Source organism: Elephas maximus, chromosome 8 (assembly GCF_024166365.1).
Source record: "Elephas maximus indicus isolate mEleMax1 chromosome 8, mEleMax1 primary haplotype, whole genome shotgun sequence".
NCBI lineage: Eukaryota > Metazoa > Chordata > Mammalia > Proboscidea > Elephantidae > Elephas > Elephas maximus.
In genome coordinates, this window is record NC_064826.1 from 25,634,235 (window position 1) to 25,706,323 (window position 72,089).

At 39.6% G+C, this 72,089-nt stretch overlaps 2 long non-coding RNA genes across 2 annotated transcripts; both read left to right on the forward strand.

Annotated features, from left to right (window-relative positions):
* The first annotated feature begins 20,990 nt into the window (after positions 1-20,990).
* Positions 20,991-34,239, forward strand: LOC126081827 (uncharacterized). Its single transcript, XR_007518445.1, has 3 exons — positions 20,991-21,934; positions 22,643-22,684; positions 28,638-34,239. It is a non-coding gene; the product is annotated as an uncharacterized LOC126081827 (long non-coding RNA).
* Positions 34,240-36,631: 2,392 nt separating this feature from the next.
* LOC126081820 (uncharacterized) lies at positions 36,632-46,815 on the forward strand. The gene is made up of 4 exons (XR_007518444.1): positions 36,632-36,790; positions 43,976-44,067; positions 45,656-45,714; positions 46,650-46,815. It is a non-coding gene; the product is annotated as an uncharacterized LOC126081820 (long non-coding RNA).
* Positions 46,816-72,089: the final 25,274 nt, after the last annotated feature.

Below are 72,089 nucleotides of genomic sequence, written 5' to 3' on the forward strand. Positions count from 1 at the left end.
ACGATGACATTTCTCAGGTGGCTGGGCTAAGGAGCAGCACAGAAAGGATTTTAATAAATCCTTTTCTTTTGTTCAGACACTTCTCCACTTATATTTTGGCTAAAGCCTGAGACATATCACTAGAGGAAGTAAAAGCTGCCAGATTTTTCTCCACTGGAGCACCTAGAGCTCAGCAGTGATTTAATAAGCCACCAATTCCAGAGAACTAAAGGATGCAGTTTGATAGAAGGAAGTAACCTTCAGGGCTTGGGAAAAGTTTTCAAGTTGAAAAAGTGCTTTTCACCAGAGACATATATTAAGTTAGAAAAGATCTGTGACACCTGCCATTCATCCATGTTTGGAGAAAAAAAAAGCCAGTCAATAAAGGTGTGTGAGGGCCTGTGCTGAATGTATGTAATGAAGTGTGCACCAGAAGGAAAGATGAAGGAGGCCCCTCAGCACTGCCAGGAGGGCAGGGGCAGCCAAACAAATGCCTAAGAAAAAGAAGCACCCCAGGAAGTTCCACTCAGAAAGCACGGAAAATATCCTACGGATGTGCACACACACACACACACAGAAAATAACCCTAAGAGCAGTTCTTTACATGTGTACTGTAAACACATCACCTCATTTAAGCTTCAAAAAAATCACTGGGTGAAAAGAGGTTATGCTCCCCTCTATACTGATGAAGAAACATTAGCTCAAAGAAGTTAAGTAATTTGTCCAAACTCACAAAATTTAAAAAAGTTACACCCCTAAGTATTGAATTCAAGCCTTCAAAAGCCTGTAGCTCTTTATACTAAAAAAAAAAAAAAAAAAAAGCTATGTATAAATATCAAATACTAGCCTTCTTGAGGATTTTCCTCAATTAATGAAATTAAATTGCTGCAATTATCCTGTTAAGAGGAATGCACTTTCCCTGTTTCTGGGGTCCACGCGGAGAGATTTTTCCCAAGCATCTCCAAGCCTCTGACAGCGCTTCGTTCACTATTCAGGAGGTGATGGATATCTCTCACTAGAAGGAATAGCCTACTCGTAGAAAGCTGTAGCTATCTCCTGTTTGGCCATGTAATCAGGACAATCAAGTGAAGATGCTGCCCTGTATGGCATGGCCAGTGACTGGATAGGTATATTTGGCTTATTCCAGGTCTCATTTATAAGACAAGTTAGCTGTCACGCTAATGAATTTCTGCAACTTTGACTCTATCATTAATAAGATACCATTCCTTCCTTTACAACCTTTCTGTGCCATTTTATTTTGAATATGCCAATTATAAGTGGCTTGTAGTTATTTCTAGAGTTTCTTTTAGTAGATCAATTTAAGCAGTTTATATTTATTGTGATTAATGATATAGCGGGTTTGCTTCAACAATTTTATTATGTATTTCATTTAATTTTTGCCCCCTTTTTATTCCTGCCTACCATGGGATTTTACCATGGGATTAAGAAAGTTTTTGCTTTTGTTTTCATTATTGGGGTTTCTCTTAAATATTTGTCAACATACTTCCTTAACCTAATGTATTTTAATAAAGTCTAAAACTTATTACATCTCTCTAACCTTCTCTTCAGTAAGACTTGGTAAATTTGAGCTATTCATTTTATATGTTGTCTGCTAATTCCTCTTATTTTTAAATATGTGCACAAAATATTATTCTATTTTCATTCATTTTTTTTTGTTTACTGATATACTTTAATGGACATCTTTGCTAAACATTTTTTCTTATACTTTTTCTTTTTTCTTCTTGCTAAAATATACCTTTTAGAGCACTTTCAATTAAATTCTTTGGTAAAAATAATATATTTTAGTCTCCAAGTGCCCCAAATTATGTTTCCTTCATCCTCGTTTTTGTATAAGAGTTTAGTTGGGTATAGATTTTAGCAATGTTAGTAATGTAAGATCTAACCTGAGTGAACTTCTGTTTGTTATACATGGCACTTCAGATACTCTCACTGTGAGGACTCTTGAATCTTGGCTATTGTTAATCACTCTCTGTCTCTCTTTCTTTTCCTCCCTCTGAAGCTCCAATAGTTTACTAGAATATCTAAACCTACGTTGTATTTCTCTGAACTTCCCTTTTCTGTTTTTATTTATGTTTTTAAGCTGTATTCCAGGTAATTTTCAAAGTTCTCTGTTACAATTTTTCTCTCCAACTCTTATAATATTTATTGTGATTTCAATTTTAGTTTTTTTTAAATATTGCAAAAAATATAATTGATTCATGATTCACAACTCCCTGTTTTTGTTTTAATGCCCTGACTTTTGTTTTATGGATAGTATTTTGTCCTTTAATTCTTCAGGAGATTTAATCATGTTTATTTAGAATACATTCTAAATTACTTAATTAGTTTATATTTTCATGAGTGCATTCTTTTTGCTTTGTCATTGTTTCTTTGCAGTGAGGGAGAATCTATATCATGAGATTGGAATCTGTCAGGCATGTTGTAATTTTTGTTGGTGTGTTTATTTTTCATGGTTTTTTTTTTCTTTTTCTTTCTCATCCCTCCTTTCCTTTTGGGCTGTTTTTAAGTAGTCTCAGCTCGGCTTCTAGAGGTCCATGAATCAGAAGCATGTTTCATACATCTTCATGGATCTCACATTTTCAGAAATGAAGTCAATATCCAGTATTTGTCTGGTTTCTAAACATTTATGATTCTTTGCTTTCTCCCTTCAACCTTTTTATTTGCATTCAACCTTAAACAGGACAATCAAGATTTTACAGCCTCCATTTATGGATGGGGAAGCACAGTCTCCAGTGATGTGCCCCTTGTGGGATATATTCTATCTACTTTTCCCCGAGGCACTGAAGGCTGGAACCCTATTGCCAACTTTAGGTGCCAGAATCTTGTGAGGTTATGGCCTTAGTCCCAACTTGATACTATGGGTTTTTGCCATTGCTGATAAAAAGTCTTTTACTTTTGTATTTTCATTATATTTTTAATTATAATAAAAATAATCACATATGGTTTCTACACGTTGGAAATGCAGCAGAGAGACTGAGAGCAATCTGGTCTACCAGACAGCGCAAGTAGCTAGGGATGGAGCCACAAAAGACAGGAATCTGGTTTCCTTATGCCTAATGAAGCACACCACACTACTCACTCACTCAGCAGTTTTCCTCCTATATTCCTGTGGGGTTATTTGCTCACTTACCCCAGTGTGTCTCATCAACTTGAGCTGAATATAAGCCTAGGCTTTAGAATATGCTTCCCAGTCATTTTCGGAATTCAAAATAATTAAACAGGAACAAAGTACTCCTACATTGTCTAAATGGCAAAATATTCCCCATGAGTATTTCTCTCCGTATATATTTTCAAGGTAAAAATGCATGCAGTGTATCAGTGACATAAGATTTTTAGGCCTTCAGGGATGAATAACAATAGACAATAAGAATAATAACAATTAGAGAACTATTATTAAACAATAATGTACTTTGGCAAAGTACATATATGTGCATGATTCATACTATTTTTAATTAATTATCACTGTTATGTCAAAGATGTAAGTATTTTATGGAACTGTGTTTGGAAAACATTAAGACAGATACAAACTCCAAGAAGGAAGCATGTTCCCAAATTTTAGTAGCTGGCTGCCTCTGCTGACATCGTCTTAATGGCTACTAATGTCTGCATCTAAAAGCTGATGGTTTCCCTTGGCTTTTGAAACAATTAATTTGGTAACACTGAAACTCCCTCTGAAGCTTGTTTTCCATTATTGATTTAGTTCAGTGCTCCATCCTTGATATTTAAAGGCTACTGGAATCCTTTAGCTATTAATCAATGGAGCACAGAGATACAGAGTCACATACTCATTGCTAAATTCTGGATTCCAGCTCTGTCTCTCTGTGTGAGCTACGACAAGACACTTTAGCACTGCAAACCTTTATGTCCTCATCTGTAAATTGAAATTATGCAAAGTCCCATTCCGTCTAACATTTCGTGAATTTTTGAAGAAGAAAAGAATCAAGGGACTTAATAAATCAGAACAGATTTAATAAATGATATTATACTAAAACCCAGACGTTATACTAAAACCCAGATATTATACTAGACAGATAAAAATTCCTAATTTGTCAGTTCTGAGTTTTTGGAAATTCATATCTTTTATGAATTTTGAATCAACGTTTTCTCCAGTGAGACCCAGTGATGAGTCATACATAATATTCCTCAAAATGCAGAGCAAAAGGGTAAAGTTAAAATAGTTATGGGGAAGGACCAGGGCTGGTACTAGATCTACCCACTAAACTGACAACAATCCAGTGTCTAACGGTTCGGCAAACTCTGGTCTCAAGTCTAGTAAAAATTTGGCATGATGGATCTGAGATAAATAATGAGACATACTGAGCAGGTGATAGGAGCTTGACAACAGAAATTATTCTGAGCACTGTTCAGAAATCCAGGCAGTAACAGCACTAGAGAAATCTGTCCCCAGGAAACAGATTTCCTTGAAGAGGTTCTGGGAAGGTTTTAATATTAGTAAAACATGATTTGGACACCATAATAAAAATACAACAACCTGAGAGAAAAGTATGTTTTCAAATTTCTTAGGTGGTGAAACCAAAGCCTTTGCCAAACAAAGGGACCCATCTGTGTTGAAGAGCAATACTTCAAGAGCCAAGAGAGAATTCCAGGCTGTTACTTAGAAGAAAAGGTAGGCTCTGAGTTTTCATCATTGGGACACCATGCATCAGCTCAGACTGGCAACAAAAGTGGCTCAAGGCACTGTTTTGGGGCCTGTGGTTTGGTGTTGAGACACTATGTCCTAAATCACCTGAAGAAGGAGGAACGCTCAATAAAATGCCTCAAATTAGAATTGGACTAGAAGCTGGCGGTGGTTGAGTCCATATGGACTGAGAAAGCTGTGGGCTCAGGTAGGGGAGATGGGGAGGGAAAAAAAAATGATGGGCAGAGACCAAAACAGCTGGCAGCCTGCATCCAGCCACAGAGCAGCACACATCTTGTGCAGCAAATTCTAGTAGAGCTGAATGAAGGCTGTTAGACAGTTATTTAAAGTGCCCCTAAAAATGATTAACATCCTCACTCAAATATCATGCTGATATAAAATGAGAAAATGCCACCTAGCATTCTTCACAGTGCTGAACAATAAGAAGCAGGAAGAAAAGATACCAAAAATAGAGCTTTATGCATTCTTCTTTAGGCTCCCAAAAGAACTCCAAAAAGAGCTCTGAATATTACCACAAATCTGTTATCACATGTGTCAGATTTTAGCTTTGGCATTTATTAGGTTTTGGAAATGTCTCAATTTGTCAGGTATAAATCAGATATCATTGATATTTCTTGGAATTCTGGGACATTTTCAGAATTTAAAAATACATGCAGACAGTATATAGTGACAAGCCTTCACGTGGTTCATAAAACTGCTTCCCTGACAGCAACCACAACAGTTCATTAAAATGCCCCAGTCAGTTCAGGTTTCGAATCTCATTATTCCTATGACAGTCACCTGGGAGTGTGTCACAAATGAAGGTACCCACACAACACAAGCTGTTAGATGGGAAAGCACAAAAATATACACAACTCTCTGGAATCCATGTATCTAACACATTTGCAAAGGGCACCTGCTCGTAGAGAGCCAAGTGTGAAATGTTAGAGACACATAGAGACAGTGAAGAACTGGATCACTACAGTGGAAGAATAACTTTACATCTGCATATATTCCAGATGGATCAAAGATACAGGCCCATGAAATTTACAAATCATAAAGTTACTAGAAGTACTTTGCCGAGCAGTATGGAGAACTGAATGCTTTTCAGGACTTTCTTTCTGTGAAACAGCTAGGTCCTGGATAAAATGTATTGCTCACAGGAAATAAGGGAAATCACCAAAGTACCAAACAATCAAATAAACAAAACTTATTCGTCAAAACCAAAAATATAAATGGCGATAAAATACAACGGGCAGGGGTGCCCTGAAGGCAAATGCTGATATAAGCACTTCACTGGTCGATGGCACCGAACCTAAAATTCGGGGATTAAGCCAGTAAAGGAAGAAGAGTTAGTTGGCCTAGTTCCACATGGTAGAAGGCAATGGACTAGTGCTCCCTGGCTCTAAATCCATCCTTTCTAAATCCTATCCTTTCTGGCCAGTTTTCACTAATCGATCAAGTCCTTTGCTGAAGGATCAGACAAGAGCTTTTAGAAATAATTCATGACTGAGAAGTTTCTATAGTCAGTTTGAATTCATGTTAATGTTTTTCCTGCTTCCTCTCAAATAAAGGAAACCCTGGTGGCTTAGTGGTTAAGAGCTACGGCTGTTAACCAAAAGGTTGGCAGTTCAAATCCACCAGGCACTCCTTGGAAGCTCTATGGGGCAGTTCTACTCTGTCCTATAGGGTTGCTATGAGTCGGAATCAACTCGACAGCAGTGGGTTTGGTGGTTTGGTTTTTCTCAAATAAAAATGGCAGGGTAGTCCTGACCTTAGCACTGATAACAGTAAGAGGTGCTATTAGGATCCAGGAACACTGAGCACAGACTGATTAATGTACAGCTGGGGAGACATAGTTGGAAAAAAAAAAAACAAAAACTAGAGCACTTAAAGTACTCATAGGCTACAGGGTCTGGAAATTTATAAAGCAGAGTTGTTACACATGCAAGAAGTCAGGTAAGTACCCAGTCAGGGCAATGCAGGTGACACTACAGGAAAATGTTTGTCTTAATTAGGCCCCATCTTCGTCATTATTTTTACTCAGATTGCAAATGAAATAACAAGGTGAATGTCCCTGGTGTAGCTTGAGACACTTTGTAGAGGTTAACATAATCCTTGATTGAATCTGAACGAGCAACATTATCTCCCAAAGGTTCTTGTTAACATTTATGTTTTACCTGGAATTTAAGAATAAATCCTGCAGGTCATACCTAATCCTCTTCCATGAACACAAATCATTTCATTTTCACCATCAATCTCTCCCACCCCACTTACTGGGAGGCCCCAGTTTGTATCTAGCCCCTTGACTAGAATAGGTTAGCATCAGGAGACTTGTTGTTGTTGTATGTTGCCATCAGGTCACTTGCGACTCATGTCAATCCCATGTAGAGTAGAACTGCTTCACAGAATGTTCAAGGTTGTGACCTATTGGAAGAAGATGAGCAGACCTGCCTTTTGAGGCACCTCTGGGTAAGTTTGAGCTGCCAGCTTTTGAGCTAGTAGTCAAGCGCTTAGCCATTCATGCCATCCAGGGACACCATCGGGAAGTTAGCCATCTCTAAAATTGTTGATTTGATCTGGGCACAGATGTCTTTGATGGCTACTGATTAGTGCAAGTAGAGAGAAAGCAGAGACAGCCCAGCCTAGCTGCTTTGAGTAGAGACACTGCACTCTTCCTTTTTTTAAGTATATTTGTTGAATACTTACATTGTGTTAGGCTGTAGGTAAAGTTCTAGCTAGAGAGAGAGATAGAAACTTAACAAGTCTTTATAAAAACAAATTTATGAAGTAGGAAATATAATTAACTCCGTTTTGCACATGAAGACACTGAAGCTCAGCAAAGCTGAGAAACCTGCCTACTGGCGCAAATTGCTCTGGCTTATCCAGAAATCTGTGCTGTCAAAGAGGATGCCTGCAGAATCTCTAACTCTGACACTAGGATCTCCCTGGCATATTGACTTACCTTCCCGAACCTGCCCCACCTCCTCTTGTTTGTTTTTTTTTTAATCATCTCACCATCATCTCACTCTCTCAAGTTTAAGACTTGTGATTCTTTCTGGTGCCCTTTGAGGAGACCAGCCCAAGAGGATTTCTCAGGATGTCTCTGAGCACCTAGAGGACACAAGGAGGCCTGGACTAAGGAGTCCCCTAAAGGGAACTGTGGTGGGAAGTACCAAGGGAGAAGGGGAGAAGACATCAGCTAAAAAAACTTCATTGGATACCCAGTGCTGGGTGAACAGGCCCATATTACCAGACATGAAGGGAAAGCTAAATCCACAGGTCCAGTCTCTTCACTATCAGGTAGTAGTGGGGTAAGGAGGATAGGGATGGATTTGAAAATTGGTCTTGTTTTTGTTGGGTGTCATAGAGTCAATTTTGACTCAAAGCAACCCCATGTGACAAAGTAGAATTTCTCCATAGGGTTTTCTAGGCTATAATCTTTCTGAATGTAGATCCCCAGGTTTTTCTCCTGTGGAAACACTGGGTGGGTTAGAACTGACAACATTTTGGTTAGCCTCCAAGTGCTTTAATGTTGCACAACCAGAGCTCCTTAACTTGCTCTTAAACCTGCTTAAATTGTGTCTCCAGCTTGGAGAGAACAAACAAGGGTAAAGCCAGGAACACAGCGCACCTGTGCAGCCCCTCAGGAATTTGATCTTCCGGGGACCTGATCATGAGTGCCCCTGGTGGCTGGTTCTGAGTAATGAGAAGAGGGAACTTGAAGTGCTGAGCTACCCAAGAGACATCTATAAACCTGTTACCATTGAGCCTATTCCAACTCATAGTGACCGTATAGGACAGAGTAGTACTGCCCCATAGAGTTTCCAAGGAGCGATGGTGAATTTGAACTGCCGACCTTTTGGCTAGCAGCCGAGCTTTTAACCACTGTGCCACCAGGGCTCAAGGGGATTGATAACCCTCAATAAAACAGTAACAACAACAATAATAATAATAATGATAGCTAACATTTATTGTTTATCTGTGCCAAGAAATGTTCTAAGTAAGCCCTTTTAAATGAATCAATCCCTTTAATCTTAACAACATCCCATTTTAGCTTCATTTCACAGATGAGAAGGCTGAAACACAGAGAAGTTGGCCGCCTTTCCCAAAACACACTACTTATAAGTTGGAGAGCTAGAATTCAAACTCAATGAGTTTGACTACAGATCCCGGGCTCCTAAAAGCATCGTCTTTCTTTAACAAGTATAAACTTTGAAGTGCTAATCTTTTTGTTTAAAGTAAAAATATGAATTTGATGAAGCCTTGAGAAAAATTAAACAAAGAAAAGGCATATGGTGTTTACAATTACCAGTTTTGAAAGGCATTTATCATAGAAAACTCCAAAACTGGTTATTAAGAAGTTAAGAATAGCTTTAGCAAATCCTGCCAAGAAAATTCCAAAAATTTAGAAATCAAGGAAGAGTTTTTGCAAGGCAGAGTGAGCTGTAGTGGAAGCAAAAATGGGGTTAAGACTCTGACCTCTTTAAATGAATAAAGAATATTCCAGAAGTAAATCCATCCATCTATGGGCAGCTGATTTTGGACAGGGGTCAAAGTCCATTCACTGGTGAAGAAATAGTCTCTAACAAATGCTGCTGGCAAAACTGGATATCTATTTGCAGAAAAATGAAACAGGATCCATACCTCACACCATACAAAAAAACTAACTCAAAATGGATCAAAACATAAATCTTAAAGCTAAAACTATAAAGTTTCTGGAAGATAACATAGCAACAAAACTATGGGATCTTATTTTTTGCAGAAATAGACTATCAAACAAAACTACAAATGCACGAACAACAGAAGACAAATTAGGTAACTGGGACCTCATAAAAATTAAATACTTATGCTCATCAAAAGACTTTATCAAAAAAGTGAAAAAAGAAATTATAGACTGGGAAAAAATCTTTGGGAATGACATACCTGATAAGAGTCTAAATTTCAAAATATATCGAAAACTTCAACAACTCAACAGCAGGAAGACAAATAACCCAATCAAAAATGGGCAAAGGACATGAACAAGCATGTCACTAAAGAGGACATTCAGGCAGCTAACAAACATGAATAGATGCTCATGATCATTAGCTATTAAAACCTGTTGCCATCAAGTCAATTCTGACTCATGGCAACCCTATAGGACGGAGTAAAACTGCCCCATAGAGTTTCCAAGGAGCACCTGGTGGATTCGAACTGCCAACCCTTTGGTTAGTAGCCATAGCACTTAGCCACTATGCTACTAGGGTTTCCATTTAGCTATTAGAGAGATGCAAATTAAAACTACAATGAGATACCATCTCAGCCCTGAAAAAATGACATTGATCAAAAAGCAGAAACCAACAAATATGGGTGAGGTTGTGCAGAAATTGAAAATCTTATACACTGCTGGTGGGATTGCAAAATGGTACAACCACTATTGAAAATGATATGGTGCTTCCCCAAACAACTGGAAATAGAAATACTTTATGATCCAGCAGTCCCACTGCTAGGTATATTCCCTAGAGATCTGACAGCAGTGACACAAATAGACATATGCACACCTATGTGCATTTCAGCATTATTCACAGTAGCAAAAAGATGGAAACAACGTAAGTGTCCATCACTGGATGAATGGAAAAAAAATTGTGATACATACATACAGTGGAATACTACACAGCTATAAAGAATAATGACGAGTTCTCAAAACATATTATAACATAGATGAATCTGGAAGACATGCTGAATGAAATAAGACAATCACAAAAGGACAAATATTGCATGGTCTCACTTTTATAAAAAGACAAGAATAGGTATATACACAGAAAACAACGTTCTTTGGTGGTTACCAGGGATGGGAGAGGGAGGAAGGGGGACTCATCTTCTAGATAGTAGACACTTGTTAATTTTGGCAATGGGTGAGGCAATATTGAATAAGGGTGAAGTAAGCATAATTTGACCAAGGTAAATGATGACAATAAGAAGTACACAAGAATAAGGGGCAATTTTTTGCTATAACATATACAATTTTGTAATAACAACCAAAAATATGTATGGCTACGTAAGTAGATATGTATGCATACACGTGTATAGGAAGGCACAGGTGAGTATTTGGGTGTGCACACACAGGTGTATCTGTAGCAATATGGATAGACATGTTTGTATGTCCTGTGTATATATTCATGTATATAATAAAGTGCATACCGAAACCAAACCAAAGCCATTGCTGTCAAGTTGATTCAGGCTCAGAGCAACCCTATAGGACAGAGTAGAACTGCCCTGTAGGGTTTCCAAGGAGCAACTGGTGGATTCGAACTGCCAGCCTTTTGGTTAGCAGCCAAACTCTTAACTACTGTGCCACCAGGGCCCCAGTAAAGCACATAGGGGGCACAACTGTGAAGTAGTGAAAATGCTTTTTCTTTAGTGTTTTAATATTAGGGAGAATATATTTTCTCATTTGTCTTAATATAGCTGTATAAGCTGTGATTAATCTCTAGTCCTTGGAAAATGGTGCAGGCTCTGTTCAAAATATAGCTGAGCAGCCTGTTCCGCTCTTAAACATAACAAACACCCTAATACCTTACAATATATTTTCCCCTATTCGAAATAGGCGATTGAGAGCCTGACATGACTAACAACATAATGATGCTCTAAGGAATCTCTAAACATTTTTTTAATTGCACCAGCTGCACCGGTCTCTTCCAAAGGGGTGCGGCCTTTGTGTCTCTTCTCCTTTCTTTGTTCTCTTGAGAAATGGCCTTCAGCCTGCAAACCGACAAGAAGGTTTTCTTTCTTGCTCCCTGTCTCAGCCATAAGAGACTTGGCAAAACAGCCCCACTAGCTGAGAGATTCTTATGAGAGTTTTTCAGTCTGTTATAAATATACTGATTAGAGTTCAAGGTGCCTGACATGTTTATCTTTAGTTTAATAAAGAGTTTTTGCAGTTGTTTTGTGATGTATAAGACCATCTGTGGACTATGTGCTCAAAACATTAGGTAGCCCTGATCTTTCCCATATAAAATCCTCTCATCAACCCTTTAGGACAGACAGAATTTGGGAGAAATTTAACCCCCTCTGTCTCTTGAATACCGATATTCAATAAAGCCTTCTTACTGCTTACCTCCTTCTGTCTCAGTATTGGCTTTGCGGCAGATGGCTCGAACCCGCAATTTGTGGTAACAATTGTGGGTACTTCCTACCTGTTGCCGTCAAGTCGATCCCGACCCATAGCGACCCTAGAGGATACAGTAGAAGTGCACCATACAGTTTCAAAAGACCACCTGGTGGAATCAAACTGCTGACCTTTTGGTTAGCAGCCATGGCTCTTGACCACCAGCCACCAGGGTTTCTGCTTCCTAGATGATGGCACTGGGTTTAGACATAACTAAATACCTTGAGGGTTTGGTCTGCTGAGTTTGAAGGCTTAGGACCATAGTCTTGGGGGACAACTCAGTTAATTGGCATAACATAGTTCCTAAAGATATTGTTCTACATCCTAGTTTTGTGAGTAGCATCTGGGGTTCTTAAAATCTTGTGAATGGCCATCTAAGATACAACTATTAGTCTGTGCTCATCTGGGGCAAAAGAGAAAGAAAGAACCCAAAGACTCAAAGAAGAAACTAGTCTACAGGACCAGTAGCTCACCTGAACCATGGCCTCATCTATCCTGAGAACTAACTCGTGCCCACCTACCACCAACTGTTCTGAAAGGGACACAATAAATGGTCCCAGATAGAAGGGGACAAAAATGTAGAACAAACTTCAAATTCCTAAAAGAGGTCAGACTTACTGGACTAGTAGAGACTAGAGGATCTGCTGACACCATCGCCCTGAGAAAACCTTTAGATTTGGAACTGAACCCACTCCCAGAGGTCACCTTTCAGCCAAATAATCGATTGGCTCATAAAATAAGCAGTATCATCCGTGAGCACTATGTTCCTTTAAATAATCATCTATATGAGACCAAATGAGCTAGATTAATGAAAATGGAACAACCAGAATGGAAATAATGAGAATGCTGATACATTGTGAAAAATGTAACCAATGTCACTGAACAACATGAAAAGAAATTGTTAAACGGGAACCTAAGTTGCTGTGTAAACTATCACCAAAAATACAGTTAAAAAATGAATAAGAAATACACACCACAATGAATGGATAAAATAGATGCCAGTTCTCCTCTCTCAGTGCTGTGGGCACTCAGGTTCCTGGGGAACAGTTTGTCCTAAAAGATAAGAGTATGTAAAGACTTGATCTCCTTTCTTTGTTAGTCACTTGAAAGTCAGGAGAGTGCATTCTACAAACAAAATCTGTTTATAAAGCAAGGCTGATCAATTCTGAGCATGCATTTCTCCCAGGTAAGCTGAATTATAAAGATTTTACACCACGTTGTGGTGTTGGCGAAGAATATTGAATATACCACGGACTGCCATAAGAATGAACAAATCTGTCGTGGAAGAAGTGCGGCCAGAATGCTTCTTAGAGGCAAGGATGGGGAGACTGCGTCTTACATACTTTGGACGTGTTGTCAGGAGGGATCAGTCCCTGGAGAAGGACATCATGCTTGGGAGAGTACAGGGTCAGTGGAAAAGAGGAAGACCCTCAATGAGGTGGATTGAAGCAGTGGCTGCAACAATAAGCTGAAGCATAACAATGATTGTGAAGATGGCTGAGGACCGGGCAGTGTTTCGTTGTGTTGTGCATAGGATCACTATGAGTTGGAACCGACTTGACAGCACCTAATGATAATAATAATAACATTGAAAAAACTACCACCACAGTTTTCCCAAATTATTTGGCAACACAAATCGTGGAAGATATTATAATAAGATTGTCAACCCACGTTGTAGAATTGTTACAGTTATTCCTATTGCATGGATGAGATACACTTAGACTCTTTAAGATTTGTATTCCAATGTCCGAGCCCATTAAAATCATCTTTTAATAGAGAAGCAATCAGCTGGTGCATAGAAGCAGCTAAATATTTCCTGCTTAATTGATGCTAATTCTATTTGCGGTTTAGCTTATATTGTATGGTGCACATCAACCTGGCACCTGAAGTTTCAGGTCAATGCAAGAATGTAGCAGGCTTTAACTGACAGCGCAGTCCGTGGATGGTGCAAGCAGTAACTCAGTCAGCTGCTAACCGAAAGGCTGGCAGCTCGAGTCCACCTAGAGGTTCTTCGGAAGAAAGGCCTGCCAATGTACTCCTGAAAAACCAGCCACTGAAAATTCTGTGGAAGAGGGTTACACAGCATGAAGAGTGTAATCAGTGTCATTGAATTGTGCGTGTAGAAACTGTCGAATTCGCAACCGTTGTGTTGCATATATTTGCACTACAATAAAAAGGAATTCAGAGAAAAGGAAAAAAAAAGAAAACCTTATGGCGCATAGTTCTACTCTGACACACATGGGGTTGCCATGAGTCAGAACTGATTCCAAGGTGACTGGTTTGGTTTTTAATTGGCAGCAGTGGGGAGGATAAGGAGCAGGAATCCTTGGTAAGAGCAGAAATAGTCTACTCAACAGATTAGCCATAGCACTAGCAGAAGCATGGCTTGGAGGGCAGCCCCTTGGAACACCAGCAGAGTAATAAACTCAGCAGGGGAAATAGTTTTGCCCTGAAGAAAAATTAGAATCCATTTTATGGAGTGTTTAGACTTTCAGTCACCTCACATGCATGTGAAAACTGGACAATGAATAAGGAAGACCAGAGAAGAATTGACACCTTTGAATTGTGGTGTTGGCAAAGAATATTGAATATACCATGGACTGCCAAAAGAACAAACAAATCTGTCTTGGAAGAAGGACAACCAGAATGCTTCTTGGAAGCAAGGATGGCGAGACTACGTCTCACGTACTTTGGACATGTTGTCAGGAGGTATCAGTTCCTGGAGAAGGACATCATGCCTGATAAAGTAGAGGGTCAACGAAAAAGAGGAAGACCCTCAACAAGATGAATTGACACAGTGGCTGCAACAATGGGCTCAAGCGTAACAACAATTATGAGGATGGTGCAGGACTGAGCAGTGTTTCATTCTATTATTCATAGGTCACTATGAGTCTCATTTTGTGCTAAGGTTACTTATGTAATATCCCATCTACTACCTTTCACTGGCAGTTTGTGGTAACAGTGACCATGAGGATGATGATGACAATAATGATGATGATGGTGGTCGTGGAAAGAGGAACGATGACTTCCAGTCATATGAAATGGCAGATAGCCAGGCTCACATTTGGAAAAAGTACTAAAAATGAACATGCAGAGACTTGGGATTTAACTATGATATTCATTGTCTGTGAACTTGAACACATCAGGGATAGTTCAAGGCAAGTCAATGTTCTTCCTTATTTGTAAGACAGGGAATTGGACCTCTTAGAAGTGACTAAGGCTCAAACAATATATACGTTAGATAAGAAAGCATGTGCACAATATCTGGCAATAGTAAGCATTCGATAAATGTTACTTTTTTTATTATGTTGTTGTTAGGTGTCATCAAGTTGGTTCCAACTCACAGTGACCCTGTGTACAACAGAACGAAACACTGCCTGGACCTGTGCCATCTTCACAATTGTTATTCTTAAACCCATTGTTTAACCACTGTGTCATTCCATCTCATTGAGGGCCTTCCTGTTTTTCACTGATCCTCTACTTTATCAAGCATGAAGTTCTTCTCCAAGAACTGATGCCTCCCAACAACAACGTCCAAAGTATGTGAGATGTGGTCTCACCATTCTTGCTTCAAAGGAGCATTCTAGTTGTATTTCTTTCAAGACAAATTTGTTCATTGTTTTGGCAGCCCATGGTATATTCAATATTCTTCTCCAACACCACAATTCAAAGGTGCCTATTCTTCTCTGGTCTTCCTTACTCTTTGTCCAGCTCTCACATGCATATGAGGTGACTGAAAACGCCATGGGCTTGGGTCAAGTGCACTTTAGTCTTCAAGGTGACATCTTTGCATTTCAACACTTTAAAGAGGTCTTTTGCAGCAGATTTTCCCAACGCAAGGCGTCTTTTGATTTCTTGATTGCTGCTCCCATGGGTGTTGATTATGAGTCCAAGTAAAATGAAATCCTTGACAACTTCAATCTTTTCTCCGTTTATCATGATGTTGCTTATTGGTCCAGTTGTGAGGATTTGGGTTTTCTTTATATTGAGGTGTAATTCACACTGCAGGCTGTAATCTTTGATCTTTTATTATAGTTATTGTTTTCATTCCTATAATAATATAGGGCCATTTTACTACTAGTAGAAATTTCAAAGCAGATAACGTGAAACTCCTCCATAAGATTTGAACCTCTCCCTGTTATCCATTTCAAAAAGAGAAAAGTAAGGAGATTTCCTAGAGGGAGTGGCTGCCCTGCCTGGGTCCCTCCTTTTCTTCAAGGGGACAGCAGGCTGCTCTATGGGCAGAAAGAGCAAGTGAAGACCAGTGTCTCTTCCTTCCCTTCAGCCTAGAAAGAACAGGCTTCCACTTTGAGAGCTTGGAATTGTTGCCTGTGATGGGGAGACTCTGTGACACCTGGCACACACCTGGGAAGGTGGCCCCTGACACAGTGACCTAGTGAGGAAATGAGGGTGTTTTGAATAACTACTCTTTCTCCTTCATTGGAAACAAGGAATGGGTGACTGCTCTTGAGGACTAAATGTGAGCTAAAAGAAACTACATGCCTGGAGCCATTTTAAGTTCTGCTTTAGAGGACCACCTGAAAGGGTGGGGGCTCCAACAGGAAGAGGGTGTGTGCAGAATTTGTCACTAGAAACCTGGGGGCTGAGGGGCATGTGGCCTTCCAAAAGGAAGGGCTCTAGAGAAAGAACCAGGTTTAAATTTCTCTTGGGGTCAGAGAAGAAGTAGCCAGTTCATGCCAGTTTAGTTTCAGTCACCACTCAAGCAAGAACTTGGCTGTCCTGTCCTCTGTTCTCTCTCCCCCTGACTCATCCCTGGTCTGACACTGCAGAGGGAGAGAGGGAAAACACTGCAAACATGCCACCACACCACTTTCTCTGTCTAAGGCTGGTGGTCAGTCACCTGCAGACCCCCGGAGTGCAAGGGTGAGCAGAAACTGAAACTTTGATGGAAGAGTGAAATGTTGATGAAAATCTCGGGACTCTTTCATTTCTGACTTGAGACAGAATTTGGTACCTTAAAGTAACTTTTTCTTACCTTTACTTAAAGTTAATTTTTCTTACCTTTACTAAGAATGAGCATAAAAGTCATAGACCTGCTCAATTTTCATCTAATGATAGGAGAAGAGCTCCCCTTGGTGAATAAACTGGCAAGGGGCAATGGGAGATAAAACAACTTGCCATTATGATTACACTGCAGACGTTGAGCTGGCTGCTGTATGGACTACACTGTTACCTAACACGGGTTCCATGCTAGGCAATGCACTAGGTACCGCAGCACTAAAAAAAAAAATCGAGTCTACTACTGTATTATTCATTCCTGACACCAATCTTACCCTGTGTGCCTGGTAATGATAGTGAGGTTTGGAAACAATGTTAAGTCTTTTTCATAAGATCACCTAGTAAGTTAAGATTTTATTTCATTCCTCTAGCAGACTCATTTATAACTTCATCTTTTTCTACATAGGTTATTTTTCTATTTATTATTAAAATTTTCTTACTCAGAAAAGTTAGTGTTAGTAAGGGTCTCATTAGCCTATGAACTGCATTTTTAGTGATCATTTTCTAGTAATTTCCCATCATGTGTCTAGAAGGAGCCCCTTTAAACTTGATTCCCTATTATCAAGGAGCACAAAGCGCCAATCAGCAATTTTGAGTCCTAGTTCTAATAAGCCCTTGGTAGGTTTAGAAGAGACAGGGTTAAAGAAGAATGTCAAGAGAATTCCACTCCATCTAAAAAATAGAAGCAATTCAAGGAGTTTTCTCTCACCTATCAGTTCAAACACACCAGGTACTCCACAAGAGAAAAAAGTGGCGATCTGTTTCAGTAAATATTACAGTCTAGGAAACCCTATGGGGCAGTCCTACTCTGTCCTATAGGGAAGTGACTCCAAGGCAACAAGTTTTATAGGGAATGCCTTAGTCATCTAGAGCTGCTGTAACAGAAATACCACAAGAGGATGGCTTTGACAAAGAGAAGTTTATTCTGTCACAGTCCAGTAGGCTAGAAGTCCAAATTCAGGGCGTCAGCTCCAGGGGAAGGCTCTCTCTCTCTCTCTGTCGGCTCTGGAGGAAGGTCCTTCTGATGCATCAGTCTTCCCTTGGTCTGGGAGCATCTCAGCACAGGAACCTCAGGTCCAAAGGATGTGCTTTGCTCCTAGTGCTGCTTTCTTGGTGGTATGAGGTCCCCAACTCTCTGCTTGCTTCTCTCTTTTATATCTCAAAAGAGATCGGTTTAAAACACTATCTAATCTTGTAGATCTTATCAATATAACTGCCGCTAATCCATTTTATTACATCATAGTGATAGGATTTACAACACATACGGGAATCCCATCAGAAGATAAAATGGTAGGCAACCATAGAATCATGACCTAGCCAAGTTGACAGATGTTTTGGGGGGACACGATTCAATCCGTGACAGGGAATATGTAGGCAAATAAAAAAACTCAAATTCAATTAATAACAATTAGAACATCCAGGTGAACATTTACTGATGGATGTCACAGAATCCTGACATATGTCACCCAAGTGGATAGCTTTAAATCATCAGATAACTACACGATCAGCATAGACAAGTATGATCACTGTATAGAGCAATAGTATAGCACAAATGCAGAGCAGTGTATTTCCTAGAAAGATAACAATTTGGGAAAACTGGAATGCAATGGTTGTTCTCACGTATTAAAATACAACCCTCCAACCTAGGTCATTAAAAAAAAAAAAAGGTGATTAGGCACTTTTAATTGTGTATTTAAGTAGCAGGCTGTATCTTCATCACTGGCAAGCTGTGGCCGTGGATAATGGAAAATGTTTCGATTTCACAAATACGTTTCACTTAACGTTTTAGATCAGAAGGAAGAGCTGTTTTCATATAACATCAAGAATGAAAGCCCAAAGCATGACTAAACATTTAGTTTTAGGAGTTAAAAGCGAAGCAGAAGAATAATTTATGAATTCATAAATCACCCTTTCCTATTGCAGCTATTATCTGACTGTCAGTAAAGTAGAGGTGTTATATATTTACTTGTTACAGTTTTATTAAATTATTAAAATGTGGCTACCATTTAGAGTGTAATCTTTATTTTATTTTATTTTTTCTGCTGTAGATTTTCATTTAGCCCTTGGAGAGCGTTCATATTCACAAAGTGCTTTGTAGTCATTTTGTATTCCTTTTGGGTGGCAGTCCTCTAGGCTACTTAAAATATTGAACAAAAACTGTATCACAAGCCTTAAAGAAGACTCAGGAAAGCCCTGGAGAAAAACTATAGCCAACAACACTTTTACAATATTTTTCTGTGCTAACATTATCTAAAATCCGTATCTTTGTCTAGTTAAAAAGACAACTGTTTTGTGAGTCAATACTTTTTAATGTTTTTTAAAGGTTTTTAAAGGCAAAAAAAAAAAAAACCTTAAATATATTTCAGTATTTCAAATACGAAATCAACGGCCTATATGCCATGGTGGGCAGTTTTGGTCAATAGGCGATTTTCCGAGCTCCATTCCTCCAGGACTAGCAGACAAAGCAGACAGCAGCCCCTGGGGAACTGCTTTTATCTATTTAACAGTCTGGAGGATTCTCCTGCTGCTGTGTTGAAACATTAATGGAAGCAAATGTATCCCCAAAGTTCTCTAGTGAAGAACAAGTTTGTCTTGCTCGAAGCAAAAGTCCATCACACCAAACTGCTAAGCAAGGAAAAACAAAAAGCCAGCTTCCCTTTTGGGCTAAGGCTTTCAAAGGTAGACTTCCTTTGCTCAGGTTCTGTTACAGGCATTTTCAGCAATGGAAGCCCATTGTAGATGCTCCGCTGTCAGGGCCATCTTTGCAGTCCCTTGAATATAAACAACATCTGATCAGGCCCTAAAGATGATCTCCTAGTCCAACTCCTTAAGTTACATGTGAGGAATCTGAAGCCCAGGATTAGTAGCAATTTTCCTAAGTTTTGGTCTCCTCTGATGTGAAGCAATAAGGAATTTCCATCGTATATTTTCTTTCACCAATTTGAAATAGCATTTACTATCCACCAAAAAACATTCAAACAAACTTGCTGCGGTTGAGTCGATTCCGACTCATAGCAACCCTATAGGACAGAGTAGAACTGCCCCTTAGAGTTTCCCAGGAGCTTCTGATGGATTTGAACTGCTGATCTCTTGGTTATCAGCTGTAGCACTTAACCACTACGCCACCAGGGTTTCCTTACTATCAACACTGAGGTATAACTCTTACTGTAATGTCCGTGTAATTAGCCTGAATGGTTTTAAGTAAATCTACCTGTATGAGTCTAGTGTTTTACTGGGGAAGTGAGAGGGGATAAACACCTTTATTTCAGTAATATACAATAAGAATTACTACCCACACTGAGGTTTAATTCTTATTGTAAATTACTGAAATAAAGGTGTTTATCCCTCTCACTTCCCCAGTAAAACACTAGACTCACACAGGTAGATTTACTTAAAACCATTCAGGCTAATTACCCTGACATTACAGTTTATAGTCCATAATCTCATAATAGGTTAATTTTTTTTTTTTTTTTTGCATTGCCCTCTTTCAAAGAGAAATTGAATAAATAATCTCAGGATAAATTCTAGTCAGTGCCAGTCTCAGTCCTGAGTGGTTTTACAAACACCACCCTCTAGTGTTACAAAGAAGCAGTTTGCATTCTGGCCACAAAAAAGCTCAAGTCGTTGTAGCTACTGGAGAATCAGCGTCGTGAATGAGGTGGCCATGGACAGACTGGACAGTGTAAAAATCTTCATTTCCCGTAAACCAGTCCCTGCCAGGAAGAAACTTCTTTCCATTTTTTTGGCCAGATTGCTGTTTCTCTTTTTTATTTGAAATAAATGAATAAATATGAGACAGTAAAGCTGATTTCACATTCTACAGGGGATGAATGCAATAGCAAAAAGGAGGCATGACCCAGTTTTCTCTGGCTTCTGCTTGCAAAACAATTTATGACACAGTCTATTATTTAATATACACCCTCTTTAATATGAAATGCTAAAAGAATCATTTTGTCCCCTAGGTTTTGAATAGTAACACTTGACATAAAAAAAAGTCTCCAATAATATAAAGACTAACATACAAATACCGTAATATCTTATACATGCTTGATAGAATACATACCACATGGCAGACTATCACATAACATAACATAGAATGCAGTGTAAATTGAGTCCATGTTAGTCCATTGTAATAAGAATATATTATAAACAAAATAGTACATAAGCTTCTTTCAGTCACGAATTGAGTAATAATAGTATGTCGAGTTATGGGTTTGGGAACAGCACATACCACTGGGGTTTTATTCTGATGAGAAATTGAATCAAGTATTTATATGATGTCATTAGCTTCCATTGGGCATTTTTAGAAGAAACACTTTCAGGAGATCCATAGACATTTTATACACATTTCTGTTCTGTCCCATATGTGCCTTTAGTCTGCATATTTAAAAATGTAAACCTGTATCAGATGAATGTGGATCATGAGCCATTTCCACAATAAAAGAAGAACAAAGACCAAAAAGCTAACATAAAAAATCAAAACAAAAGAAAGGAAATGTGCATTGGCAAAAGGCAGCAAATTTCTGTTAGCTTCAGGCCCAAACTCACCACCCCCAGCAGGGGGCCCAGAATAGTGGGCTTGGAGAGTGAGCTGGGCAGCCATGGCCACCACCAGCACACAGGGAGTTCAGAAATAGCCACGGGACAGTGAGAGGAAAGGTGGGGCAGCGGCACAGCTGAAGCCACGCAGCTGAAATGAACTGGGCAGAGGAGCAGAACCAGGATCCAGGACTCCGAAAAGAGGAAATCCAAGCTTGAGACTCTGGAGCTTAAGCAAAGGCTGTTTGCTGGGTTCCTTCAGCCTTGTCTGTGTTGGAGAGGGAGGCTAATGAGGACTGCATACCCCCTTAAATAATTCCTACTTCTTAACTTCCGTTTGCTTTTTATTGGACATATGAACACTGAGGAGGACAGTGAAAACAGAAATTGCATTTGAATAGAGTTGAACACAAGTGGAGAAATGGTTCTGAAAAGGCAGATGAGACCAGATTATAAAACTCAGTTTTTGTCAAGTCCATTCCAACTCCTGGTGACCCTATATGTTTCAGAGTAGAACTGCTCCACTGGGTTTTCACGACTGTGATCTTTTGGAAGCAGAATACCAGGCCTTGCTTTCAAGACTCCTCTGGGTGAGTTTGAACCACCAACCTTTTGGTTAGTAGCCAAGCACTTAACCATTTTTGCCATCCAGGAACTCTAGATTACAAATGGCCTTAAATTCTTGGACTAAGACATTCAAGAGCCAAGAAACAAATACAAATACTTCTACAATCCCCTGACATTTTGGTAAATTCTGCTTTTAGAAGCACTTCTACCTGCAAAACCAGGAGCTGTGAGGTTGTTTCTGGCTCTGGGCAACAAGTGTAGAGTATGATGTCCTCTCTGTTGGTGCTGGTCTGCTCCTGCACTCTGCCTTGACACCCCACCCCCCGCCCCATTCTCACTCAGATATTTACCCCTAATTTTGCTGCCCCTACCCCATTTCTGGATTGTGAAATTGAAAGCTAGAGAGATGAAGTGACATGTTCACAGCCATATAGCTGGTTGTCTGTGGCAGAATTCAGCTCTCCTGGTTGCTTGTTCACTGTAGACTCATTGGCTTTGGACTCAGCATGCATGTCAGATCCAGGACCAGATAAGTCTCTCTTCTCGGAATCTGAAAATAGGGACAGAGATTGCAGTAGCCAGTGTGAAATGACATGGGGATTGAGCATAAGTAGCCAATGTGTAAAAAGAAAAGAACGAAGCAAATCTACATCTGAGATTAAGGAACAGTGTCCATGTGTGAGACAGAGAGATTGCCAGCCAGCAAACTTGATTTTTTTTTTTCTTTCCAGCTCCTGTGGGTCACAGCTGAATGTCATTCAGGTGGGTCTCAGGTGAGTGCCTGTGTTCTTAACCTTCCCATCAAACCTTTCCTCACTTAATTTAAGGTAGTTAGAGAAATTTTCTGTTTCTTCCAACAACTACTTAGCTAGGTCTTCGTAGGTTGGTAAATGAAACTATTTGGGGGAAAATATTAAGAAAGTGATACTCTAGCCACTACCAATATTAGCAGAGATGTTCTCCATCTCCAAGACACCAGCCTGGCAACCTTTTTTGGTCCAAGTGCTCTTTTATTTAAAATCAGTTGCAGTTGGGAAGGCTAGCATCCACTCAGCAGTTGTTTTAATAGTCTTAGTGCCTGTGGTATTGTTGACCCAGTGTCCCGGATGACAGAGAAATGTGGTTGCTTCTTCATTCAGCAAAGATCAAATCAGACATAGCCTGCAAACCTGCTGTTCCAATTCCTTGTCAACATTCTTTGCTTTCTGTGAGGCCACACCTGTTCCCAAAGATGTTGAGTGGATTAAAACACCAACATTGTCATTTTCTGTGTGACATTTGCTACAACCGCAAACTGAAAAAAATCGAATTTAATGGTTCTTTTACACGGGAAACTTTTGCCTTTTCTTCTTTTGTAAATTGTTATTTTAATCCCCTTTTTTACTGTCACCAAAAAAAAAAAAAAAAAGATCTGGACATACTGAAGTTGATACTAAACATGTTTTCAACTTAAAATTAAGTCTGATTTCCCCACATGCATGATCATTATTCTTGAAGTAAAGGAAGCTTTTGAATAAAGAGACGTAAAAGTGGGTCAACATATAAACACATTTTCTCAATAGCTTTTTTATGATTTAAAAGAATAGTGAATGCCAGAGTACTTGTGTTTAGAATTTCAATGTACACTTTACCCGATAAAAGGACAAGATTAATAAGTGAGCTTGCAGTGACAGAATATCTTAAGCTCTCATACAGAAAACTATTAACACTGACTCAAGCACACTTTAATCAAATGTTCAAAGTTAGTGGAGTCACTCAGCTGTCTAACTCCCTTTTCAGATCACCAACTCTCCTTTTAACACTCAGTTGAATGATAATATATAATAATAAGAGTTAGGAAATAGCAATTTAAATTCTCAGAAAAGATAGTTGCAAAAGTGCGTATTGAAAGAGTCATCAAGGTGGACTTTGGATGAATGACAAGAAAATAATTTCCCACAAGTCAGTTTACTAGATACTTCAACCACATTAAGAAGCTCTTGAAAGAATTATAAATGTCACTACTGGGATTACAGATCCAAAAGAAATACCTACTATACCTTCAAGCCCAGAATAGCTGCATGACAGCAGTGACTACCCTCCTTGTAGGATCTGAGTCGCCCTATCATTTTGTCTTTGATTTCACAACAGTATTTTCCACTGCCCCTTATTCGTGAATTAAATTACAGTGTCAGGATTGAGTCATCATACATAGTGCTATGCTTTGCCACTTTTTGATGTACTTTTACTGCCAAGTCACTCATATAGCACCCTTCCCAACCTGAGATTCAAACCTTGGCGGAGATGACATCATCTTTCCAAAGTAGAAAGTAGGTCTGTAAGACTTGGGTGCAGGGCTATCTTCAAAACTAAAGTCTATCCTGCCATTAAAACAATGAAGATCTTTTCCTTGGTGTTCTGTCCCAAGTTACGTGATTATAACCAAAATCTTTTGGACCTGTAAATCAATCAGGAACCTCAGTAAAATGCTACCTCCGAGGTCATTTTTGAAATAACATAGTATTAAATTAAGGATCATCCTCCTTCTCAGCCTAAAGAGTGAGATTTAAGGAGTTCAGAATTGCCTAACTCACTTAGGAATGATCTGTATTCCCTTAATTAAGGAGAAGGACACCTTGTTTATTACAAGTCAAAGATGGGAGCCTAACATAGTAACTTCAATATCTACTGGGATGTAAATGACTACTGGCACATTCTTTGGAGCAATGGGGGAGAGAAATAGAGTTCCTGAAAGACTAGATAAAATATTCTCTGGGGAAACAGTAGAATTGTGTGGGAAAAGTAGGCTACAGAGACTTAAAAGGACATTAGAAAATTGCCCAGGATGAGCTCTATTTAATAAGTCTCTTATGGTTTTTTAGACATCCAAAAACCAAACTCATTGACATCGAGTTGATTCCTACTCATAGCGACTCTATGGGACAGAGTAAAACTGTCCCATAGGGTTTCCAAGGAGCGGCTGGTGGATTTGAACTGACAACCTTTTGATTAGCAGCCAAGCTCTTGACCACTGGACCACCAGGGCTCTGAAATCCAAACTAGTCCTACCTTAAAAAATATTGTATTTTATAGGGCATCATATTACAGCAAGCTTCAAATACATTAATCTAGATCATTTTCTCTCCCATAATCTTTCAGTATATGTTTCCATAACATGTTTAGCATTTTAACAATCTTGCATCTTGCTCTATGTGTCTCACTGAAAAGACAGTCATCCATGCCCTTCGTGTTCAAACAAAATATAACGTGTCACGTGCCACGGAAGATGACAGACCATTTATAAAACCTGTGGCTGTCAGCACATCTTCTCACGCAGCAGTTATTAACATGGAAGGTATTGGAGAGAAATGACAGGGATGTAGTCACAAGAATGCACACATATTGTCACTGATGGCCATTATGAAAACTATTACAGTCATGTGACTTAGTGCTTCAGAAGGAAGTCTTGCTAATTCAAATTCTTTTCCCTAATGAACACATTCTCTCTGATTAAGAAAGCCATTTTTTTCTTCCTGTGGGATTCTAAAAGTGATTCCTAGTCTGATTATCTTGGACTGTATAGATGAGCTATAGAATTGAGGCTGTTGATACTGAAAAGTAAAAGGCCAGCAAGGAAATGATGCAGTAAAAAAAGACACACAAAATAATGTCATTGTAAAGAATATACAAGAAATTGTTAACAGAAGTTGCCTTTCTAATGAACGGAAATAGAGTACGGGCTTAGATGAAGGGAGAAAACATAATTTTTATTATAAGACCTTGTATGCTAATAGTTTTTAACTCTACTTATGAATCACTTTTATATTGAAAGCAAAGCCTTAAAATGCTCCAAGGAAGATCGCTGGGAATAAAAAAAAAGATGATGCTATTTTATAGAATTCACTTGGATGTCAGCATCATATAGGGTAGTTTTTTTGACCTGTAGATGTTTTTTGTTTTTGTTTCTTTTTAAATGGACATGTAGCCTCTGCAAATATAACTGTATTTGTAAATGGCATTAGTAATAAATTGTCTTAGGCTGGGTTCTCTAGAGAAGTAAAACCAGTGAAGTATATAAAAATATACAGAGAGAGATTTGTATCAGGGAAATGGCTCATGTGGTTGTAGAGGCTGGAGTGTCCCAAGTCTGTGGGTCAAGATACAGGCTTCTTCTGATTCACATAGCCACAGGGGCTGGCCAACCCAAGATTGACCGGTCAGAGAGCAGGGCTTTTGCTCACAGGCTGTGAAGATCGACAAATCCCAAGATGAGCAGGCAAGACCTCAGGCAAGTGCTAGCTCAAGTCCCGAGAAGTGGAGGTCAGATGAATTGGAATCAGCTGCAGGATCCAGCATGAGCAAAACACCCCTGAGCCTTGCCAGAAGGTCCACTTATATTCAGTGCAGGCCACGCTCTCAAGGAAACTTCCTTTCAATTGATTGGCTGCTCATAGCAGATCCGATCATGGGGGTAATAACATATCATGTCTCAACAGGGAAGTGATCACAACATTATACAACTGCCAAAACCCTGAGAATCATGTCTCAGCCAAGTTGACACACAATCTTAACCATCACAAGAACTACCACCCATCTGTCAGTTTGTTGTACTCGGGTGGCTTGCCTGTTGCTATGATGCTGGAAGCTATTTACTGGTATTCCAAATACCAACAGGGTCATCCATGGTAGACAAGCGTCAGTAGAGATTCCAGGCTAAGACAGACTAGGAAGAAAGGCCAGGTGATTTACTTCCAAAAATTAGCCAATGAAAACCTTATGGATCTCAACAGAATATTGTCCAACATAGTACTAGAAGATGAGACTCCTAGGTTGGAAGACACTCAAAATGCACAGTGGCTGCAACAAATGGACTCAAGCTAGCAACAATCATGAAGATGGTACAGGACCAATCAGCCTTTCGTTCTGTTGTACATGAGTCACCATGAGCCAAAATGACTCCACGGCAACTAACAACATCGATTAAAAAAAAGAAAGAGTGAAGATGTTGAGTTTGGCACCTAGCAGTTTTCCACAGGGATCCTTAGGCCCATGCAATACTCAGAGGATATCAGAGAGAAAAGTGGGTCCTCAGTAAGAGCAGGGATCAGCTGAACCAAACATGGAGCTGCCTCCCTCCAGAATGCTTGTGTGCAATAGCATCCCTATTGTTTAAACCACATTTAACAAGAAATTCTTGCAGCTAACAGCTATTGGATTGCTACAAGTAAATGAAATGATTGTTACTAGACTTAGATTCCTTCAGGAATCAGGGAAGTTTCTTGAACAAGGTAGCATACAGCTGGGTTCCTCAGATTTGATAGCAGCTGTTAGTGGAAACCCTGGTGATGTAGTGGTTAAATGCTATGGCTGCTAACCAAGAGGTTGGCAGTTCGAATCCGCCAGGCACTCCTTGGAAACTCTACTGGGCAGTTCCACCCTGTCCTATAGGGTCACTATGAGTTGGAATCGTCTCGACAGCAGTGGGTTTTTTTTGGTCAGTGGATGATGTGCAGGGATGGGTGTGCCCTGAATTCGGAAGAGATTCTTTGACCTTGTGAACAGTAGAGAATAAACTCCACAAGGCATTATTTATAGTGGTTGACTGACATAAGTTCTGGATTCCATAAAACTTGAAAAATAGTTGATTTTTATGTGAGTGAGAATCACTTTAAATTGTAAGAGGATTGAGCAGATATCTGTAGAGTAATACCAAACCCACTGCTGTTGAGTTGATTCCAACTCATAGCCACCCTGTAGAGTAATAAGATAAAGTAAATGGAAATAAAAACTGAAGACGTATGACTGCCAATTATATTTTCCATTCCATGCATACAAAACTCTTTCTAGCTGAGGGCTATGTATACATAAATGTATACACACCACACAAAATTATTTTGACTTGTGCAAAGCTTTCTGAAACGTCAGCTTTCCGGTAATAATAGGAAATGTCTATTGAATGCTTACATGTACCAGATACTCTTCTAAGCCCTTTACATGCATTGATTCATTTAAATCTTATAACAACTCTATCAGAGAGGTATTATCATTTCTCCATTTTCACAAATGAGAACACAGAGAGGTTAAGTGACTTGTTCAAGCCTTACAGTAGGCAGTGACAGGATTAGAACCCAGATCACAGTCTTGTCCCAGTGCTGTGATCTACTCTACTGCGATCTAAATACATTTCTCCTCCTCAGGGCTACAACACATAGTTCTTTGCATACTCTAATATCTTAAATAATATATATTTAATGGTTTATGTATGAATAATCATTTATTTTTCTTTATTACCGAATAGTTTTTGAACATGTGTGATCTTTTTGTATTTCACAGCTAGAGGTTTAGAGGATTCTTTTTATGTAAAACGATGTTCCTTTTCATTAGAACTGTCATCTGGAAATTTTTTTAAAAAAACGAATTTGTTCACATCCACCCAAACTGTTGGTCTCCAATCCCCCTGAGGTCAAATAGTGCACATGAATGAGAACAGAACACAGGATTTCACCTCAGAAGCACCAACAAGAGGTTACTTAAAAAAAAAAAAAAAAAAATCAGAAACATTTTATCACAGCCATAATTTTGACTACTTCTGAAAAGTTGCCATTTCTTTTCCCCAGTTAGAAAAAAAAGCCAAAAGCATCAAGGAGAAAAAGATAAAAAAAAAAAAAAAAAGGAAATATGCTTGTGGTATAATGGATTGATTTTGTGTGGCCTTTCTAACTATGGTCTTGTTTAACTCCCACCTAGGTGATTGGGCAAGATTGTGTGATAGTGTAATGGTGGCCCATGAAGGGACCTGGTCAGTTTTGCCTTAAAAGAGAGCCAATTCCAGAGCAGAGAGGAGGAACCCACCACCACCAAAGAAGAACAGCCAGGAGCAGAGACCACGTCCTTTGAACCCAGGATTCCTGTGCTAAGGAGCTCCTGGAAGCAAGAGACCGTGAAAGAAAGAGCAAGCTGTAACCCTGAAGATGGTGAGAAGCGGTGGCAGGAAAGACCTGGCAGCAGAGACCCAGAAGCAGGAGACCAAGGAGAGAGAAACCACAGTGCCTCTGGGGAGAGCCCTAGGGCCAGGGAGAGGCATGCCTGTGAGCTCAGCTGGGAAGAGGGTGTCCTGAGGGAAGAACTGTATCCTGAGTGTTCCTGAGTCTGAATTGTAACTGTTACCTCCCTAGTAAACCCCGTAATGTGAGTAAGGTCTTTGAGTTCTTTGTGGCCATTGCCCTAAATTACTGAACCCAACAGAGAAGTAGAGAGTGCCGTGAGAGGAACAGCTGGTATCAGAATCAGTAAAGATGGTGGAGAGAGGAGGCTTGTCTGGCCTTCACCTTGTGGGAATCAGCCTTGTGCTGTTGATCTTGGTTCTCCTCTCCCCTTGAGGGGTTGGAGGAAGTCAGATACTACCCCCATGCCATTTTTACAATGCATTACTGAAAAACTAGAAGAATAGTGAATCCTCCCAAAATTTTAAAAGATGGAAAAAGTAGAAGGTATCAAAAGCAGTGAAGATGGAGTAAGGTTATAAGGGAAAGTTAAGATAAAAGCCCAGTCTCTGAAGATAGGTCTAAAGAAAACATCTGGAATGAATTTAACCTCTCTTCAAAGACTTCCCCTCCTAACCCTACTCCATCTCCACTGCTTTTCACATAAGAATGAAAAATACAAAATAAAGAGAGAGAGAGTACACGACACGCTTCAAGGACATAGGGGATATGTACACCAGTGTTCACTGCACCAGTATTCACAATAGCTAAAATGTGTAAACAGCCCAAGTGTCCATCAGCAGATAAATGGACTAAAAAATGTGGTATAACCATGCAATGGGATATTATTCAACAATAAGAACTATTTTCTACCTCCATATAGGTGAACATAACAGCATTTTCCCAATTAAATTTCAGAATTACCCTGATCTAGTGACATCATCCCCCACTTGTCTGTCAGTTTGTTGTACTGTGGGGGCTTGTGTGTTGCTGTGATGCTGGAAACTAAGCCACTGGTATTCTGATACCAGCAGGGTCACACATGATGGACAGGTTTCAGCTGAGCTTCCAGACAAGACAGACTAGGAAGAAGGACCGGTGGCCTACTTCGGAAAAGAATTAGCAGGTGAAAAACTTATGATTAGCAATGGAACATTGTCTGATATAGTGCCAGAAGATGAGCGCCTCAGGTTGGAAGGCACTCAAAATACGACTGAGGAAGAACTGTCTCCTCATAGTAGAGTCAACCTTAATAACATGGGTGGAGTCATGCTTTCAGGACCTTCATTTGCTGCTGTGGCATGACTCAATATGACAAGAAATAGCCACAAACATCCAATAATAACCAGACCCTGGAATGTACAAAGTATGAATCTAGGAAAATTGGAAATCATCAAAAATGAAATGGAATGCATAAACATTGATATCCTAGGCATTAGAGAGCTGAAATGGACTAGTAGTGGTCATTTTGAATCAGACAATCATATGGTCTACTATGCCAGGAATGACAACTTGAAGAGGAATGGCATTGCATTCATTGTCTAAAAGAACATTTCAAGATCTATCCTGAAGTACAATGCTGTCAGTGATAGGATAACATCCGTACGCCTACAAGGGAGACCAGTTAATATGACAGTTATTCAAATTTATGCACCAACCACTAAGGCCAAAGATGAAGAAATTGAGGATTTTTATCAACTTCTGCAGCCTGAAACTGATCGACCATGCAATCAGTATACACTGATAATTACTGGTGATTGGAATGTGAAAGTTGGAAACAAAGAAGAAGGATCGGTAGTTAGAAAACATGGCCTTCGTGATAGAAACGATGCTGGAGATAGCATGATTGAATTTTGCAAGACCAACGACTTCTTCATTGCAAATACCTTTTTTCATCACCATAAACGGTGACTATACACATGGACCTCATCAGATGGAATACACAGGAATCAAATTGACAACATTTGTGGAAAGAGACAATGGAAAAGCTCAATATCATCAGTCAGAACAAGGCCGGGGCTGAGTACAGATCAAACTATCAATTGCTCATATGTACATTCAAGTCGAAACTGAAGAAAATTAGAACAAGTACACGAGAGCCAAAGTATGACCTTAAGTACATCCTACCTACCTGAATTTAGAGACCATCTCAAGAATAGATTTGATGCGTAGAACACTAATGATTGAAGACCAGACGAGTTGTGGAATGACATCAAGGATCATACATGAAGAAAGCAAGAAGTCATTAAAAAGACAGAAGAGAAAGAAAAGACCTAAATGGATGTCAGAAGAGACTCTGAAACTTGCTCTTGAATGCCGATTAGCTAAAGCAAAAGGAAAAAATGATGAAGTAAAAGAGCTGAACAGAAGATTTCAAAGGGCAGCTCGGGAAGACAAGGTAAACTATTATGGTGACAAATGCAAGGAGATGGAGATAGAGAATCAAAAGGGAAGAACACAGTCAGCATTTCTCAAGCTGAAAAAACTGAAGAAACAATTCAAGTCTCAAGTTGTAATAGTGAAGGATTCTACAAGAAAAATATTAAATGACACATGAAGCATCAAAAGAAGATAGAAGGCATACACAGAGTCACTATACCAAAAAGAATTAGTTGATGTTCAACCATTTCAGGTGGTAACATATGATCAGGAACTGATGGTACTGAAGGAGAAGTCCAAGCTGCACTGAAGTCATTGGCAAAAAACAAGGCTCTGAGAATTAATGGAATACCAATTGAGATGTTTCAACAACAGATGCAGCTCTGGACGTGCTCACTCATCTATGCCAAGAAATTTGGCAGACAGCTACCTGGCCAACCGACAGGAGAAGATCCATATTTATGCCTATTCTCAAGAAAGGTGATCCAAGAGAATACAGAAACTATCGAACAATATCATTAATATCACATGAAAGCAAAATTTTGCTGAAGATCATTCAAAATCAGCTGCAGTAGTATATCAACAGGGAAATCCCAGAAATTCAAGCCGGTTTTAGAAGAGGACATGGAACCAAGGATATCATTGCTGATGTAAGATGGATCCTGGCAGAAAGCAGAGAATACCAGAAAGATGTTTACCTGTGTTTTATTGACTATGCTAAGGCATTAGACTGTGTAGATCATAACAAATTATGGGTAACATTGAGGAGAATGGGAATTCCAGAACAATTAACTGTGCTCGTAAGGAAACTGTACATGGATCAAGAGGCAGTCATTCGAACAGAACAATGGGATCCTACCTGATTTAAAATCAGGAAAGGTGTGTTTCAGGGTTGTATCCTTTCACTATACCTATTCAATCTGTATGCTGAGCAAATAATCCTAGAGGTGAGACTAAATGAAGAAGAACTTGACATCAGGATTGGTGGAAGACTCATTAACAACCTGCATTATGCAGATGACACAACCTTTCTTGCTGAAAGTGAAAAGGACTTGAAGCACTTATTGATGAAGATTAAAGACTACAGCCTTCAGTATGGATTATACCTCAACATAAAGAAGACAAAAATCCTCACAACTGGACCAATAAGCAACATAATGATAAATAGAGAAAAGATTGAGGTTGTCAAGGATTTCATTTTACTTGGATTCACAATCAATATCCATTATAGCAGCAGTCAAGGAATCAAAAGACTCATTGCATTGGGCAAATCGGCTGCAAGAGATCTCTTTAAAGTGTTAAAAAGCAAAGATGCCACCTTAAGGGCTAAGGTGCACCTGACCAAACCATGGTATTTTCAATCACCTCATATTGGTGTGGAAGCTGGACAATGAATAAGGAAGAGTTAAGAATTGATGCCTTTGAATTGTGGTGTTGGCAAAGAATATTGAATATACGATAGACTACCAAAAGAATGAACAAATCTGTGTTGGAAGAAGTACAACCAGAATTCTCCTTAGAAGCAAGGTGGTGAGAATTCGTCTCACATACTTTGGATATGTTATCAGGAGGGATCAGTCCCGGGAGAAGGAATCATGCTTGGTAAAGTAGAGGGTCAATGAAAAAAAGGAAAACCCTCGACAAGACGGAATGACACAATGACTGCAACAATGGGCTCAAGCACAGGAACAACTGTGAGAGTGGCACAGGACCTGGCCATGTTTCATTGAGTTGTGCTTATGGTCACTATGAGTCGGAATTGACTCAACAGCACCTAACAAGAATAACAACAACAGTGACATCATGATAAACAGAGGAAATATTGAAATTGTCTAGGACTTCGTTTTACTTGGATCCACAATCAACACCCAAGAAATCAAAAGATGTATGGCACTGGCCCAATCTGCTGCAAGAGACCCAAGCCTTGGTGTTTTCCATCACATCTATGCATGTGAAAGCTGGGCGATAAATAAAGAAGACCAAAGAAGAAGTGATGCCTTTGAATTGTGGTGTTGGTGAAGAATATTGAATATACCATGGACTGCCAAAAGAACGAACAAATCTATCCTGGAAGAAGTACAGCCAGAATGCTCCTTGGAAGCAAGGATGGCGAGACTTCATCTCAAATACTTTAGACATGTTTTCAAGAGGGATCAGTTCCTGGAGAGGGACATCGTGCTTGGTAAAGTGGAGGAAGACCCTCAGTAAGATGGATTGACATGGTGGCCACAACAATGGACTCAAACTTAACAAAGATTGTGAGGATGGCGCAAGATCAGGCAGTGTTTCGTTCTGTTGTGCATTGGGTCGCTATGAGTTGGAACTGACTCAATAGCACCTAACAATAAGTGACCGCTATTGTCCCTGGGTGGGGAAAATGATTAACTTGCTCACGTGAAAACAATTAATGCTCTCAGCTGCTAGTCAAATGTTTTATGTTGGAGTCCACCCAGAGGCACTTTAGAAGAAAGGCCTGGCAATCTACTTCCAAAAAATCAGCCATTGAAAACCCTATGGAGTACACATATGGGTCACCATGATCAGGACTGACTTGATGGCAACTGGTACTGGTTAACAAAAAAGAAAAAAATGTTTGCCTTTGAGTCAGTTTCAACTTATGACAAACTTATGTATATCAGAGTAGAACTGTGCTCCATAGGGTTTTTAATGCCTGATTTTTTTCAGAAGTAGATTGCCAGGCCTTTCTTCCAAGGCACCTCTGGGTCAACTTAAACCTCCTGCCTTTCGGTTAGCAGCCAAGCGTGTTAACCATTTGCACAACCCAGGGACCACCCAGGGACTCCTAAACCTATGTGAAATTCTCATTAATTACACGAAAATGGAAGTCTGGAGAACAAGTGGCTTGCTGAAAGGTATGTTAAACCAAATTATCTGATTTTAACAGTACCTGAACAGCTCACCTCTGTCCCTTCTGCCCTCAGAAAAAAGAAACCCACAGCTCTTACAGACAAAAAAAAAAAAAAAAAAAAAAACTCTAAGGCATTCAAAGGGGTCTAGATAGTATGTTTCCAATTATCTTTCTCATTCAGGAGGACTGTTCGCTTCATATTATTTTGCATCAGTTTTTGGTGAGCTGAGTTGAAAAGCTGTTCCTTTCACCTTGCTCTGGGAAAATAAGAATGTGAATCCCCAGCTGGGAAAAAGAAACTGTGTACCAGCCATCCATTATTTAAGCGCACCTCTAGTTTCAGACCTGACTAAAAATGTGAATAGCCGGAAAACACAAAAGAGACTATTCTTTGTGCCCATCTGAAACCAGGAAGTGATGAATCCCACTGGTGGGAGCTTGTTTCCACTTGGTTCCAAACCCAGTTTTCAGATGAAAAGGGCCTTGGAGAGCTAGAGTGAAGGAAACCCTGCTTTGTTAAGCAAATTCCATTAGGCCTTCTTCTTTCTCTTCTGTTCTGAACCAGTTTCAAGAGCAAATGGGTGTTTGTTGTTTCAGGACTTGAAGGAACTTTGGAAACCAAACAGTCCCAAGTACGCGCTCACGCATACCAATCTCTGCAGAGCTCATCTTGCTTTCAAGGCAAATTAAGGTTGCAAATGTGTATGTCTTGCTATAACATTTACATTTTTAAGGAAGCAGAGTTACTAACTTAATGTTTCAAGAACCTAAAATGTATGTGAAAAAATAAAATAAAATTGAAAGCGGGACTATAGATATGAAAAGAAAAAAAAGATGTCTCCTTTTTTCTCTGTTCTTCAAATGAAGGCAGCATTTAAAAAAAAAAAAAAGGATGGAATTGACTGGGAAGAGAGTGGGAAATGTGAAAGGAATAGCCCGAGAAGTGGGATTTATGTAAATGAATGAAAAAAAATTCTAGACTATGAAATGTGCATAACATTTCCACATTATCCCTTCTTACTTCATAGCAAAGTGTACGTGGACTTGTTAGTTTTTTTTTGTGAGTATGCGTAATTTCAACAGGACAGCGGGGACCACAAGGGAAATGAGGTCCAAGAGTTTTCCAAAGTCTATCATCATAACCGAACCAAATTTCTATCCAAAATAACCTCAAAAAAAATTACACACACACACACACAGAGAAAGAAAGCTCCTGTGTGATACAAATGGTTAATACTCCCAGCTGCTCGCCAAAAGGTTGGCAGTTCGAGTCAACTCAGAGGCCCCTCAGAAGAAAGACCAGGTGATCTACTTCCAAAAAATCAGCTATCGAAGGCCCCATGGAGCACAGTTCTACCCTGACACACATGGGGTTACCACGAGTCGGAGTTGACCCGAGGGCAACTGGTTGGTTGGTTGGTGTGTGTTTCCCATTCTAAACTCTGTACCTCAGCTGTTTAATTCACCACTGCATTTGACACAGGATAGCGATGTGGTTAATGTTGGGGCTGAGAAGTAATGTGACTGGGTTCAGATCTCGCCTATGGCATTCACTTTGGACAGATTATTTAACCTTGCCAAGTTTTCATTTTCTCATCCATAGAATGAGAATAATAATAAAGTCCATAACACATGGGGAAACCCTGGTGGTGTACTGATTAAGAACTACAGCTGCTAACCAAAAGGTCAGCAGTTGTAATCCACCAGGAACCCCTTGGAAACTCTATGGGGCAGTTCTACCCTGTCCTATAGGGTCGCTATGAGTCAGAATCGACTCGACAGCAATTTTTTGTTTGTTTGGATTTATATATCATATGGTTGTTGATAGTAAGACAAGACTCTCCTAGAGCATCCTCGTGAATTTCTCCTGTGTCTGGAAGAGTTGGTTCTTGTTTCTTCAGAAAGGTACTGGACCAACAATCACTATTTCTCTTTTAAACCCCAGATAACTTGACAAGCGAGCACATCTTCAGAAGTCATCCCAATATCCAGTGTTTTTCCCTGGGAAAAGAGGATCCACCAACAGCCAGAGGACCAAACACATGAGCTGTGCCATTGTTCCAGCATGTGACACTCCATCGAACATCACCAAAATCTCAAACTCCACGCCAGCAGTAACAAGCCCTCAATCTTGCTTCCCTGAAACGTCTTTGAGTTTAGCGCTGTGAAATTTGTGTCGCGAAGTCTTATCCTTACTTTTTAATTATATCTTAGCATCTCTTCCTGATGTTTCCCATAGCATCCATGTTTATGCCTACTATTCTTCAGGAGATGGTCCTCTCTACCTCTCTTTTTCTATGAATTTTTTTAAGGACAGAGACAGACATAAACATAATATCGTGCCTCCTTGTTTTCAGTTGTTTCTTTCATTATAGAGTTAATATGTGACAAAGTAATATATGGCCCATTTCTGTGTTGATGCTTTGGTGCGTTATGTTTCTCTTGTTTTCTACTAATTCATTTTTCTTTTTCACTTTATTGACTACTTTACTCCTCCTCTTAAATTTTCTTCACTTATTGGACTGCTTATTTTAACATGCATGCAAAAGCTGGACAACAAATAAGGAAGACCAAAGAAGAATTGATGCCTTTGAATTACGGTGTTGGTGAAGAATATCGAATGTACCATGGAAGAAACACAGCCAGAGTGCTCCTTGGAAGCAGGGATGGTGAGTCTTGGTCTCATGTACTTTGGACATGTTATCAGGAGGGACCAGTCCCTGGAAGACATCGTACTTGGTAAAGTAGAGTGTCAGCAAAAAAGAGGAAGAAACCTGAGATGGATTGACTCAGTGGCTGCAGCAATGGGCTCAAACATAACGATTGTAAGGATGGGTCAGGACTTGGCAGTGTTTTGTTCTATTGTACATGGGATTGCTATGAGTGGGAACTGACTCGATGACACCTAACAACAACATTTTAACATATTTTATAAATCTTAGACTTAACCTCTGTAACATTTATCACTTAGAACCTAACTAGTGAAAAATAAAACAAAATGTTAATTGAAATTCCATCTTAGATCCTGAATTCTAGAATGTGAACAACTTTGTATACTTGAGCTATTATCCAGGATTATGAGATAAGTATTTCATTAGCTCATCTCAAATTCCTTATTGTAGACAATTATAATCTCAATTGATGCTTGTGGTGTGACAGATGGCTTTTGTGTGGCCTTTCTTGCCATGGCCTTATAACTCCCACTCATATGACTGGGTGAGACGGTGCAAATAGGGTAATCGTGGCCCACCAGCGGAATTAGTTTTGCCATCCCGCTGAGCTTGAGGTGAGCCATCTCAGAGATGGGAAAGAGAGGATCTTACCACCACCAAGGAAGAAGAGCCAGGAGTGAGCAGAGCGAGTCTCTTGGATCTGGAAACTCTGCACTGAGACCCTCCTAGGCCCAGGAGACAGAGAGAGCAGTAACACCAAAGATGGCCACACAGTGAGAAGCAGCAGCAGAAAAATGGCAGCAGCAGAGGCAACAGAACCAGGAGACTGGCAGGGAGAGACTGGCAGGAGAGGGTACAGTGGGCTTCCTGGTCCATGAAGTGAGAAAGCTGAGTGCCTTTGGGGTGGGGCTTACTGGCCGAGTGGGGTGCCTGTGGGTGCTTATTGGCAGGACTAAAAGAGCTTTTTAACACTTTTTTTAAGTAGGGCAGAGGCCGAGGGGCAGGGCTGGGAAGAGGCTGTCCTGATGGAAGAACTATATCCTGAGCATTTCTGAAACTGAACTGTTATTTCCCTAATAAATCCCATTAATCACGAGTATTGTCTGTGAGCTCTGTGTGGCCGTTATAATGAATTATCAAACTCAGCAGAGAGGTAGAAAGTGCCATGGGAGAGACGATTGGTGTCAGAACCTCATAGAAATCAGCCTTGGGCTATCGGTCTTGATTCTCCTTCCTCTTGTGAAGTTAAAGGTGGTCAGACACCACCGCCATGCCATTTTTACAATACTGCATACTGTTCTTGAAGATTGTAAATATTTTCCTATTGAACCTTGGCACACAGGACACTCTCCATTTCTCTTCTTTTTTGGTTCCTCTAAATTGATGATATTTTCCTGAACTATTTTCAGTTCACCTTCATATTCCACACAGCTATTCCACTAACCCGTATCAAAACTTCACCTTTTTGTCTTACTGTTTCCCAAGTCAGTTCTTTCCTTATGGTGCTATCTTACCCCAGGAATAGTAGCATCATAGAATATTCAAGCTGTGAGGGATGTTAGAGAGCATTTCATCCTGCTCAATGAATTTTCAAAGGAAGAAAATGAAAGTCAAATAGTTAAATGTCACTTAGTTTGTTAGTGACTGGGTTAGAATTAGAAGATTTTCATCACTTTTGTGGTACCTCTCCTTTTTTAGATCTTGTCACAACTCAGAGAAAGTCTGACAAGGAAAATAGGGAAAACACAGAAAGGAAGAAAAAAAAGCTCTACCTTACTTGTTCGCTTTTTTCCCCCTGGAATTTCTGATTTTAGTTAGTGATTCATATTTTAATCTCTCAGGGTTATGAATCTATTTGTTTTACCAAGAGTGGTGAACTGAACACCTCAGAGTACAAACTCATTATTACACATCCAATTCTGTAGTCACCTTTCATAAATTTCAGGGAAGAGCATGGAAACAATAAAGCTTAATAAGTGAGCTTAAATGAATTCTTTCCACTCCTCTTTTCTTTGCTTGAATGTCTAACTCTGCTCTTTTTTTTCTGCATTGCTGTTATTTGGTGCATTACAAAAAGTAATGTTTTGATTGCTTCCTTGACCATGTCCCAATTTTTTTCGATGAAAAATAACTTTCCACTGAGTCAGTCACACATCATTGCTCTATGTCAGGGCTCAGATCCTAAAGGTACTGATAGTCATGCTATGCTATTATCTTTTATTTAGCCTAATGAACTATGGACATATTCAAGCTAGGCATTTTCACGCAGGAGAAAGATTTGAGGATTTACAAAGGAGCTGCCTAGTGAAGTGCTAGAGAACAAATATTTGAATATGATACATATATGTTATTTTCATTTATTCATTCAATCAAAAAGATCTTGTTGTTGTCAGTTGCTGTCGCGTCAGGCTCCAATACATGGTGACTTATGTATAACAAGACAAAACATTGCCCAGTCTTTTGCCATCTTCCTGATCATTGGTATGTTTCAGTCCATTTTTGCAGCTAATACATTAATCCATTTCACTGAGGGTTTCTCCAGTTTCATTGGCCCTCTAATTTACTAAACATGATTTCCTTTTCTAGTGATTGGTCTTTCCTGATGACATGTCCCAGTAACAGTGCCAAAAATATCTAGTGTGCACCTAATGTATACCAATCATGGTGCAGAGGCACTGAAAATATAATGCTAAATAAAGTATAATTGCTACCAAGTAAAAAACAATTAACTACTGTTCGTTGACAGTACAAGATAATTTCCAGAATGAATGTAATAGCATAAATCCACTCCTAAAAAGAGGGTTCACTTCATAAACAATTGTGAAATAGGCAAAATATACTTCAGTATCCCTGTTTTTCTGGAAACCCTGGTGGCGTAGTGGTTAAGTGCTACGGCTGCTAACCAAGAGGTCAGCAGTTCGAATCCACCAGGCACTCCCTGGAAACTCTATGGTGCAGTTCTACTCGGTCCTATAGGGTCACTATGAGTTGGAATTGACTCAATGGCAGTGGGTTTGGGTTTTTTTTTATCCCTGTTTTTGACCGTTCTCCACTACCATCTTCCATGAGTGGTTTTCAGGCTGGCCCTACCCTTCTGGAACACTCAGAAAAACCTAGATTTAACCAAATAATTCACACAAATGTATTCAGTCTTGGTGGGTTAAATTTTGCCAGGACGTCTCCAACTTTAAAGGAGAGATTGAAGAGGAATGCTTAACCTGAATGAATCGCTACTGTTGGGAACCCTTCGTCAGAGGAGATTTTCGGAGCCTGGAACTCACAGTGCCTCCACATATCAGTTTCCATGCCTGAAAATGAGTGGAAAGAAAGGATCCAGGATCACCAACTGGCTCTGAGTTGAATCTGGTCTGCATCAAACCTTGGAGACAGATTTAATGGCAAAGCTAAACAAATATCCATTCTACATTGCAATCATTCACAGCATCTCCTGAGAGTCTTGTGTGCATCAAACACTGAGGGATGATATGAATAAACAAGCTGGGGCAACCCTTCACATCAAAGATTGTATAGTCCTCATGGGGATAAGAACAAACATACACGCTCACAAATAGCCTTTAGAAACCAGTACTAACACATGTGCAACGAATTTAATAAAAATGGGTGCAAATGTTTCCAAATCGTATTAGCGAATGAAAAACAAGTTAATTGAGGTGCTATCAATATTTTTCACTATTTTGACCAAATTAATTAATTGTTTCACTAGGAATAATTTGGACAAAATTGTTAAGTCTGTTGAGCATGGAAAAAGAGTACATTAATCAAGCAATGCGGTTTTTTTTGTTTGTTTATATATATATACACATATATATATATATACATATATACATATTATGTATAAAGAGAGATTTTTTCAAGGATATGGCCCACGCAGTTATGGAGCCTGGCAAGGCCCAAATCCATGAGTCAGACATCAGACTGGAGGCTTTTCCTGACTCACGTGGTTGCAATGGCTGATGAGCCAAAATACTGCAGGTTAGGCAACAGGCTGCTGACTCACATACCAGGAACCAGAGGTCAGATGATAATGAGTCAAATGCAGGATCAAGAGAAAAAGAGCTTTGCCTGAACATCTATATATATTGGATGCAGGCCACATCCCCAAGGAAACTCCCCTTACATCAGATTGCAAATGGAGGATAATTACATAATACTGAGAATCATGGCCCAGCCAAGATGACACATAACATTAACCATCAGAGTCCACCCATCGTCAACTTAGCACCTGTACACATCTCCTTAAGCTATACATAATCTCTAAATAAAGACAATTATAAAGTCATACTTGCCCTTAACATGGTACAACGAATGCGTACAACCAAAAAGGCACTAGCCCCATTTATATTTTATATAAGCAATAAAATATATATATATATATATATATATATATATATATATAAAAAAATATATATATATATATATAAATATTTAGGAAACCCTGGTGGCGTAGTGGTTAAGTGCTACGGCTGCTAACCAAAGGGTCGGCAGTTCGAATCCACCAGGTGCTCCTTGGAAACTCTGTGGGGCAGTTCTACTCTGCCCTATAGGGTTACTATGAGTCGGAATCTACTCGACGGCACTGGGTTTGGTTTTTGGGTTTTTATATATATATATATATATATATATATATATATATATATAACTGAAAGATCAGTGGTTCAAACCCACCAGCTGCTCTGTGGTAGTCTGCTTCTGAAAAAATTTACAGCTTTGGAAACCCTATGGGCAGTTCTACTCTGTCTTACAGGGTCTCTTATGAGTCAGAATTGACACCATTGGGTTGGGTTTACACATATATATATATATATACACATATACTAAAACAAGGAAGAAATACTCATAACAATTACAGTCCTCATTTCTGCAACTGATCACGTGGTCATAACTGGTATTTAGAACTACCTTCTTCCACCAACCATTCCATATCTCATTTGCCCTCAGCAAGCACCTCAGCCGGTCATGGTTCTTTGCCTGATGGGATGACTCAAAGCTTCATTTCTGAAGGTTCTGAGCCATTAGTAGTTATGCTGGAATTGGGTTGTTATAGTTTTTCATTGACTATAATCACAGAGTAGCACTAAGGGGGGCCCGTAAAGATCTCTTGTATTCCAGACATACTCTTCTTTACTTCCATGATGTAGTATCAATCCAATTTCCCCTTGGTAGTCAGGGAGGTCCCAGAAAGTAGCTGCGGTGCTGCCACTGTCCACTTTCAAATTGTGCCTGCATGCAGAACCATCTGTAAACCAGGCAGAAGTTTTCTCTTCCTTGGTGAACTAAACACTGGTCTGCTTGTAGGAGCCCTGGTGGTGCAATGCTTAGGCACTCAGCTGCTAACAAAAAGGTTGGCGGTTCAAACCCACTAGCTGCTCCACAGGAGAAATGCAGTAGTCTGCTTTCATAAAGATTTACAGCCTTGGAAACCCTATGGGGCAGTTCTACCCTGTCTTTTAGGGTCGCTGTGAGTCAAAATCAACTCAGCAACAATGGGTTTGGTTTGGTTGGTCTGTTTGTCTCTTTGTGTCCCAGTAGCACACCAATTTAACTATAGTTGATTTATGGCGTGTTTTAAAATCTGATGGGTCTAGTGCTCCCTTATAATTTTGCTTTTTAATGTTCTCCAGGCTAATCTTGATTTTTTTTTTTTTTTAATATGAACTTTAGAATCAATTTGTCAAGCTCCATTCAAAATGGTTACTGGTATTTTTATTAAATTATATTATATTTGTAAATTAACATAGAGAGAACTGGCAACTTTATGATGTTGAGTCACCCTATCCAGGAATAGGAGATTTTTTTATTTCGTTTGTTCAAGTCTACTTCTGTGTCTTTCAAGAGAAATTCGCTTATATATACAAAACCATTTAACAAAAGACACCAACTACACTCATATCCATGTCTAATCCAGGCCCCATACAGAAATATATTGTGATATAGGGTCCAGTAGAAATTCATGGATCATCATGAGTTTCTTAAAAGTATATATAAAATTCTGTGTGTATGATGGTTAAGGTTGTGTGTCCACTTGGCTGGGCCATAATTCTCAGTGGTTTGACAGTTATAATGTAGTTTGGCTGTCATATGATGATATGATCACTTCCATGATGAGATTTGCTATAATGTGATCAACTCCATGATGGGATCTGCTGTACGTAGCCAATCAGTTGAAATGGAGTTTCCTTGGGTGTGCGGCCTGCATCGAATATAAGTGGACTTTCTGGCAAGGCTTTTGCTCGAAGTGGACTCTGCAGCTGACTCCTGTTTGTCTGACCTCTGGTTCTTGGGTTTTGAGCTAGCAGCTTACCTGCCATCTTGCCTGTTGATCTTTGGATTTGTCAGTCTTCCCAGGTTGTGAGCCAGAGCCCGGCTGTCTAACCTGGTCGATATTGGGTTTACCAGTCCCTGTGGCAACATAAATGAGGAGAAGCCTCTAGCCTGACCCATGTTCCAGTCTCTACAACTGCATGAGTCATTTCCTTAATACAAATCTCCCTATGCTATATGGTTTCTGTAAGTCAGAATCGACTAGACAGCAATAGGTTTGGGATTTGGGTTAGCAACCCTCCATTTTTATGTGTTTGTCTTTCCAGACTTATGGCTCTACAGGCAGTCCCCAAGTTAGGAACGAGATCCATTTCTAAGTATGTCTTTAAGTCGAATTTGTCAGTAAGTTGGAACAGGTGCATATGGTTCTTATTTAGCCTTACTTAAGTGTAAGGAAGGAAACCCTGGTGGTGCAGTGGTTAAGCCCTACGGCTGCTAACAAAAAGATCGGCAGTTCGAATCCACCCGCACTCCTGGGAAACCTTATGGGGCAGTTGTACTCTGACCTATAGTGTCGCTGTGAGTCAGAATTGACTGGAAGGCAGTGGGTTTTGGTTTAGTGTCAGAAAAGGCTCAAATCTTTAAAATGACTTAAAAGCTGCACTTGCAGCAAGTGAAGGTGATTGTGATGAAGAATTTGTTGTGAGTAGGGGTTGGTTCAATCATCTCAAAGTGAGGGCAAATTTACGTAACAGTAAAGGGCAAGTAGGAGTTGTCTATAAATCGGACATTCCTAGCCCAGAGACTTACTAAACCTCGCTTTCTGTGTGTGTTTGCCAGCCTGGCCCTCCCCCGTGAGGTATTTTTGTACGCAGGCTATGCTAATTTTTGTTTTTACAGTAACATGTGGAAGAGGGTTGTCAAGGTGGTGCTTGTGAGGTTGCCTCGAGGGCGGAACGTGGCTGGCAAACATGCAGAGGTCACATGTTAAGGTAAAATACGGTATATCTTCTATTCTCTCCTTTTACTTTCTCATTTTCGCTTTGCATCCCCCCCAGTTATGCCTATGCCTTTCAGTAGTATTAACATCGTTTATCCCCATTAAAGGCCTTTTAGCTCTAATAAAGGAGTCCCCAGATGGTGCAGAGTTAACATACTCGGCTGCTAACAGAAAAGTTGGTGGTCCGAGTCCACCCAGACACTCCTGGAAGAGGCCTGGCTATCTACTTCTAAAAAATCAGCCATCCAACACCGTGTGGAGCAGTTTTATGCTGATATATGTGGGATCCTTGTGAGTTGGAATTGACTCAACAGCTACTGGTTTAGGTCTAATAATCTTATTGATATCTAGAGCTGTGGTTCTTAATCTTGTTTATGTGTAAGAATCACCTGGAGTAAACATTTGTTACCGGGGCCCCACCCTTTCAGAGAGTCTGTTTAACTGGTCTGGGTGGGGCCCAGGTGTTCCTATAACTTAAAATTCTCCCCAATGAAACAAATATGCAACCATGTTGAGAATAGTGATCCATAGTTACCATCCATCAATAAACTAGTTCTGTGCCAGGACCTGTAGTTTAACTCATAGGCCACGAAACTTTCTCAGTCTCTCTCTTCCACTTGTTGAATTTGCAATTACTTTTTCCCTATACTCTGTAGTTGGGTTTGGCAATCACGGGGTTTTGGAACTGTAATATCTGTAGAGTTTAGTCCAATTTCATCATTCTAAAGAGAAGTAAAGGAGCCCTGGTGGCACAGTGGCTAAGCTCTCGGCTGCAGACCAAAAGATTGGCAGTTCGAACCCACCAGCCTCTCTGCAGGAGAAAGATGGGGCAGTCTGCTTCTGTAAAGATTACAGCTTTGGAAACCCTATGAGTCAGTTCTACTCTGTCCTGTTGGGTCACCATGAGTTGGAATAGACTTGATGGCAATGGGTTTGGTTTGGCTAATAGAAGTAATCTAAAGCCGTGCATGCACGCGAGTGAGAGAGATCTTATCCAAGATCACACATTTGATAAATGAAGTGCCAGGACTACATTATGTAATTGCCTTTAAAATACAGTTTTTACCTGTTTATTTTCCAGTGAACCCTAGATGTATGTTCAATCATTAGGCTTCTTAGACCCCCAATCTCTGTTCTCTTCTGCTTTTCAGCTTGTGTGTCCCACTCTATAGTAATATGATTATTATTTGTTTACTGGTATTTTAGAATAGGAGGGAATGTACCTGTTTTTACCTGTTTATTTTCCAGTGAACCCTAGATGTATGTTCAATCACTAGGCTTCTTAGACCCCCAATCTCTGTTCTCTTCTGCTTTCCAGCTTGTGTGTCCCACTCTATAGTAATATGATTATTATTTGTTTACTGGTATTTTAGAATAGGAGGGAATGTACTGCCCCTCACCTCACAAATTCTCCCCCGTCACAAATTTTGTTCCTTCTGGGACCCAACCACTACCTTCCTCTGTAAAATAACAACGTAAAGTCATTATTTGGTAGTCTTGGTAGTCTAGAGGACTGTCTGAGAAATGATAAAACATGAAATATCATGAAAAATACTTTTTTTTTTTTTTTTCTTTTACAGGGAAACTTACTTCATGTGAAATGTTTCTCGAGATTGAAAGCTAAAAGCAAAAGTATACTGTGAGTGCCATCTTCTGGAGAGATTAGGCCAGCTTGTTGGGATGTACTTTCCCTCAATGCCACATGTAGAACTTATCTTTTATCCTTTCTTTTATTGATTAGTTCCTCGATTTATTTATATCTGCTATGGAACAACAATAAATCAAGGAACTAATCAATAAAATATACAAGCAATGGAAAAGCAAAAACTAAACTGAAAAGCATGAAGATCAGAGAAATTTATATTGGAAAGGCAAGGCTAGGACAAAGAGAAAGAAAACACTGCAAATCTGTTCCCCTATAGCAGCAGAGGAGCTATCAATTCACTGAGACTGGAGAGATTATGTGATGAGTATATTTTGTTATGTGTTAAGTTAGAGCTGCCTATGAGACACTGATGAGGAGCTGCCAAGTATGTAGCTGGCTATGTGAGTCTAAAGCTCGTGAGACAGCTCTGTGAGACAAACGTAGATTTGAGACAGCTCAGCATTTGGTTCCTTGAAGCCCGAGGCTGGATGGGATTTCCCCGACAGCGTGGAGAGAGAAGAAAACAGGGCCCCACACAGGATCCTGAGGAATCCTGCCTCAGTAAAAGGCAGACAGTGTAATGATGTGGCCCCTGGAGCCTGACTGTCTGATTTAAATCCCAGCTCCCCTCCTTACTAGAGGTAATGTTTAAATTATTCTAGAAGATTATTTTTAAGGTGATGTCCTATATAACCTCATTATGTAATAGATGGTTGTATTTTGTTTTGTTTTTAAATGTGTTCTAATCACTGCTTCCTAAGCTGTTTGAAACTGCCTTTCCCGACATGTTAAATAAAGCCTAATCTCTGGCCTGAGAGGGGTTTAGATTAGAAACTGTTCAAAAGAATTATGCCTTATTATTTTTTCTGCTGTTAAAGACATGTCAGCTGGGCTAACTGGCTTCACTGTCCTTCTCCCTTGCCTTCCAGCCTGCAAAATTCTGGGTCAAGAAAGAAAAAGGGGTCTCCGCAGTTTAGCCCCTCCACACTTTGCTGGGTCATCCTTGGTCACCTTCTTCCTAGCTGTAATACAACTTCCTGGTTTTGACGAAGAACATGCAAAGAATTACCATGATTTTCTGGCTACATCTTGTTTTCTTAGAATTATTTATAATGCTTTTCTTTTTGCTTTTTTAAAACATCTTTTGTGATTTTAAATGTTGCTTGTTTTAGCAAAAGTCCCATTTCCGTTTTTTTCCACTGTGAACCAGATGAACTTTTTCACTGGAACGGTCACATTGTCTCATTGAATTTCAGGTCACTTGTGATTTCTTTTTTCTTAATTCCACACAGAGAAGAGGACTGAACTCCTAAAAACTCTGCCCGGCTCTCACTCATACTCCCTTGGTAGAGCTCAATTTCAGCTGAAAGCTTCAAACATCCTTCATGTTCAGGAATGTAGGCGAATGAAGAATCTTTTATAGGGCATGTACATTGTTACTCTTTATGGTCAAAGACTTTTGCATTTTCCTTCTTCATAATTCGTAATAATTTGCAACCAGGTTTAGATGGTGGGTTATACACTTCTTTCATCTACTGGAATTTTCTATGCCTTTGAGTATTTTTATCTATTAGAAAAACATGCCATCTCTTTCCATGTGCACCAGCAGCATAGCCAGCTGCTGGAGTTTCTCCTAGACTGGGAAACTATAACATTTTCCTCTAGCCTCTTCCATATGCATTCTTCATGTAGAATTCGATATCTATTTCAAATCTCTTTTGATTCAATTTCACACTTAAATGGTGTAATTCATCTCTCAGATAATATTGGATGTGTGTACAACCACTTTGGAAATCGATTTGGCACTTTCTTAAAAAGCTAGAAATAGAACTACCATACGATCCAGCAGTCCCACTCCTTGGAATATATCCTAGAGAAATAAGAGCCTTCACACAAACAGATATATGTACTGCACACCCATGTCCATTGCAGCACTATTTACAATAGCAAAAAGACAGAAGCAACCAAGGTGCCCATCAATGGGTGAATAAATAAATGAATTATGGTATTTTCATACAATGGAATACTGCGCATTGATCAAGAACAATGATGAATCCGTGAAACATTACATAACATGGAGGAATCTGGAAGGCATTGTGCTGAGTGAAATTAGTCAGTTGCAAAAGGGCAAATATTGTATGAGACCACCATTATAAGAACTCAAGAAATAGTTTAAACAGAGAAGAAAATATTCTTTAATGATTGCAAGGGTGGGGAGGTAGGGAGGAAGAGGGGTATTCACTAATTAGAACTATTTTAGATGAAGGGAAAGACAGCAAACAATACAGGAGAGGTCAGCCTAACTGGTCTAAACCAAAAGCAACGAAGTTTCCTGAATAAACCTAATGCTTCGGAGGCCAGTGTAGCAGGGGTGGGGGCCTGGGAACCAAGGTTTCAGGAGACATCTAGGTCAATTGGCATAATAAAATCTATTAAGAAAACATTCTGCATCCCAGTTTGGGGAGTGGTGTCTGGGGTCTTAAACACTTGCACGCGGCCATCTAAGATGCATCAATGGGTCTCAACCTACCTGGAGCAAAGGAGAATGAAGAACAACAAAGATGCAAGGTAATTATGAGCCCAAGTAACAGAAAGGACCACATAAATCAGAGACTACATCAGCCTGAGACTAGCTGAACTAGATGGTGCCCAGCTATAACCGATGACTGCCCTGACAGGGAACACAACAGAGAATCCCTGATGGAGCAGGAGAGTAGTAGGATGCAGACCTCAAATTCTTGCAAAAAGACCAGACTTAATGGTCTAACTGAGACTAGAAAGACCTCGGAGGTCATGGTCAGCAGACCTTTTGCTGGCCCGAGACAGGAACCATTTCCAAAGCCAACTCTTCAGACAGGAATTGGACTGGGCTATGGGATAGAAGATGATACTGGTGAGGACTAAGATCTTGGCTCAAGCCGACACATGAGACTATATGGGCAGCTCCTGTCTGGAGGAGAGATGAGAGGGCAGAGGGGAACAGAGGCCGGTGGAATGGACACGGGGAATACAGGGAGGAGAGAAGGAATGTGCTGTCTCATTAGGGGGAGAGAAACTAGGAGTACATAGTGAGCTGTATACAATTTTTGTATGAGAGACTGACTTGATTTGTAAACTTTCCTTAAAGCACAATAAAAACAAACAAACAAAAATATTGGATGTGTGTAACCTGCATTTTCTGACTCAATTCAGGGGTAATTTTTAATGCAGAATCATAATATGTGAGCAGCCAGGAAACTGTGTTTGAATTCCTACCATGAATAATTAGTAAAACCAAGCAAACAGAACAAGCAATTTTATAACCGTAAGATCAGTAAAAGAGTTTGTGTTGAAATTCTCTGGTGTAAAAACATACAACAAGCAGTAAGAATGACTTAGTAGGCTTTTTTTTTTTTTTTTTTAAGATTATTGAGGTCACATAGAATGTGTAATTATTAATGGAATCCTGGCTCTGAATTTTCTAATTATCAAACATCTAGACATTAACATTGCATAGTATGTTTCCAAAAATAATTATAAATCATGTTTAATGCCTTCAGATTCCTTCTCATCAATGAAGAGTAGATACACATGTGCTGGTAGATATGGAAGTTACTAGTTAACTTGGAAATACAAAATCAGGAGTTGAAAGTAAATTCAATCAATGTTCAGAAGACAACAGCTGATATTCCTCAGTTCTGCCTTGGGATTTGAGATATGTTCTCATGACATAGAGCATATGGCTTGAGGAGTAGCTAACCTTAGAGTCACAGAATGTTACCAGTACAAGAGATGGCCTAAGTAGTCTGACTCCATTATTTTATAACTAAGGAAACAGAGATCTTGCCCCCAAAATTGCTGTTGTTTGCCCCAGAGTCGATTTCAACTGATAGCGACCCCAGGTGACAGAGTAGCATAGGGTTTTCTAGGCTGTAATCATTATGGAAGCAGATCTCCAGGTCTTTTCTCCTGCAAAGCAACAGAGTGGGTTCAAACTGCCTACCTTTCAGTTAGCAGCCAAACGCTTTACCATTGTGCCACGAGGGCTCCTTTCGTCCAAAATAAAGGTTTATTTAGGAAAAAAAAAATCCACATGGTGAATGCAGAGCCCAGATCAAGCCAGATTATCTGCCTCCCAGTTCAGTTTCTTTCTGACGACGATGTTACCAAAGCACCTTAGTCCAAGAGCTAAAGCTCTATTGATATGGACACAAGACCCTTAGCGTAACTGGGATGAGGCACAGTCAGTCGTTTGCCTCTCCTTCCTTTTAATAGCCCACACCACCGAAGCTCTACCTGCTGTGGTCTGCTGGCTCCTTCCCCCAGAAGGTTAAAAGCAGCTGCTGTCTAGTCAACTCCAACTCATGGAGACCCCATGTTTGTCAAAGTAGAACTTTACTCCATAGATTTTCAGAGGCTGATTTTTCAGAAAGTAGATCGACGGGCTTTTCTTCTGAGGAGACTCTGAGTGAACTCAAAACTCCCACTTCATCAGCAGCCCAGCACATAACTGTTTGTACCATCTAGGGACTCCGCCCTGAAGCTTACCAGTCCTTTATCTGGTCCATTTGGAGTTCAAAGTGGCAGCTAACTCATCTGATGCATTTGTTAATCAGGCTAATGTGCTAAGGAAGAGACCTAAATGTTCCCACGTACACGTGTGGCCTTCCTAGAGAAATCCAAGCCTGTCATCATTGAACCCCGTGGTACACAACTGGCATGAAGGTCAATTTAAGAAAATAAAAAATGATTACAGAGCACTTTCATGTTTTCATTTAGTCTGAAAATAGCTGCATTAGTTCCAACAGTCAAAATGTGTATTCCTATAGCCTAGATGATATTACCTACTTTATTAAATAGAAACACATTTTTTGAAAAAGTGGCATTAATTTTTTAAATTTTTTATTGTGCTTTAAGTCCAAGTTTACAAATCAAGTCAGTCTCTCATAAAAAAAAAAATTTATATACACTTTTCTATGTACTCCTAATTGTTCTCCCGCCAATGAGAGAGCACACCCCTTTCCCCCACTCTCTATTTTTGTGTCCATTCAGCCAGCCTCTGACCCCCTCTGCTCTCTCATCTCCCCTCCAGACAGGAGATGCCAATATAGTCTCATGTGTTTACTTGATCTAAGAAGCTCATTCTTCACCAGTATCATTTTCTATCCGATAGTCCAATCCAATCCCTGTCTGAAGAGTTGGCTTTGGGAATGGTTCCTGTCTTGGGCTAACAGAAGATCTGGGGACCATGACCTCCAGCGTCCTTATAGTCTCAGTCAGACCATCAAGTCTGGTCTTTTTACAAGAATTTGGGGTCTGCATCCCACTGTTTTCCTGTTCCCTCAGGGGTTTTCTGTTGTGTTCCTTGTAAGAGCAGTCATTGGTTGTAGCTGGGCATCATTTCATTCTTCTGGTCTCAGGCTGACATTATCTCTGGTTTATGTGGTACTTTCTGTCTCTTGGGCTCACAATTACCTTGTGTCTTTGGTGTTCTTCATTTTCCTTTGCTCCAGGTGGGTTGAGACCCGTTGATGCATCTTGGATGGCTGTTTGCTTGCACTTAACATCCCAGAAGCCACTCTCCAAAGTGGGAAGCAGAATGTTTTCTTAACAGATTTTATTATGCCAATTGGCTTAGATGTCCCCTGAAACCATGGTCCCCAAGCTCCCCCCACAACCCGCTACCCTGGCCTTCGAGTCATTCAGTTTATTCAGGAAACTTCCTTGCTTTTAGTTTAGTCCAGTTGTCCTGACCTTATCTGTATTGTGTGTTGTCTTTCCCTTCACCAAAAATAATTCTTACCTACTACTGAATTAGAGAAAACCTCTCTCCCTCCCTACCTCCCCCTCCCTTCTCATAACCATCAAAGAATATTTTCTTCTCTGTTTAAATTATTTCTCCAGTTCTTATAATAGTGGTCTTATACAATATTTGTCCTGAAAAAAGTGGCATTAATTTTAAAGAAAAAATATTAATGTCTAGGCATATATAGGAGATGAATACAGCTTTCTAACCTTTTTTTCCTGAAATTAGATCATTAGCCTCATCTTGAAATCGGGCAACCCTAGAGATCCAAATTTCTTATTGTTAGTCTGATCTTCTGAGAATTGTATTACTAGGAATTTCAAACCAGACATATGTCAGGGGCAGCCCCAGGTCAGCTGAGTGGCTGACATTTGTTCTATGGGGGACATGTAGTGTCTTCCTAAAACCCACTTCACATATGCACAGGGACTGCCTTGCTGGGTATTTCACATTCTGTAAACAGGAGCAGAGACAAAACTAGGCCTTCAGTCCAGGGTTGTAAGGCTCTATTTATGGACGGTCCAGAGAGTCTTCAACCTGAACACTAATGAAGGCATCTACCAAGACATGCTGGCTCCTTTATCTTGCTCACTTTCCCAGCAATGCTTTAGTGAACATAATGGGCAACCCCATGTGTGTCAGAGTAGAATTGTGCTCCGTAGGTTTTCAAAGGCTGATTTTTTTGGAAATAGACTGCCACGCCTTTCTTCCATAGTGCCTACTCTGGGTGGATTCAAACCTCCAACCTTTTGGTTGGCAGCTGAGCACGTTAGCTTTTTGTACCACCCTGTTGAACATAAATTAGGACAAAATGTATCCACACACACAAACCGAGAAAGAAGGAGAGAGCAGCACAGTCATCCAATAATGGAGAAACAAAAGAAGGACAGAATGTCAACAGACACTATAAAATTTCCTTTGGCACGTGTTCAGATTGTCATTGTCCCAGCCAGGTGACCATATGCCTATAATGTGGCAGAGCCATTCTCTGGGCACAAATCCAGGTCTCCAGCTTACTGATCTCTAATTTGGATTAATAACTCATTGTATTATCTGAAAAGAGTTTATAATATACCTAGTCAGTTGAACCATAAAGAAAAACTCATCCCAAATCAAACACACACAGTTTTCAATATTACCATGCAAAACCAGTCCCCACTTTAATCTGACAGTGGGAAGAGCCATTCATTCAATGAGAGTACAATAAAAAGCTTCTACCAAAGGTAACTCAGCCATAGGTGCTGTGAGGGAGGAAGAGAGAAGAGAAGGACACGGGGAAGATAGGAAAGGGAGTCAGTATGTTAGATGTCCGCCAGTCCCAAGCAGCTTGCTGGGAACATACAGTCCTCAGGACAGTTCTGCAAGGCAGGTAATATTATTCCCATTGTAGAGATGAGGAGATTAAGATTTTAGACAAGTAAGTAGTTGTCCAAGTTCATTAATCTAGTTGGAAAACCTCTAAAGTCTTCATGGAAATGACAGGCTGAGTGGCTCAAGAAACATACCTGGAAAACAACAGAAACAACTAGAAAATTGCTTCAAGATGGCATGTGAGCACACATTTGATAGTGTAATGTGAACTGAATACAAAGTACTGAGGGAATATCAAGTAATATTAATCAGATACTGCTAGTAAAAACATTTCATGGAGATGAGGCGTGGCATGACTCCAAAGCTTCTCAACTTTTTAAATAATGAGATGCGGTCTATTTAAACACTAACCTAATTCCTGAAGCTGAGAAACCAGATGAGTGTGAAACTTCAAAGTTCTTGAGTTTTAACAGGAAGGACTCCGGGCTGGCCAGGAGAAAAAGATTAAAGATAGCATCTCTCTGCTTTGTAAAGATGGAAGCTGAGAAGAGCTTCTTCCTCTTCCAGCAGAAAATCCAGCTAGCTGGCTGGTAGATCACATCTGCAACAAAAGGCATCTTTTCCTTCTTTACTGTAGAAGTACTTAAAATTCATTCATGCAGATACATTTGCGTTGACCACTTAGGAAGGTCCCCAAGACTGAGAGGGATTTTATTCCTGTCAAAATTTTCTTGACTGTTTAATATGTATTCTCCTTAGCAAAAGAGATAATATTAAAATTCTAGAATTACGGATACCCTTAAAAGAAAAACTGACTTATGTATTACATGCCTTACTGAATTGTGTAGTACGTGCCTAATTCACGAAGTTCATGAAGGGACGCATTAGTCATGTAATACACGAGTCATTTCTACCCCGAACTCTTTTTAAATACATTTCTCTTTCAGGATCATGAATTTTCACTGATTTCTCCTGAGAGAGAGATGGTCAGATGGATAGTGAAGAATCTTTTGCCAAAAAGGCGTTTCATCTCTTTCTATTGACTGTGAGAACACTGCTGAGACTGGTTGTAAGACAGGAGACAGTGGGCCCCCAAATCTGCAAACAAGGTACAGGAAATGGGCCAGGGCACAGAAACAAAGCCATTCCCCAGAACAGTGGGGTAGGGTATCAGAAAATAGCCCACAAACTTCCTTATAGTTGTCTTTCAGAAGCAGCTAGAGAAAACCAGCCCCAGGGACATACACAGAACAACCACCTGTGACTGCTGTGTGACCTTCCAACAGGGGCAGTGAGGGGCTGAAGCAGCAGCCAGGGAATCAAACCTAGGGAGCGAGAGACTGCACAGGCGCAACACCCCATAATAAGTCCTGCTACGAAGCCCAGAAGCCTCCAGGACAGGAGCCATCTTGGAAAGCTGTTGCACAGGCACCGTAGTTAACATATCCGTGCCTATGTCTGTGAATAAACATGAATCTTTTCCTGCCCGAGAACTTTTAAAAACCTAGGCGGGTCTTTTGTTCTGTGAGGCGAAGGTAAGTGTTGCTTTAGGCCTTTCTTGGCTTCGCTTGCAAGGCTCTTCAATAAAGCTTTGCTTGTGTGGAAAATTCTCCTTGCCTCGCCTGTTCATTCTTGACCAGTGAGAGGCAAGAACCTTATTCTGGTAACAGTTGGGAAGGAGAATGACACTCTGGTCTCCAGTTTTCACATCTGTAATATGAACAGGCTAGAGTAAATGTTGTAGAAGATTTTTTCCAGATGTAACATCCTGTGGTTCTACAAATCAAGAAAGATAAGGTCTGGAAAATATCCGTTGGATTTAGCAAGTAAGCAGCCATTGGTAACTTGGTAGAGAGAAATTTCTGTGAAGGAATTTTGGACACGTGATTAGTATTAGGTGGGTGAGGGATGGCCACACAGGTGAAATGAAAATTTTTTTTTTTAATTGATTGAGTCAATTATAGTTAATAGGTTTTATTGAGGCAAGCAACTGTTTGCAAGCAAGGAGCATCCAAAAAGGAGTTCATTCAAGCAGTGCAAGTATAGAATTTTTAAAGGAAGTTAGAGGATCTTTCAGTAGGGGAGTTACAATGATTGGGTCTTAGGTATGTCCTTACTTGAAGGGAGGGTTTTACAAAGTGGGGTCTTACTGTTACTGGTTCCATAGACATACTTGTCCGATGGGAATTGGTCATGTCTGGTATGGCAAATCAGAGACATCCTTCAATGTGAAACTTTTTGGGAAAGTTCTTACAATCAGAACATTTTGAAAACTCCCTATTGTTCTGTCAAGGTTTGTACCTGGCACAAAGGGTCACCTGGATTTATTCTCAGGAAGGTTTTGCTACACCTGGCACAAACAGCCATCAGTTTTTATTTAATATCTAACAGTTAAGGAATGAATAGGGGGTGAGCACATAGAGACTATGATGGGACACATCTTTGTGTGTACGTGTGTTCTTTAGGTGAAGGTTTATGGAGCAAATTAGTTTCCCGTTCAGTAGTTTACACACAGATTGATCCGTGACATTGGTTGTCATCTGTGCAATGTGTCAACGCTCTCCCCATTATCACCCTGAGTTCCCCATTTCCATTCATCTGGCTTTCCTGTCCCTTCTTGCCTTCTCATCTTTGCTTTTGGGGAGATGTTGCCCTTTTGGTCTCATATATTTGATTCTTCTAAAGAGTACTTTCCTCACGGGTGTTAATGTTTATTTTATAGGGCTAGTCTATTATTTGCCTGAAAGGTGATCCCCCGGAATGCCTTCCATTCCAAGTTAGGAGGGTGTCTAAGGGCCATAGTCGCAGGGTTCCTCCAGTCTTTCTCAGACCAGTAAATCTGGTCTTTTTTAAGAATTTGAATTTAGTTTTACATTTTTTTTCCCACTCTAACCAGGACTTTTCTATTGTGAGCCGTCAATAGTGATAGCCAGGCACCATCTAGTTTTTCTGGCCTCAGGCTAGTGGAGGCTGTGGTTCCTGTGGTTCACTAGTCCTTTGAACTAATTGTTTCTTTTGAGTCTTTGGTTTTGTTCACTGCCTTTTGCTTTGGCTAGAAAGAGATCAATAGTTGTTTGAACATGTCTTTAAAGTAGCTTGAACCTGAGGAGAAGGAGAGAATGAAGAATGGCTAGAAGAAAATGTTCACTTGGTAGGATAGAAGAGGTTGATTGCTTGCTGGCATTTAAAGATAATTAAAATATTAGCACCTTTGAATGTTGATGGGCAAGACCTCCTAGGGAGACAAGTTGAATGTAGAGAAAAGTGAGGTCCTTGAAGAGATGCAAGGGAATGAGTTTCAAAACATATGTGCAATGGTTCACCTTGGAGAGAAGGAAATAATGAAACAGTTCAGGGAAATGGCTAACTCCCTTGAGAAGGAAGGAAAAAAGGAGAGATTAAAATAATGATTACATGGGAAAACAAAACTCTATGGAACTTCAAAAATCCTATCCCTTTCTCATAACAAGATTGAGTCTCCATGCAATCTGGCACCAAATGACAGGTTCTGAATGGGTGTGTCACTTCTAAATGAATGCGTAGAGTTGAATGGAATAAACAAAATGTCTAATTCTGAATTTAATGCCAGATACATTTATTTAAAGTTCCCCTTCTCTATCTCAGAACAATGTCTTCATCAGTAACAAAGACAGAAATCAATTTTAAAATTGGTCATTAACCCTCTCTCTTCTCTATCATAAACCCGCTGCTGATGAGTCAATTCCAACTCATAGCAACCCCACAGAACAGAGTAGAACTGCCCCATAGGGCTTTCAAGGAACAGCTGGTGGATTCGAACTGCCAACCTTTTGGTTAGCAGCCATAGGTCTTAACTACTGCGCCACCAAGTTTCCGCCTCTATTAGAACCGCTTCTTTTTAGATTTTCTTTTATTTAAAGCAAGTACAGATAGAATATTCTTTAGGGGAAAAAGCAAATGCAAGGATACTTTAAGCTGCCATTTATGCTCTGGATGACTTTGGACAAATCAGTGGAACAATTTAGACCTCAATTTTTTCATCTATATGATGAAGCAATTAGACTTAGAGAATTCTCTAAAGAACTTTTCAGATCTGAGTTTTTTCACTCTAAATCAGAGAACATTATTCCAAACAATGAATAATGTGGTTTTAACCAGGAAAATAAATAATGCAAATGTTTCTCATGGATTTTCACCTTGAAGCAGGTGCTTAAAAATTGAAAGGAAAAAAATAGCAGAGATTTATTTTTTCAATAACATTAATAGTTTATAAAGAAGTTCTTTACTACTAATGTTTAATTTTCTGTCTGAAGTGCTAGTCAAATACTGTTAGGTTCCCTTTGGTCCTCAGTGCACTTCATACATCAAGCTGACTGTCTTTTCTTCTATTAGAATCACCGAGCTTAGTGCAGAAGATTACAGGCCAGGAATGCAAACCTTGCCCATCAAAGTAAAATCATTTTTGTTTATTGTATATAAACAACATATAATGCACTCAAAATTAATCTCAGTCTCCAGAGAAACAGAAGTGTATGTCCTGGTAAACTTGATGGGATCATTGGACACTTTTTAAGTCCCAGTTACTAAAAAGGCTCAGGATATAGAAACACCAGAATTTGGTGAATCATGAGACTTTACTGATTTTTCTTTTCATCTACGTAGGAAATTATATGTGTCTGTACGACTGTCTCAGATAAGACCCTTAGGTGCACAAAGGAGAAACCTACTCAAATTAGCGCAAGTAAAAAAAAGTTTGATATTGTTTAAAAGGGTAAGACAGAATCTCATTCTTTCAAAAGATGGAACAAGAATCTCAACAACCGGAAACAAAGAAAAATGGTCACAGAAGTAGACTGGCACTTGACATCTATTGCCCATGGCACAGGAGTCCAATAGAGATTTAAACACCATATGACCAAACATTTAAAAGAGATAAATTAATGCCTTAGTCATCCAGTGCTGCTATAACAGAAATACCACAAGTGGATGGCTTAAACAAAGAGAAGTTTATTCTCCCACAGTCCAGTAAGCTAGAAGTCCGAATTCAGGGAGCCGGCTCCAGGGGAAGGCCTTCTCTCTCTGTCGGCTCTGGAGGAAGGTCCTTGTCATCAGTCTTCCCTTGGTCTGGGAGCATCCGAAGGCAGGAACCTCAGGTCCAAAGGACGTGCTCTGCTCCTGGTGCTTTCTTAGTGGTATGAGGTCCCCAACTCTTTGCTTACTTCCCTGTGCAGGCCACATCCCAGGGAATCTCCTTTTACATTGGATCAGGGATGCGACCTGGTAAGGATGTTACAATCCCTCCCCAATCCTCTTTAACATAAAATTACAATCACAAAATGAAGGACAGCCACAAAATACTGGGAATCATAGCCTAAACCAAGTTAATACACACATTTTTGGGGGGATGTAATTCAATCCATGACATTCAAGATACCAAATTTTTAAATAAAAATATATTCTGTCCTCCTACGTGACAAACTGAATAACAAAGTAAAAATAAAAGAAAGAAAGAAAATGTAAGCCTATGTTTTTTTATGACTGAAAGTTGGCAAAATATCACAGATAAATGAGTTTAAGTTTTATTGCACATATCCAGGTGTTTTGCTGAGAGGCTAAGGTATATTTGGATATACATAAATACATATGCAAGTAATAAATATTTATTCTATAAAGCATCTTCACATTTTCATTTCAGCAAAATTGCTCATTTTGTTGTTACCATCAAAATGTTCACTTGATTTGTGTTTTATCAATCCAGAGAGATCCAGTGCCGTCAAGTCGATTCTGACTCATAGCGACCCTATAGGACAGAGTAGAACTGCCCCATAGAGTTTCCAAGGAGAGCCTGGTGGATTCGAACTGCCAACCCTTTGGTTAGCAGCTGTAGCACTTAACCATTAGGCCACCAGGGTTTCCGTTTTATCAATAGTAATGCTAAATTAGACAGCCATTCTTGAGTCACTGCAGTTCTTAGATAATATGTCTGCATATTTCAACTAGGAGAAACTTTGCTCTTATGAGGCTGTGGCAACAGGAAGCATAAATAACTCAGAAATGAACCAAAAATTTTACGTATAATAATTAAGCATTTAATGGGATCCCATATGGAAATTACCTTTCCACAGAAAATATACAACGGAATCGACTCTACGGCAGTGGGTATATTTTGCATATTCTGTGCTAATTTGTGAATACTTCTGGAACCGCAATTGGAACATTTGAAGAGAAACAAGAAAATATTCTTCCTGCATTATTAGAAATGATATTAGATATTTTATTGTGCAAGAATCTATTTTACTCATGCCATGTAAGTGGAAGTGTCTGACAGGTAAATTAGTCATTCCTCCTACCTAACAGCTTCTATTGCTGAAACATGAAAACTGAAACACACTGGTCTTTCAACTAGTTGTTTTGTCTTAAAAAGCAGATAATTTTACTGAGTAGGCTAAATCAACTATTTCTTAATGTTAAGAAAATTTCCTGATTGTAACGATTACCAGGTCAAAAGGAGTGGACAGTTTTATAGCTCATATTTCATGTTGCTCTGCTGAAAGAGGTGAGCCAATTTGCAGTGATGACAGGGAGGGAATCTATGAATAATTATTAACAGGTTGATTGAAACAAAAAGTTTCCTGGTTGAATATTTTCTTCACTTTTTTCACGTCCTATGACACTGATACCCTGGTGGTGCAGTGGTTAAGACCTACAACTGCTAACCAAAAGGTCAACAGTTTGAATCCACCAGCCACTCCTTGGAATCCCTATAGGGCAGTTCTACTCTGTGCTATAGGGTTGCTATGAGTTGGAATCGACTCAGTAGCAATGGGTTTGGTTTTTTGGTTTTTGATATCCTTAAAAGTGGTCTTCAAAAAGTGTTTGTACTATCCGCTGATTCAAGTAAGTTTTAAAAGCCTGTTTAAATGACATGATATTGTGAGCCCCTAAATTTAGAGACTGCCTTATTGGTCTTTGAAACTCTTAGTGGCATAGTACCTAGCACATTTTAGGTAGTTAGTTTGTTGAATTAAATAGAAAGTCAAACAAAGAGAAAGTGAAAATAAAACAGATAAAAAAGCAATATTTTTTTTCTGGACTATTAGGAAGTTAAGAATTTCAGTCCAATCCAAGAAGTTAATTTTGTCAAGTCATTAAAACCCTTCAACCAGTGGTTCAATATCATGTAAACAAAACAACTGATTGAATATCATCTTTTTTTTTTTTCCTTACTTTCAAACAGTTTCTTGGACACAGTTTCCAAAACAAATCCAGCTCTTTCGTTCGATTACTTTATTAAAATTTAATAAGCATCATAAAAGCACAAAAAGCAATTGCTGTTTTGTTCTTAAAAATTAGCTAATAGAATATTTAATAGAAAAGAATTACACTCACACTTCAAAGAAGCCCTGTGAATCAGATTGAGACTTATCAAAAAGTTTAAAAATCTAATGTAAGGGTGAGGTATGGGAGAGCAGAAAGCAACTGGGCAGGATATATCAAAATTACTAACATAAAAAAAAAAGAAAGCATACATTCCCTTTATTCTAAAAATTCCTCATCATTGAGATTACTCTACAGAAATACTTGGACATGCATGAAGTGACATATGGACAAAGTAATTTATTCAGCATTATTTGTAACTATAATGGAAACAACTTAAATATCCATCGATAAGCAACTGAGTAAATATTTTATAGTATACCCATACAATGGAACAGAATACCTTGCAGTCATTAAAGAAAAAAGAAATGTGTAGAGAAATAAAAGTGCAAAATATGTGCTTCCATTTATGTAAGAGAAGAAAATAACACCTACGTGTGTGTGCTTACTTGTATATGCGTAAAATGTCTCTGGAAGGACACAGAAGAAACTTGACCTTGCCTTTCTGTTGTAAGGAAACCTAGTGGCTAGGGGATAGAAGTGGAAGCAAGTCTCTTCTCCATATACTGTTTATTCTTTTGGATTTTAAGCCATGTGACTACTTTGCCTAAAACTCATTGCTGTCGAGTCAATGCTGACTTATAGCATCCGTATAGGACAGAGTAGAGCTGCCCCATAGGGTTTCCGAAGCTGTAATCTTTAAGGAAGCAGACTGCCATATCTGTCTCCCATGGAGCGGCTGATGGGTTCGAACCACCAACTTTTCAGTTAGCAGCTGAGTACTTAACCACTGTGCCACCAGGGCTCCCCTATGTTGCCTAGTCAAAATAAATAAATACATTTTTTAAACACAGAAAAATAAAACCAGGTGAGAAAAAGTTTCTTCCTTTAGTCGTAATCTAGATTGAACTAATTTTCCCATACTTCTTTGCTTATTGATTCTCTGACTTGCCATCACTGTTGCCAACTTCTTAAAAATAAATCTCAAGGAAGAAAAGGGGAAAAAAGAGAGGACTATAAAATAGATGTAGGAACAAGAATTTTGCAAGACCAATGACTTCTTCATTGCAAATACCTTTTTTCAACAACATAAACAGCAATTGTACGCATGGACCTCACTGGGTGGAATACACAGGAATCAAACTGACTGCATCTATGGAAGGGAATGATGGGAAAGATCAATATCATCAGTCAGAACATGGCCAGAGGCCAACTGTGGGAACAGACCCTCAATTGCTCATATGAAATTTAAAACTGAAGCTGAAGAAAATTAGAGGAAGTTCACAAGAGCCAAAGTATGAGTATATCCCATATGAATTTAGACACTATCTCAAGAATAGATTTGACCCGCTGAACACTAATGACCAAAGACCAGGTGAGTTGTGGAGTGACATCAAGGACATGATACATGAAGAAAGCAAGAGGGCATTAAAAAGAATGAAAAGACCAAATTGTATGTCAGAAGAAACTCTGAAACATGCTCTTAAATGTAGAGTAGCTAAAGTGAATGAAAGAAATGGTGAAGTAAAAGAGATGAACAGAAGATTTCAAAAGACAGCTCGAGAAGGCCAAGTAAAATATTGTAATGAAATGTGCAAACATCTAAAGTTAGAAAACCAAAAGTGAAGAACATACTCGGCATTTCTCAAGCTGAAAGAACTGAAGAAAAAATTCAAGCCTTGAGTTGCAATATTGAAGAATTCTATGGGCAAAACACTGCATGACACAGGAAGCATCAAAAGCAGATGGAAGGAATACACAGAGTCACTGTACCAAAAAGAATTGGTCGACATTAAATCATTTTAGGAGGTAGCATATGATCAAGAACCAATGGTACTGAAGGAAGAAGTTCAAGCTGCACTGAAGAAATTGGGGAAAAACAAGGCTCCAGGAATGGATGGAATACCAATTGAGATATTTCAACAAATGGATGCAGTGCTGGATGTACTCACTCTTCTGTGCCAAGAAATTTGGAAGGCAGCTTCCTGGCTGTCACGGATTAAATTATGTCCCCCCAAAATATGTCCTCAATTTGGTTAGGCCATGATCTCAGTATTGTGTGGCTGTCCTCCATTTTGTGATTGTAATTTATGTTAAAGAGGATTCGAGTGGGATTGTAATATTCTTACTAAGGTCACATCCCTGATCCAATGTAAAGGGAGTTTCCCTGGGGTGTGGCCTGCACCACCTTTTATCTTACAAAAAATAAAGGAAAGGGAAGCTAGCAGAGTAGGGGGACCTCATACAGCCAAGGAAGCAATGCTGAGAGAAGAGTGTGGCCTTTGGCCCTGGGGTTCCTGCATGAAGAAATTCCTAGTCCAGGGAAAGATCGGTGGAAGGACCTTCCTCCAGAGCCGACAAAGAGAGAAAGACTTCCCTTGGAGCTGATGCCCTGAATTCAGACTTCTAGCCTACTAGACTGTGAGAGAATAAACTCCTCTTTGCTAAAGCCATCCATTTGTGGTATTTCTGTCATAGCTGCACTAGATTACCAAGACACTGGCCAACCAACTGGGAGAGATCCATATTTATGCCTATCCCAAAGAAAGCTGATCCAACCAAATGCAGAAATTATCAAACAATATCATTAATATCACACACAAGTAAAATTTTGCTGAAGATCATTCAAAAGCAGCTGTGCAGTATACTGACTGGGAACTGCCAGAATTTCAAGCTGGATTCAGAAGAGGACATGGAATAAGGTATATCACTGCTGATGTCAGATGGATCCTGGCTGAAAGCAGAGAATACCACAAAGATGTTTACTTGTGTTTTATTGACTATGCAAAGGCATTCAACTCTGTGGATCATAACAAATTATGGATAACATTCTGAAGGATGGGAATCCCAGAACACTTAATTGTGTTCATGATGAACCTGTACATAGATCAAGAGGCAGTCATTAGAACAGAACAAGGGAATGCTTAGTGGTTTAAAATCAGGATAGCTGTGCATCAGGGTTGTACCCTTTCACCATAATTATTCAATCTGTATGCTGAGCAAATAATCCAAGAAGCTGGACCATATGAAGCAGACTGCATCATCAGGACTGGAGGAAGACTCATTAATAACCTGCATTATGCAGATGACACAAGCTTGCTTTCTGAAAGTGAAGAGGACTTGAAGGACTTACTAATGAAGATCAAAGACTACAGCCTTCAGTATGGATTACATCTCAAGATAAAGAAAACAAAAATCCTCACGACTGGACCAAGAAGTAACATTATGATAAAATGAGAAAAGATTGAAGTTGTTGCAGATTTCATTTTTCTTGGGTTTCACAGTCAATACCTATGGAAGCAGCAGCTGAGAAATCAAAAGACACATCACATTGGACAAATCTGCCGCACAAGACCTCCTTAAAGTATTCAAAAGCAAAGATGTCACTTTAAGGACTAAGGTGCACCTGGCCCAAGCCATGGTGTTTTCAATCACCTCATATGCATGTGAAAGCTGGACACTGAATAAGGAAGACCAAAGAAGAATTGACTCCTTTGAGTTGTGTGATTTTGGCAAAGAATATTGAATATACTGTGGACTGCCAAAAGAACAAACAGATCTATCTTGGAAGAAGTACAACCAGAATGCTCCTCAGAAGCAAGGATGGTGAGAATTTGTCTCACATACTTTGAACATGTTATCAGGAAGAACCAGTCCCTGGACAAGGACATCATCCTTGGCAAAGGAGACAGTCAGCAAAAAAGAGGAAAACCCTCAATGAGATGGACTGACACAGTGGCTGCAACAATGGGCTCAAGCATAACAATGATCACAAGGGTGGTGCAGGACTGGGCAGTGTTTTGTTCTGTTGTACATAGGGTCGCCATAACTTGAAACTGATTCAATGGCACCTAACAGCAACATAGAGAAAAAACAGATGAAAGAGGAAGAGAAGAAGGTGATGATAAAGAGAATGAGGAAGTGGAGAAGATGAGGAGAAGGGAGAAGAAGAAAAATGAAACAAAACAATAAAGATAGCTTTATACAGAGAGAAATTCCTTGTGATTCTTCTAGCCAAGGTTTTGACAAAGGTACAGTAGCTTCAATATCCATCCCACTTATCTCATCAATGTTCCTCCAGCTTACAATTTTCATCTGAAACTCCTGTTTTATTTGGAAACAGTTTGAGAGGATACCTATGATATGTCAGTGACAGAAGTCACTTATCTTCAATTCTGAGAAACAATCAGAAAACAAACACACATGTGTACAGGCCCTGTCTTGCTCCATTCATCCTCTACATGCTTACACACAACTATGCTTGGTTTACATAATGGACTCAAGTTAAGAAAGTGATAGAAACAGTACCTATTTGTTTCTGTTTTGTCAGTCAGTTGGTGGGTTTCTATTTCATAAATAGGTTGTATAGTGTTGAGTTTTGGTCTGGGAGCCAGTTCAGGTTCTGACCCTAACGTTACTTAGCCACACCAAACCCAAACTGTCGAGTTGACTCCAACTCATTCTTCAAGACTCTGGTGATATACAAATGAATAAAACAGAGCGTGTGTTCTTGAAGCGTTCATCCTCTAGCAAAAGGGAGAGATCTGTATAAAAGGTAAAACCTGTGAAAGCCAGAACTTGGGTAAGGCAGAAACCTGTCAGAGAAGTAAAACTCAAATATTTTCCACTAATAAAGAGTGATAGAAAAGTGATAAGACTGTGTCTTGTCAAAGGCAAAAAACTTTGAGACCCAGAAAAACAAGGCAGTCCCATCCAGTTCCGGCTCTCACAGGTTTCAGTGCAGTGAACTGGCATCACGTTGGCACACCTGAAGAGCTGAAAAGTGAGAGCACAGTTCTGATGTGTTGGGAGACAAGAGCTGATAGTAGAGAGGACAGGCTTTATGAAGGAAGCAATACTTGATCTGTGCTTGGAAGGATTAGCAGATTTCTTTTCCCAGGTAAAAAAAAAAAATTTTTTTTTTTTTTTTTGTAGGGAAGGATTAAAGGACATCTCAGGCAGAGTTGTGTGACCACAAGTCACTTAAAGAGCTGCAGTGAGATAGATGATAGCATGTGTGAAACTCCCAGCCTACTAATGGTAACTATATTCCTTTGGTCCCCACCGGAGAAATAGTAATAAAATGAAAGCAAGAGAGAGGGAGGCTATTATTAGCAAAAAAAAAAAAAAGGTAAATTTATCTACAAAGCAGGACTGACTTACCAAAAAAAAAAAAAGGTAAATTTATCTACAAAGCAGGACTTTATTATTTGAAAATTCACAACAGAGCACAACTCTAGTATTTGAAAACACTTCCACCAAGCAATCTCTAAGATAGCTCCACTCCTGGCATATTCAGATTCAGATGAGAGAAGAATGTTTTGTTTTGAATCACTACAATATCCTGCCCCCTCCCTTCTCCAATTCTTCATGTTTCCTACAGATGCAAGATAAATGATGGCAAGAACCTCACTCAGGTAAGACAGGAAGGCCACAGCGCCTACTCTGTGACCTTAGACCTGTAACAAGTGCTGAGAGTTTAGCAGGTCAATGAGTCCCCACAATCTCCACAACTGAAGTTGGGCACTAAGGCTCCACACAGGTCCCGGGGCCCAGACACATCCGCAAGAAGGAAAGATGCTTTGTCTTACATGGAGCTGTGTTCACTTACCACAAGCTCCTGGCCAGGTTGATCTGTTGTTTCAATCTTGGTGGCAATAAAGTCAAGGAATGATCTTTATACAAGGCACTTAGCTTCAGCAGAGGGACATGGACCCCTGGCCAGGGACTCCTCCGAACCAGATCCAGCCTGCTTACATCTCCAAAAGAGATGGAGGGAGAGAATGTAAACAACTCCATAAAGCACGTTTCCATGCTAGCAGGATGACTCAGCGGTTATACCAATAACTCAATGATTCATTCATAATTTAGATGAGGAGTGAATCAAGGAGGAGATGTTTGGGGTACAGTGTGGAATCCTAGCAGTGCTAAGCCCCGCTGGAGTTATTTCAGTGTCGTTCTTTTCCCATGGTCTCAAAGATGGATTTTTTTTTTTAAACATCAATTAGTAGGAGGTGCAGATGACAGTGTAGTAATATATCACTTTTTATGCAATGTCCTTTTTATGAAGTAATGTCCTTATTTTCTTTGTTTCTGGAGAATGTATTACATTCTCAGAACAACTGAAACCTAGATGAGTTATCTGAGACTCTTTGGTGCCGTTTTAGCACCAGTGTACCACTTCCTCCGTATACCTACAGCTGTTCTCCAGATCAACCTCATCAACTTCCTGAGGAAATGTACTTGGACATGATGTTGACATAGCCCTTCTGGAATTCTATAATACAGAATAACATGACATATCACATCAAATAAGCAGCAGCTGAAAACAGCCCTATAAAATTGGAGCCAAGGCAACTAGAAATTATCCTGTATTTTTCCATACTCCCACTCACCAGACTCATAGTCTCAAATATTCAAGTCCAAAAAGGCCTGTTCTAGAAGAAATTGTATCAAGATATATATTTACACATTCATATATAACACACATAATTTTACAGTATCTATCACATAACCAAATCCCTAGGTGGTGTAAACAGTTAATGTGCTCAGCTGCTCAGTGAAAGGTTGGAGGTTTGAGTCCATCCAGAGGTGCCTCGGAAGAAAGTCTTGGCAGTCTGCTTCCAAAAAATCAGTCATTGAATACCCTGTGGAGTGTGGTTCTACTCTGACACGCAGGGGTTATCATGAGTCGGAATCAACTCAATGAGTGTGTGTTAATGTAAGTGAATTTTACCAAAAAAAAAAAAAAAAAAGCCTATCAATTTAAACATCAACAACACTTTTAAATGTATATACCAGTGTCTGATGGAATTACATCTTACACTTCTCAAACAGTGATTAGTGGGTATCATTCAAATTTTTCTTGCTGATTTACGGTCTTCATTTAAGAACATATCTCATAGAATGTACATAGATCAGATCTGTCTTCTCTCTTAATCTGCTCTTCTTGCCTTCTTTCTAGTTTTTTGTTCCTAATTTCCTATTCACAGAAAAGCAGATAAGTTTTTTATGCTCAGGCTTGCACACACACACACACACACACACACACACACACATATACACACTTTATGTCAAGAGTTAATAAGCTCAGAGTTAAAGAATCAGTAATTATTAAGGGCATAACTTCAGTGCAGAGATTTTGTGACAACTGTTTGGAGAACTTGGAAGCCTTCCCCACATAATTCCAGCCCAGGGCCCTATTCCAAAGAGGTTAGGTTATTGGCAAGGTGTTACTAAACTTTATACTAAATGGAAAAGCCTCTACTCTTCAAACTTTTTTGGCACAACTTCAAAATAAAACAAAAAGCAAATGGTACTTCTTTCTGAATCCAGGAAGGCTTCCTTCCCAACCTACCAATCAAGGATGTCTTAAATTAAAATATAACATCAAGCGCCAAAGGTTAAACTGTAATTTTTCTGTCTCCACAGTGTATAAAAAAGATGTTACAATATAGCAGTTGAAAATACTGGTCTTTTATTCAATAGGATTAAATTTAGGAATTATTAACAAGGCCTCATTTCTTCTATCTATAGATTTAAGAGCAAAAGGTATTTTTGGTATTAACATTTCCAAGAATAATTCTGATATAATCTGAATGTTGAATGATATTTGAATAACCTGATTTGAATATATTTGAACAATCTGATTTTTAAGGTAAACACAATAAGCATCAGTGTCAGTAATCATTTTTAGGTTTTCTTATATGATTCCATATGGGAGTCAGAAGTAGTATTTGCCTATTTATGCTAAAGCATGTTCCTAAATTATATTCCCTACTCTAGCACAAAAAATATAGTGACAATATTTAATAAGCAGTTGAACATCTAAATCTTTATCTGAAACAAACATTAAAAACCTGAACTATTTCTCTCCATTTTAATTTCATCTAACTCTCTATGAAGCAATGGTGGCTTTAAAATAGTCATTAATCCAGCTCACAGATCCAGTGCCAAAGATTTGAGTATCCTACTTCTGAGAATTGTAAACATCGTGACACTGTTTTGTATTTCTTCAGGTCTATCTGAAAGGATGTTCTCAGCAATAGACTAAACCTTGTCTTGCTGCACAAATAGGTGACCATATGTTTCAGTTCATGCAGAGCCCTCGTTTGTGCCAGTTAATCATGTGTGATTTTAATAGCAACTCCAGTTTACTCAAAATGCCCCAGATTATGTGATGAATTGTATACTCACCCTATTTATTAGGTTAATTCAGAGACAATGAAATAAAAGTTGAAATTGGGAAGGGCTGGTAAGAGAATGAAGAAATTGAAATGGTTTTGCTTCTTCAATCTCCACTCCAGGATGTTGGTTTCGTAGGAGGGCAGGGCAGGGGGTTAAGAAAGTGAAGAGAAGGACAATAAGGCAAATCCTGAACATCTGACCTGCTGCTCATGTAAAGAGAAGGAACGTCAGTCTGGAGGGACTGCATCATCTCTTGACCTGTCTCATGCTCCCTTTTAATCTGGCGGCTTAGTAATGTTATCATTGTTGTTAGGTGCCGTCGAGTCAGTTCCGACTCATAGGACCCTATGCACAATGGAAGGAAACACTGCCCGGTCCTGCGCCATCCTTACAATCGTTGATATGCTTGCGCTCATTGTTACAGCCACTGTGTCAATCCACTTCGTTAAGGGTCTTCCTTTTTTCCTCTGATCCTGTGTTCTGCCAAGCATGATGTCCTTCTCCAGGGACTGGTCCCTCCTGACAACATGTCCAAAGTATGTAAGATGCAGTCTCGCCACCCTTGCCTCTAAGGAGCGTTCTGGCTGTACTTCTTCCAAGACAGATTTGTTCGTTCTTTTGGCAGTCCTTGGTATATTCAATATTCTTCACCAACACCACAATTCAAAGGCATCAGTTCTTCTTCAGTCTTCCTTATTCATTGTCCAGCTTTCACATGCATATGATGTGATTGAAAACACCATGGCTTGGGTCAGGCACACCTTAGTCTTCAGGGTGACATCTTTGCTCTTCAACACTTTAAAGAGGTCCTTTGCAGCAGATTTACCCAATGCAATGAGCCTTTTGATTTCTTGACTGCTGCTTCCATGGCTGTTGATTGTGGATCCAAGTAAAATGAAATCCTTGACAACTTCAATCTTTTCTCCGTTTATCACGATGTTGCTCATTGGTCCAGTTGTGAGGATTTTTGTTTTCTTTATGTTGAGGTGCAATCCATACTGAAGGCTGTGGTCTTTGATCTTCATCAGTAAGTGCTTCAAGTCCTCTTCACTTTCAGCAAGCAAGGTTGTGTCATCTGCATAACGCAGGTTGTTAATGAGTCTTCCTCCAAACCTCCTGCCCTGTTCTTCTTCATATAGTCCAGCTTCTCGGATTATCTGCTCAGCATACACATTGAATAGGTATGGTGAAAGAATACAACCCTGACACACACCTTTCCTGACTTGAAACCAATCAGTATTCCCTTGTTCTGTCCAAACAACCGCCTCTTGATCTATGTACAGGTTCCTCATGAGCACAATTAAGTGTTCTGGAATTCCCATTCTTCACAATGTTATCCATAGTTTGTTACGATCCACACAGTCGAATGCCTTTGCATAGTCAATAAAACACAAGTAAACATTCTCTGCTTTCAGGCAGGATCCATCTGACATCAGCAATGATATCCCTGGTTCCACATCCTCTTCTTAGTAATACATGGTGTATTTTCCAGCAATCAAAATAAGAGGTTACTTAGAACTGGATGAAATTGGGACCTACACTATGAGAATTTCTGGGATAAATTTTTGGAGCGATACTCCACATATGTCATTTTAGTCAGGGCCATTTCCCTTATCATAAGCCTTCTGTTAATACAAGAATGTATGAAAATTAAAAGATAAATTGAATGAACAAATCTGTCTTGGAAGAAGTACAACTAGAATGCTCCTTAGAAGCAAGGATGGAGAGGCTACAACTCACATACTTTGGACATGTTATCAGAAGGGATCAGTCTCTGGAGAAGGACATCATGCTTGGTAAAGTACAGGGTCAGTGAAAAAGAGGAAGACCCTCAACAAGATGGATTGACACAGTGGCTGCAACAATGGGCTCAAGCATAGCAACAACTGTGAAGATGGTGCAGGACCGGGCAGTGTTTTGTTCTGGTGTGCATAGGGTTGCTATGAGTGGGAACCAATTTGACGGTGCCTAACAACAACAACAACAAAAGATAAATTATTATCTCATTCTGTGCTGAGGTTACTTATGTAATATTCCACGTACCACCTTTCACTGACAATTTTTGGTAATAGTGACCATGAGGATGATGAAAATAATGATGATGGTGGTGGTGGTGGAATGATGAAGGATGACTTCCAGTCATATGAAATGGCAGACAGCCAGGCTCACATTTGGACAAAGTACTAAAAATGAACATGCAGAGACTTGAGATTTAGCTATGACATTCATTGGCTATGACCCTGAACACATCAAGGCTAGTTCAAGGCAAGTCAAGGTTCTTCCTTATTTGTAAGACAGGGAATTGGACCTCTAGGAATGAGTCAGGCTCAAGCAATATATACATTTCTTAAAATTCATTCCAATAGCATAAGCAAAAAATGTATATTCTCTGGCCCTAAGCAAGATTAGCAAGTCAAACCCCCTTCACATCTAGCATACCCCACAGCCCTGAAATTTCTTCCCAAAGTTTGCTAATGGGCTCCTCCATAATGGAGACAATTATACTGAAGACCCAATCGCTGTCTTCCCAGAAGCTTTTTTTTTAAATTTGTGCATTCACTCATTTATTTATTCCTTTCCAATTATCTCTTCTATATTGTTTTGCGAAGGCATCACGTAGTTATGAACTGTGATAATTTCTCTCCACTCCCCTTCCTGACCTTTTATCTGTCTCCATCTCTAACTTGGACTTTGATCTCCCTGAGGCAGAAACTATACCTATAACTCTGTTCAGTAACAGACGTTGTGCTTGTTCTGAAAACACAGCATCTTTTTATTGCTACTGTTAATAAAATTTGTAATACATTTTTTAATGTATATAGTCACAAAAGTAATGACAATGATAGTTTTACACGTTATTCATATAGCTCTTTCATCATTTTAAAGCACTCTCACATATATTAAGCCCCTCTTTATCTGGCACTTCCTCTTCTGTCACCCTCTTCCCCACAGTTTCTCGCTCTTCCAGTTCTTTCTGTCGTGGCCTCTAGAACTTTCATTTCACTGTAAACAAGCTCTTTACAGCTTTTTGTCTTAATTGAAATCTGAATTTCCCTGGAGGATTCCACTCTTCACAGTGCTCTAACGGAAGCTTTTTGTTCTCTCATAGCTCACATGACCCAAGGCCATGGTGAGGGTGTGGAAGAAGGGGTATATTAATTAAGAATCTTTTTGTTGCTAGTAATAAAGACCCAAACTCAAACCTAGCTTAAGCTAAAAAAAAAAACAGTGATTACATAACTGGAGAAGACAGAAGCAGACTCAAAGATTCAAAGAGATATCATCAGGAACATCTCTTCAACTTTTAGCCATCATCTCCACTTGTTGCTGCTTGAGTTAAGTTTCTCAAGATTCTGGCAGTGAACAGGATGATTGCTGATAGACCCAGCATCATATCTTCTTAACCCTCTCCTCAAGGGGTACATCTACAATGCAGAAGAACACTACTTGACCTAGTTTGGGTCACAAAACTATTCTTTGGTCCAGGCGCTGTCTACAGAGGGATGCCCTATTATCGGTCCAACTTGGGTTGTTATAACACCCCACTAATCTGGAGGGATTGGACACCAAGATTGATGTTGTTGTTGTTAGGTGCCGTCAAGTCGGTTCCGACTCACAGCGACCCTATGAACAACGGAACAAAACACTGCCTGATCTTGTGCCATCCTCACAATTGTTGCTATGCCAGTAATGTCGAGTGAGATGGTATCTCACTGTAGTTTTGATTTGC